The 72089-nt window shown below is 43.0% G+C and overlaps 1 protein-coding gene across 2 annotated transcripts; it reads right to left on the bottom strand.

Moving 5' to 3' along the window:
* Positions 1–12639: 12639 nt before the first annotated feature.
* LOC147431269 (uncharacterized) lies at positions 12640–41744 on the bottom strand. 2 transcript variants are annotated; one of them, XM_086493881.1, is made up of 4 exons: positions 41521–41744; positions 40248–40824; positions 13044–13323; positions 12640–12922 (listed from the first exon to the last, which is right to left on the bottom strand). In XM_086493881.1, exons 2-4 carry the CDS (start codon positions 40821–40823, stop codon positions 12834–12836), a joined length of 945 nt encoding a protein of 314 aa, XP_086350007.1. In that variant the 5' UTR covers position 40824; positions 41521–41744; the 3' UTR covers positions 12640–12833. The 2 variants fall into 2 exon arrangements, with proteins under 2 accessions (XP_086350007.1, XP_086350006.1); XM_086493880.1 differs by having other exon boundaries at positions 13044–13362; positions 41521–41740.
* Positions 41745–72089: the final 30345 nt, after the last annotated feature.

Genomic DNA, 72089 nt, shown 5'->3' with positions numbered 1-72089 from the left:
ATGCCCAAAACTCTTGCAAAGAGAAACGATTGAGTGAACTCTTTTGCTTTCATTGCCCTCACATTTTAAGGTGCCAATGGTGCCCAAATGTACACAAACAAACAATATGCACCTTACATGCTATTTGAGTGCAATCCAACCTGTAAATTTTGAAATTTATCCACATCTAGAGACAAAGTTGCTATAGCCATGAAATCACCCCCAGGTCACACACCCATCATGAATATTTCCTTTGAGAAGCAAACGACATACTGCTCACCAAATCAATTGTGCATACCAATGTCAAAGTTTCTTCTACTACTATGTGGTGTAATGTTGGCATGTTGGTTCATGGTTGGTACATGCATCTTAAGTGCCAACAAATAGCAATTGATGATTTAGTTGAATGTGATGCCCCAAATGCAAGACCAAAACTACACGAGAGAAGCATGGGAGAGTTGCTACTATGACCAATGCCTTGATTGGTAAAAATGGTGAGAGGGGATGCTAATGCATCTAAAGAATTTGTTGTTCAATGCAAACACTATAATCAAAGAAGGATACCATCTCTCTATTAGTCTATTTAGAGGGCCACTACCACTCAGCAGGGTCCCATATCAATTGTCTGAGGGAGACGTCTCTAGCCTAACCGCAAATTCTCTCCATCCTTAGAGAGAAACATAGGATGTTAAAACAAGACATCATGCGAAGGGAGCCCGTTACTTAATTCATTCCCAAGAACCTCAAATTGAATTGATGATTCTTGAACACACACACACACACACACACACAGATAGAGACAAGGGGAGGGGAGGGACAAACTCGCCATGACTAGGAGGAGAATGTTGGAGCTTGTCATGATCAACTAGAAGGAGATTTGTCCCTGGTTATTCCACAAGAATGTGGAGAGTAACTACACTTCATTAGTTGTTCGATCTTAATCATATTATTGATCCAAAAGATAGATTTGTGTTTGGTTGATGTGAATGTGGAGGGTACTTAGACCTTGTGTGTTGTCATACATTGTCATCTAGAAAGTAGTTGTAGTGGTAGTTGATGCACAAGTGTATTAAAGAGCTATAAAAGCTCACATGAGAATCATATGCATTTGCCCACATTTGCCCTCCCTGTGAAGGGAAGGAGAACAATGGTTGCTTCAATTGAGGCACATATAGCCGCGGCAACACGCAGGTCACATACTAGTATGTAGTAATACGAAAAAAGGAAAAGAAAAAGAAGTCAAATTTAGAGTCCAGATGAGGCTTTTGCCTCACCTTATTTTCCACAAGTTTGGGACATACATATAGGTCAAGAATGTGGTTTACTTATTTGGCACACCTACTTGGCTTTCCACAAGTTTGGGACATACATATAGGTCAAGAATGTGGTTTACTTATTTGGCACACCTACTTGGCTTTTGCCTCACCTTATTTTCCACAAGTTTGGGACATACATATAGGTCAAGAATGTGGTTTACTTATTTGGCACACCTACTTGGCACCTACTGGCTCTACTTTTACTTTCCATTACATAGAATCTTTCCAAGATGCTTTAGCATCTCCAATTAGCATCTCCATTCCACTCACAATTTAAAATCAATGCTAATGGGTAGGATTTGACCTCAGCACGTAGGAGAACAAAGGCTTAACCTTCTTCTTCTTCTTCTTCTTCTTCTTCTTCTTCTTCTCTCTCTCTCTCTCTCTCTCTCTCTCTTAGGCTGCATGTCTAGTTTGTAGTATTAAAATGAAGCATGTGAGAGGCTAAGATCCTGGTCACATATACCAGCAAGCCTGCTTTTTGCCCGGGCAGTAGTAGCCGGATCTTCTCTCTCTACCTATCTAATCGTGGTAGTTAAGAGCCTTGAAAGGGGCATAGCCTTTCACATGGTTGACTTGGTTGACTTTTAAGGCCCTCTCGGCTAGCAGGAACCTACTCAAGATCTATCTCATCACTCAGTCAAATCAAGCATTTATCTTTGAAGCCACCGATTTTCTTGACTTGCAAACAGAGCTGGAAGGCTATTTAGCCGTTCCAAAGTGATCAAGCTCTAAATGAAAGCAAAATGACATGGAGACAGCGGCACAAGCATGGAGGCAAAGGGCTCACATTAGGTATGCAACACCAAGGAGGATTCAAATGAGCAAAGGATTGCTAACTCCAAGACCAAAGCCAATACCCTCGATTGGCAATGATTATCCTCCAATGCAATCACATCAGTGTTTTGGAAAAATAATTTTTCAAACATACAAAATTGCTTTCATTTAATTTTCCAAGAGGAAATTTTGAAAATTAGGTTTATTTTGCAGGTTTTAACACTATTTTTCTCTATTTTGGGGCATAATTTCTCCTTTTTCCCTTGCCCTCAACCAGTATTTTTGAAATTAAAAACGGCATGATATTAAGCTAAGACACATTTTTTCCGAACACTAAATTGAAGACCCGCCTTGCACGACCGTTGCCATGAGCATTGTAGCAGCTTTCTTGCCTATGTCAGGAGTTTGAGATGTAAAAACTTGGGAAAGCTTAAAAGCTTGGATGTTCACGTTGGAGCTCTCAACATTGTAGCATCCGTTGACTCGCCAAAAAAGACGAAGAAAGTGTGGAGACGGATGTGGGTCTCTCTCTCTCTCTCTCTCTCTCTCTCTCTCTCTCTCTCTCTCTCTCTCGTGGTGTGGAGGGCCGCAGCTATGCAAAAATGAAGTTCGTTGAGATCAAAGGTGGCGGACAGGCAACGATAGAGGAGTAGGTGGCTCAGCAAGCACTTGTGGCGAGTGGAACGTGTATTGGATCCAAACTCTCGACGTCCTGGCCAGCACAGGATTGAGGTTGTATAAGGGTGTGGGATTGTGGCGGATCAGCTGTTGGTAGCCAGGGGTGTTAAATAAGGAGACTACATGAGGCTTGTTGCAACAACATTTGAGAAGTTGTACATGAAGTAAGTGGTGGGTTGTGCTCATGATCGAGTTTGGGGGGGGACATTCTCTGTCAAGCGCCAAAGCCAATCAATGGCACCCTCTCTCTCTTTCGAACAAAAATAGACACACACACTTCTCAACATGACTAAATGGGATTGGCCCTCTCTCTCTCTCTCTCTCACACACACACACACACACGCACACACAACTGCAGCAAATAACGAAGATGTCTCTCTCTCTCTCTCTCTCTCTCTCTCTCTCTCTCTCTCTCTCTCTCTCTCTCTCTCTCTCTCTCTATAAGAGATCTACGACCCACATGACAATGCCGTAAAAAATCAAACATGATCTCTCTCTCTCTCTCTCTCTCTCTCTCTCTCTCTCTCTCTCTCTCACACACACACACACACACACACACGTTTGAGACGGACCAACTTATCGACGCATGACATAGCTCGTTGCTCGTTATTTTTTCAAGCTGCGAAGTAGAGCCACCCTTTACAAAAACAAAAGTAATCACCCTTCAAAATTGAAGGTTGGCTTGCTAAAAAGTTTGCATAATATAAATATATATATAGTACTAAGTAGTGTGACTTTTTGACAGAAGAAAGAAGTCAAAACTAAATTTTTTCATTTTCTACCATCAAAGTACTTGCTACTTACCCTTCTCTTTTACATTTCAAACCTAGCCTTTACTTTTACATTTCAATTTTTTTAAGGTTCTTGAAATAAAGGAGAGAGTGACACATGGATGCCTCTCTTTCCTTGAAAATCTTAAGCTCAATTATATATAGTATAGATTTTGCAATTATCTTTCAAAATGTAATAATACATTCGAGCCTATGTAGCCAATTTATTCTCTAAGGGGCTCCATGTTCTAACCATGTTTGACTCCACAATTAGTGTGCACCATCATTAACAAAGCGATGGACCCCATTCGGGCCATTTGATTTTTTTGATATTAAAAAATACGATGAAAAATCAGTGAAATATAAGATGCAAATGGTCTAGTCTGCTACATGTGTAAGAGGGTGGAAGCCAAGGTTCAAACTTGCAAGTATATAAGTGGTGGGGCACAATTAGGAAGAAAAACTGCTTTTGCAAATCTAGTTTTTTCTCCATTCTTGCTCTCTCCATCCAAGATGTGAAAGTAAAGGTCCTCTGCACACTTAAGCTTCTATGGCTCTCTACATTTCAAAACTCAAAACTTGGGTTCCCAAACAAACGTAGATGATTGCAACTGGAGATAGGCCCTTGTTTCGCATCGAACAAAACACGGAGAGGGAACTGTTCTGAAAGTTGTGAGCGTTGCCGCTATCCGATAAAAAAGCACATGCGACATGTTAAAAATAAGTATGTAGTCAATCGTTTGGAGAGAGATGCCACGTGGACGAAGGAGCTGCGATATTTTTGAAATTGGCTCCTACAGTAATGAAGTAAAAAAAGATCTAATGACTAGATCTAGCAACCTAGGAAGGGATCTACATGGACTTTACGTTTTAGGCTACCATTAGATGTCCCACATCCCCTACATAGGTCTCCCTCATCATTGCAAGTCCCCCCCCCCCCCCCCCCCCCCCCCTTTTTGTTTTTGACACACCAGAGGCCCACAAGGGGAAGTGCTTATCCCTTCCAAATATTAGCCATTTTACACCCCCGACCTTTTGAGATCTATGGCCATCCAATAGGATTTGAGTGCACCTTTTGGGCAACTGGACTAGGAAGCTGACATGTGTCCCCTATTCCCTTTATGTAAAGGGAGCATGTGAATATGTGTGTGTGTGTGTGCGTGTGTGTTTCTCTCTCATCCCCTACTTACAGGGCTCGCCCCCTCCTATGTAGGAGTCTTGAAGACTCTTTTGTACACTCAAAAGCATCCAATTTCACTAAGCTTGACCATTTGGACTTACCTTTGAATTTTGCAACCTTAGCATTTTGGAAGTCTTAATGGGCTGAACCCTAAGGTCTTTAGAGCCCATTGTCCTCTTCCGAAGATGGCCCCTCTTTGGATCCCTATTATCCCTCCTTTGGATCCCTACTGAGACCGGTCTGCCAGCTTAACCAATATTCTAGCTTTTTCTCCCCTGGTACTTCCCCATATTAAATGATCAGTTTAACATGAGAAAATCATTTAGGAGAATTAGATATTAGTTTTTATGACATTACCTCTCTCTTGAAATCATAGTCGTCCTCGACTATGGGATAGAGAAGATAAAAGCCTATTCATTAGTCATTTTTCTAGCGGGTAGAGGATCCCTATCTTACCCTATGAAATCGTTCTAGAATGGATGACTAATCCATTTGGCGCTTGAGAGCCTAAGCTGCCGCAAGCATGTCTGCGCATTAGTCTTATCAATCTTCATATAGTAGAGTGACAATCTCTACTTGGTGTTTGGGAGATGTCCTCTCTGCAAACTTGATTCTAAGTATGCATACTACTTAATATTTGTGCACAATAAAGAAAAAGAGAGTCTTATAAGACAAAAGCTTTGTTCATTTTAAACATTTGTACATTTGCTTACTCTAGGGAAGTATTGTTAAGCATTGACAAGGTTTAGGTTATCCTTTAATTGTATGTCTTGCATCCATCTAGCATCTTCAAAAGGATAATTCTTTAACTTAATAAGATACCATCGGATATTCTTACCGCCTCTTAATACCTTGTCTGCATGTCGGAGAATGGACTCGGGCTACAGCACCTCTTCTTGGTCCTCGATCTTCGGTAGGTCTTCAATAGTTGGTTCTTGAGGTGGCTCTCCTTTGTAAGGCTTTAGAAGGCTTACATGAAAAGCATTGTGTATGAAACAATGGTTGGGCAACTTGAGTTGATAGGCCATTTCATTGATTGGTCTAAGAATCTGGAAGGGACCATAGTACCTTTTTGCTAACTTAGCATAGTACTTTTGGTGTCCCGTAGGATTGTTGCACGTCGTGTTCCTTAATCGAGCCTTGGAAAATTTAAGTAAGACCCAATCATTTTCTTTAAAGGCTTGGGCTCTTCTATGCTTATTAGCAGCAGCCTTTTGCCTTTGCTGTGAGATAGAGATAGCATCCTTAATATTTTGGAAAGATTCTTGTAGGTCTCGGCTATACTCATCTGCAACGAAGATCTTTCTGTGTACTTTAAGTAGCAAGGGACTTTTGGATCTTCCCTCAATTACCTCAAAAGGTGCTTTTCCCGTGGAAGTATGTACAGTGTTATTGCAAGCATACTCCACTAAGGGTAAGTACTTCTCCCATTGGGACCTTTGATCTACTTCCGTTACATAGGCTTTTAGTAGATCAAGAATTGTTAAGTTAGCTATTTCACTTTGGCCATCCGTTTGGGGGTGATAGGCCGAAGAGAAGTTTAGCCTTGTCCCCTAAATTCTCAAAAAAACCCTTCCAGAAATTATTAGTCATTCTAGGATCCCTATCCGACACTATGGACATTGGCAAGCCATGGTACTTAAAGATTGGTGATATGAAGAGGGTTGCCATTTGATGGGCTTTGATAGTCTTTTTGACAGGTATAAAATGAGCCTGTTTACTGAACGTGTCTACTATCGTCCATATTCCCGTATTCCCATGGATAGACTCAGGCAATCCAAAGATAAAATCCATGGATATGCTCTCCCATGGTGAATTAGGGATTGACAAAGGTTGAAGCAATCCAGGTTGCTTCCCTCTATCAAACTTTGTCTTTTGGCATATCACACATTTAGAAACATACTCTTGTATGTTTGCTTTCATGGTAGGCCAATAGAAATATGTTTCAATCCCTTTTAGGATAGACTGAATCCCTCTATGCCCCGCATAAGGAGGAGCATGAGATTCATACATTACTTTCTCACACAGTGAGTTGGTAACACATAGTCTATGGCCATAGAGAAGATAACCATCTTGTAAAGTAAATGGTTCCTCTTTCTTCCCTATTGCAAGGGCTGAAATCACATCTCTAAAATCACAATCAATAGCGTACTCATCCATCATAGAAGATAGATCATTGTGAGTTGCTATGGAAACTGCATACTTGATTATGCTTGCCAACAATGTGAGAAATATGAAAATGAAATTGCGAAATAAAATTTGCCCACCTCATTTGTTTGTCGGAGAGCTTGGTCTCTGCGTCATGAAGTACTTAAGGCTTTGGTGATCCGTCTGCAGGATGAAAGGAGTCCCCAATAAATAGTGCTTCTATGAGTCTAAGGCATGTAGAACTGCAAGGAGTTTCTTTTCATATATGCCTAGAGCTTGCTCAACAGGGTTGCATGAATTAGTTGAGAAGGGCATGGTTAGGCCTAGCTCATCTCCATTTTGCTTACCTGTGTTATTAGTGCAAAAGAAAGACGGCACATATCGTATGTGTGTCGACTATAGAGCACTAAATAGGATCACTATCAAAAATAGGTTTCCCATTCCATGGGTAGAAGACCTATTTAATAAGCTTCAAGGGTTGACCTAGTTCAGTAGGATTGACCTAAAAAGTGGCTACCATTCAATAAGGATATTTGATCAAGACACTGTAAAGACCGCATTTCACACTATGTTTGGTCTTTACGAATACATTGTGATGCCTTTTGGCTTGACCAATGCACTAGCCACATTCAGCCGCTTGATGGAGAAGCTATTCATGCCTCACCGAACCTTTACTGGAGTGTTCTTTGATGATATTATCATCTACTCTAATTCACTAGACGAACACAAGCAACACCTCCAAGTAATATTTCAAGTTTTAAGAGAGAATAAACTTCATGTTAATTGAAAGAAAAGTGAGTTTTTCTTACAAGAGATCACTATTTAGGTCACATTATCTCTCAAGATGGCATCCAAATGGATCCATCAAAGTTAGAGGTAATAAAAGGATGGCCTAATCCAAGGAATCTTCATGAACTAAGAAGCTTTATAGGTATGTGTGCATACTCTAGACGCTTCATAGAAAAGTTCTCACTAATAGCAGGACCATTACATGACCTAACAAAGAAAAACGTTAGGTATACATGGTCTGCCAAGGAGAACAATGCTTTTGAAAAGCTTACAGAAAAGCTTATCTCTCAATCTGTACTTACACTGTCGGATCTCTCAAAGCCATTTGAGGTCCAATGTGATGCTTATGGTGATTGCCTTGGAGCTGCTTTGCTCCAAGAAGGGCATGCCATAGCCTAATCTCCTCTTGTTGAGCTTGAGAAACTCTATAAGGAGGTTTATTAGGCGGTGAACTTCCTGGAAAAATCTCAATTGCATGGTTATCATTGCCTCATTTAGGAGGTAGTTCACAAGGGGTGTCGTCAATAAAGACATCTTGAAATCCTTAAAAATTTTGGATAACTGTAGTTCCTTTTGATTATTTATATTTTCTTTTGCTAAAGCATTAGGTTCAATTTGAGAATCTTTAACAAAAATCATGCACACGAAAATAGAGCTCTTTATTGACTTATTGAAAGCTTGCGTATGTACAATGGGTATGGTGTTACCCATCTCTTTGGCATCTATGTACATATCGTTTTCCCTAAACCTAAAGTAGATTCTTCTTTCAGGGAATTTAACATTGGTAGCCATGCGATCAAACTATGGTGCCCCTAGGATTACATCCTCGTGCTTGAGAGGAGAGATAAAGAAGTCATCTTTGTCCACATAGCTTTGGACATGGAGCCTCAATTTTCCAATTAAGGGAGTGATTGAAGCTTCTTCCCCCTTGAAAGCACCATCTGTGCGGGTAGGACATCTCCCATCTCATAGGCTTGGATGCCTAGCTTGGTGGCCAACTTTGTGGATATGAAATTGTGAGTAGAACCAGGGTCAAAGAGAATAAAAGCATCATGTTCTCTTACCTTTCCCCAAGCATGGCATAGAGGAGATCCTTTGTGGTGAGCTTCCCCTTTTTGGATTTCAACCAAGGTAGCTCTAGGAGGCTCATGGAAGGTGTTCTTTTGGGGGCAACCACGGTACGCATGCCCTTGCTCGCCGTATTTGAAACAACGATTATCCTTGCGATAACCCTCAAGCTCTTCAAGGGAGAGTTTGTTTTTGCCTTTGTAAAATCCCTTCTCCTTAGCTTTGTTATTAGAATTGTCCTTAGGAGACTTTTGGACATTGTCCTTCCCCTTAGGCTCATTGGAACCCTTGTTTTTTGTGGGCTTAAGATTTCTCTCAGCCCCTGTTTGGAATTTGATGCATGAAGCCGCCATAGTATGGTGTATGGCCGCAGATATGGTGCGTGGTCTTTGGGAGTTGACATACTGCGCCATATCTTTAGTTAAGCGCGCACAAAACTGTTGTTTTTTCTCTCCAAAATCCATCTTTTTGAAGACAGTGGCTTTGAGATGTAAGTCCAAAACTTGTCTACATAATTGTGAATGGATTCGTAGGGAGAGAGCTTCAAGCTTTGCCATTCGGTCAGTACTTTGTCTTTGGCATCGGTGGCCAAAAAATGCTTCATAATGAAAGCTCTTAAAGCTTTCCATGTTCGTGGAGCTTCACCGTTTGCCTGTAGGCTAGACCACCATTGCCTAGCGAACTTTTGAAAATACATAGCTACATGGCGTAGCTTAGAGGACTCCATGAAGCCCTCATCTCCAAACACCGCATCCAATTGTTGGATAAAGGCCAAGACTTTGTCCGTAGCATCAAAGGTGCCATCGTAGGTAAGGAAAGAGATGCTCTTTCCTCCCTCTTTGAACTTCTTGAGCTTGGACGACCTCTTCCACGCAGCATAGGATTTTCTATGGCCTCTTCTTTTTTATGGTTCAAAAGTTGCGCAATCGCTTTCTTCAAAAGATGAAGAATTTGAGGAAGATGGAGAAGAAGGTGACCTTTTTCTCGCCTTTTTCTTGCCTTAGTCTTCCTTATTGGCACCATCACTTTCTTTATAAGAGGAAGAGGATGAAGAAGATGGAGAAGAGGGTCAAGTATTTCTCGCCTTTTTCTTCTCTTGTTTTCTATCATCCCTCTTTGAATTATGGTGTGGATAAGTGTGCGATGGTCTTCTCCGTTTAGGAGGTGATGGAGAGCGTTTTGCCCGCCATCTTCGTGGAGCCATCTCCGCCGAGGTGGCAGGAGACTCACTTCTTTCTCACTCTTTTGGTGGGGGCTCTTAGATCACCTTTGGGAAGGGGATGCATCATCAAGAAGTAAATTTTTGAGCCCTTCATATGGATCGGAGAGAGGCCTCTTTTGGAAGTCTCACAAGGAGGCTTCCTAGATACTCTCTCGTCATGGTGGGGAGCTTGGAGAATCCCATGAGCACGAAGTTGCTGTTGCACTTCACTTTGGAGGAATGGATTGCCCATGGCTTGTTGAAGCCTAGAAACAAGGTAGTTAACAAGCATAGGGGCATCATTAGTAGCCTACTCATTAGCAAAATCAAAGCTATCAACATTAATTTCACTCTCTTTACTATTGTCAGTCATTCTAACAATTTTTAGGTGTAATATTTTTAGGTGTACTTTGGCACTTCAAGCCCTAGTTGCTGCTCCTCTTTACCCCTTTAGAAAAAGCATCAAGCTACTGTACCCGTGGCTCGAATATCAGTAATTGCAAGGAATAGAAGAGAGGGTCTTTCAACACCAAAACAGTACCAGCTCTTGTCAAGCTTCTAATAGCTCGATAGTGGTTAAAGCCGTAGGCAAGCCCCGTAGGTAATTAAATAATGCAACTAAACTCTCATTGGACCCCTTTGTCTTCTGGCCAATAGGAATCAAGCAAGCCATTGGGTTGTTGAATACTCATTGGACCCTTGAGAGACTGTGCAATAATCTTTTAGAGAGCTTAATTCTTATTGATTCTTTTATCAAGTGTTTTTAAATGAATTAAACAAGATTTACTCTAGCCTAATTCTCATTGGTACACCCCTATGGCCATCCAATAAGATTTGAGTGCACCTTATGGGCAATTGGGCTAGGGAGCTGACATGTGTCCCCTATTCCCTTTGTGTAAAGGGAGCTTGTGTGTGTGTGTGTGTGTGTGTGTGTGTGTGTGTGTGTGTGTGTGTGTGTTTCTCTCTCAGCCCCTACTTACAGGGCTTCCCCCCTCCTATGTAGGAATCTTGAAGACTTTTTTGTACACTCGCAAAGCATCCAATTTCACTAAGCTTGACCATTTGGACTTACCTTTGAATTTTGGAACCTTCGCATTTTGGAAGTCTTAATGGGCTGAACCCTAAGGTCTTTGGAGCCCTTGTTGCACATTGCTCTTTTGTAGATGGCCCCCCCTTTGGATCCCTACTGTGACGGTCAACCAACTTAACCAATATTCTAGCTTTTTCTCCCCCGTACTTCCCCATATGAAATGATCAATTTAACATAAGAAAATCATTTAGGAGAATTAGATATTAGTTATTATGACATTCACTAACTTTTGCCTCCCTTACTTGAACCCAATCTAATATGCACAATGTCGCACATTTCCTGCAAGATTAGCTACAAATGCAAGGCATATAGATTTGTTGAATTGTGAACAGACGTGCGTTACATACTTGATCCAATTTTTGGTGCACCATTTCCATGCTAAACCATTGCAATTTGTTGGTGAGGAGTTCACTAGGTTGCTTGGTTATTGCCAAGCTACACGGATGATGCTCAAAAGGATGAAGCCCATACTCACCTTTAACAAAAAGTGCAGGGTATGGACACATGCTAGTCATCTACAAGTCAATATAACAACAAATACACTAAAGTCATCAATGCCCAATAATGAGTGTAGACCTAGACACTAATATATGTTCCCACACCCAAAACACACAAGGCATCCATGCATACACACACCCACGCGCACACGCACACACACACACACACACACACGAGAGCATACATTAATACAAAGGTTTTTGTACTAAGTTTCTATCATAACTCTAGAGATGTAAGGCAGACTCATCCATAATGAAGCCTAGCACTATAAAAATATTAAATTGGAAAATTTAGCACTATAGTTGACCAGAAAAGATAGAAAGAATCAACACATAATGAACAACAAATACCATGTCATGGATAGTTCTGACGATTTCTATCCTGCTTGTGATCTAGCTTTTGCCTAGACTAGCTTTTATAGTGGAGAAAAAAACATCACTCGTGCTAACAAGCTTGGCACACATTCTGTTACTATGGCATCTTTCATACTTTCCAGGAACCAAGGGCTCTCATTTAACAGAGGAATATGCTCTTCTTTTGCAAGTGAAAAGCTCACATTCTGGCATGTGTCAAAGGGCAAGGGAATAAATGCACAACTGCAACATTCATACTTCACATGAACTGCATAACCAAGAGAAGCTCAGGTGTAAAAAAGTAGGCTCTTCCTTACATTTGTGGATGCTTAGATGTGTGCCGGGGTATGTGGTGAGAGAGAGAGAGAGAGAGTAGAAGATAAATTTTCATGTCGATGGAATATGCGCAAGAGGCCTCATTGATATATCCAACAAGTCAAGACCTGTTATTCCAGAGGGAAACATGATAACCAATCTAACACACTTGAAAGAGCAGAGAGAAATAAATTGGGGCATCATACTCCTGCTGCAAAGATGGCCATCTTCCCTTTGGAAAACAAGAGTCTGGGGTCAACACATGCATTTTGAAGTTTCAGAAACAGACTCCCATGGTTCCTGCTCTTTTTTTTCACTGACTCACTTGTGGTTTTTGCCATTTGGCAGAGAGAGAGAGAGAGAGAGCTATTATGTCAAGCAAATTAGTCTTAAATCTTGCAAAAGATGGATACATACTTCATACAACTTCATAAACTACTAAAACAGGTAAGGATACTTCTGGACCAAAACCAACTATAACGCAAAATCAGACGCTTTTGATGTTGCAATCCACACAAAGTGCTACTTTCAAATGCGTATAGAATCAATCTTATTTTACAATAACATCTCACAGACAATTCCTATTGGTATACTGAAAGAATACAATGTACATCACCTGCAAGAGAAGTCAAGTGCCCATATAAAAAAGAAATAGGGACTTTCCTCCACCTTTACTCGTAATCCAAGGAAGAAGAACGGCTATATGTATCGCCAGCATCCCGGACTGTCTCAGCACCCACCCCTGGAAGTGTCCTTGCAACTAAACAAGAAAACAAAGGGCAACGTCAAGCAACGTGCACGCATGTCTACAACTTAATGAATTTGAAACAAATGTAGAAACCATGTCTCATTATAACAGTGTTGTTTGAAGGTATACTTACGTTTTGACGATGCTTTCACAACCACCACATACATTGGTGCATTTTGAGGAGGAAGATGAAGAACCAGAGGAAACAACTTATTTGTGAAATGATTCTTCGCACATACGTAAAGATCATCGTCAATGCCTGTCTCTTCCTTCAATCTTTCTGTCAACATTTTCACATCATGACCCCTGAATACAAACTCCGACTCAAAATCATCCGGAATGTCACTGTCGTCTTCTGCCACTGTATAATGAATTATCCGCCCATCAACCTTCGGCTTTGGTGTAGGAGATTCCTGTTGCGCGTACATATTCGGTTTTGGTGTGGGAGGTTCCTGTTGCAAATCATATTCTTATCCAAAGAAAATAGAGAGCATCTCTCTCTCTCTCTCTCTCTCTCTCTCTCTCTCTCTCTCTCTCTCTCTCTCTCTCTCTCTCTCTCTCTCTCTCTGTGTGTGTGTGTGTGTGTGTGTGTGTGTGTGTGTGTGTGTGTGTGTGTGTGTGTGTGCACGCGCGCGCGCACACTCTAGGGTTTCAGTGTGCGCACGCTGAAACCCTAGAGCATCTTCTTCTTCCCTCATAACAAGGTCTCCCCCAGGTGTGAGGGGCAGCCCTGCAGGGAGGTGGTAAGTCCAAGATATGCCTGCACTCTGCCAGGTAACTGAGCCTGGTTCTTTGACGACAGTTGGGCAGCCTTGAGTGTGGATCGACGGCAGAGAGCAGGGCTCTCTTGACAGCAGATAAATAGCCCAAGCCACTTTATTAAGCTCACAGGGGGCAGGTCACCCTCCCCTTGGCTTCACTTCTCATCTCCAATACACAGAGCAGTGGATCTTCCCCCCTCACAATCTCTCAAGAAACAAGATGAAGGGGAAAGCTCCTCACCCCCCCAAACCAAAACCTTCCTTCACCTCAGTTCTCGCGGCCACAGGCAAACACAAGTAGCTCCGGAAGTTGCAAGCCGATTTCGACGAGGTTCTCGAGGAGAACATGAGCCGAAATACTGCTCCCCAAGTGACAAAACCAAACTGGACATGAGCTCTACTCAAAAGAAGGGCGCACACTCTCCAAATGACATATGAGACAGGGCATCTCCATAAGCAATGACTGGGAGACTCAGCACTTTGAATTACACATCTGATGTATGTAGAATCGTGTCCCATGGAAGCGATCCATGTCCACCAGGTGATCCACCATGAGCCAGTAGCCATAGGACTAAGAGATCCATCTAGATAATGCAGACCCTAGAGTGCCGAACAATACTCTCAGATATGCATGTGAGAGACCCGCATGTAACTATCTCCCCATCTGCGTATGCTGATCTCTCTGCTATCTGACTAGAGCAATGTGGCCAATCCTAACCGTATACTCAAAAAAAGACATTGGATCCCAGTAAAGCTGTGGATCAAAACTCCCCTCCAATATCCATAACCGCCAAGATGAAGCCTCCTCTCCTGGAAATCAGGGGTCTATGCTGTGGCTGTTCCCCTCACTACTCTGATTGGCTACCACATGGAATGTAGGCCTTGGATCTCCTCACTGAGATCTGAACTATCGAGACGCCACAATAAAAAGTAAACAAAGGTGCTTAACTAAGATGGGAGTCCCCCCTCGTCGAAGCAAGCCCACCAACCCACATGATCTCGCATAGTAGCAGCACCTCTAAGTACTTGGTTCCACTGCCCAGGTGTAATGGTCTCTATCTCAGCAATCCTCTAGCTCACAACCCTACCAACCGATGTCACGGGGACGTGGCAACTGTTAACTATGTCACGAGGACGTGGCAACTGCTAACCTTAGTTGTTGGTTTTTGAAGTTGCAAATGGTCGGACATTGTATGGCCAATGTGAACGGTAGTTTCACCCGCAGACGGGAAGTTGGTCGGCGCTGGAATTCGAATAGTGAGAGGATGTCTAGGCTCAGAGCAAGATCATTTAGGTCCCTCCATCGCACTTAGCAAGTTGGTGGATACTAGGAAGTGAACTCAATAAAGGCATAAAGTCAAGGTGGGATCACCAACAGAAAGTATCCGACAATTGGGCCACGTTGCACTTTTGGATGCGGTCCCAATGAGGATAGATGGTCAGATGACTAGTGGGAGCCCAACGGAAGCATCTCCTAAAAATTAGGGAACTGCTATTTTGGGCCGTGAAATATGTTCGCGTCATTACCTTCGGTATGACCAGGGAAACATTTTATTACTCTGCTGCAAAGTCAATTGATGCACCAGTTGAGAGATTTTTAAGCAGGAAGCCCAATGCGGGGAAATTGCATGTATGAGTGCCAAGTCGCACTTTTTGGTCAATTTACCATGTTTGTGAGAAGAGGACTCGTAACTAACTTTCTGGAGCAGTTTTGGAGGCTGTTAACTCTGATTTTCAGCCATTTCTCTCCATTTTTTAGCTTCCCATGACTTTACTTAGGACATAGGAGCTCATTTTTAGCATTAGAATGCATCAGATGCGTGTTTACAGGGCTGTTTTGCTGACTTTTCAGCGATACGCAGGTTTTGGCAGCCATGAAAATCTTCCCCTTTTGTATCTATTTGTTCACAGATGCATTACAAGTCAAGGGCAGCAGAGGGGGCGCTCAATTTATGCTGGGGGGATGCTTCATCGAGAACCTGTCTTCACAGGTTAAGAGCTATGGAGTGCTTTCTTTCCCTCTCATGTACAGTGTGGTGCTAGGAGTGATGCCCTGCACGCTACACACTGCTCTCTCTCTCCCCTACGTGCAGTTATGTGATACCCCACAAGAGGGCTCTTCATTTGACTCATGTACAGTTGTGTGGGTTCATGCTATTGTGCTGAGGCAAGAGCCTCCTTGAGCAGGAACAGGGGTAGCTAGCTGTTAATCCAAAGCAAGCACCGGTGAGGGTCATAACCCACCGTACAGGTGCGTTTTCAGCGCTGTGTATGCGCTTAAATTGACTGTTTTTCAGCCATACGGACACCAGAACCATTGGGAATCGTGCCCCACAGGCAGAGGACAGTTAGAGGACTGTTTGGGGCTGAAAACAAGGGCAAAAACCAGTAAATACAGCGTTCTGAATTAACTATTTTGGGGCAGGAATCAGAGGGTTTATGCCAGTGGAAGTGAGTTCCAACGAGGGAATTGGTTTTGCGCAAGTTTTGGGGCTGTTATGCTGCCGAAACTTGGCCAAATCAAGTGGTATCTAGTTGGATATAAACAAAGGATTCCCAAGACTCTACTTTGTAAATTTACCCTCTCAAAGTATAAAGAAATACCGAAAGGGACGCCAATTTTGGGGCCTACAGGTTGTCGGCGTATGCTCGGGGCATTCTAGCTTCCGAGCCGTGTGTGTATTCGAGTGTTAATTCCCGTCGCAGGTTCTTTTTGCAAAGTGCTATGTGTGTGTCTAAAGTAAAGAATTTCGGGTGAAAGCCAACGCCTACCGCCCCACGGGCCGATTTCATGGTTCCATTACCGGGATATCAATCACTTTTTCCTCAAGAAGTGAGCCTCGGTTGTTTTGGTAAAAGACAGAGTACAGGAACGCGGGATTATACTATGGCCAACAAAGGCAAAAGCATTATGGAAGAGGGTTCCTCTTCACAGGACAAACAGGAAATTCCACATGTACGCCCTGCCAAGGTTGCATCAGTACGTACGTACTGATCCGTACAGTACGGTACGGTTCCGTAAGTACAGATAGGTAGTGTACGTTTTTTTTTCCCTTTTCCTTTTCCTTTCACAAATGTAGATTATTATTTTTTATTTTTTTTATTTTTTTTTTAAGGGCATCTTGCCATTGGGCAATGGACTAAAGTTTATTGTATCATATAGTGTATTTCCATTTTTCTGTCTTTTTGATGGTAGAGTTAAGTACGGATAACATTTGAAGCAGATAAATCTTTTCGCAGAATAACATTTGAAGTAAAAAGACGGATAACATTTTTCTGTCTTTTTCTAAGAGTTAAGTACGGATAACATTTGAAGCAGTATCTAATGAATGTTTGAAGTAGTATCTATGTCTAGACTCTATGTAGTTCCTAGTATGTATAGGCTGAAAAAGGCTAAAGTCACTATTCTTTTTGTTGTTACAAATGTTACGTACTGGTCACGTACCTTAAAGGCCGATCCGTACAGAAGTATGTACCTTACGTACTGATTACGTACCGTACACTCCGTACCTTTCCACCTTGCGCCCTGCTAAAAAGCGGTCAAATTAGGACTGATTTTCTGCTGCGTCTTTAGGGTTTGCAAGTATGAGGCAAGATGAGATAGGGAGAGGTCTCACGTTGGTAGATTGGCCACTAGATCTCCTGCGGGAGTGACGTGGGTCTACCAGGTGACACGCTGCTTGCCGATTCTCTAAGGCAATTCCTTGGATTCTATGACACATTGGTAAATCATCTTGAAATTTGAGCTTGCTTGGTCGTGGGTGGTACGTCAGTGTTGTGGAATTAAGCTCGTTTGTAGAGGCAAGAGCCTCTTGCACAGGTAAAAAGTTAAGGGACATGTTGCAAGATGCTATGTGGTGAAGTTCAAGAACTATCCACCTATGGATGCAAAGTGGATGGAAGAGCATGAACTGTCAGAGTCACCAAATGTATTGCAGCTTTACCTTGAGGCCTTTGGGTTACAACCTACGTATGCCCCAACCCAATGTCTGCAAAGAGGGGTAATGATTGTATCTATGTGTTACGACCTTTCTTGCGGATACATGCGATGATAAAAGAGTGCTAACCACACAAAATCATCTATGGCATGTATTTACCGTATACAATCGAGGACGTTTGCGATTTCAAGAGGGGGGTATGTCACGGGGACGTGGCAACTGCTAACCTTAGTTGTTCGTTTCTTTCCAATGATTTTTGTTTAATTTTTGAGACCCTCTTTTTGAAGTTGGAAATGGTCGGACATTGTATGGCCAATGTGAACGGTAGTTTCACTCGCAGACGGGAAGTTGGTCGGCGTTGGAATTCGAATAGTGAGAGGATGTCTAGGCTCAGAGCAAGATCATTTAGGTCCCTCCGTCGCACTTAGCAAGTTGGATACTAGGAAGTGAACTCAATGAAGGCATAAAGTCAAGGTGGGATCACCAACAGAAAGTATCCGACAGTTGGGCCACATTGCACTTTTGGATGCGGTCCCAATGAGGATAGATGGTCAGATGACCAATGGGAGCCCAACGGAAGCATCTCCTAAAAATTAGGGAACTGCTATTTTGGGCCATGAAATGTGTTCGCGTCATTATCTTCGGTATGACCAGGGGAACATTTTACTCTGCTGCAAATTCAATTGATGCACCAGTTGAGAGATTTTTAAGCAAAAAGCCTATTGCGGGGAAAGTACATGTATGAGTGCCAAGTGGCACTTTTTGGTCAATTTACCAAGTTTGGGAGAAGAGAACTCGTAACTGACTTTCTGGAGCACTTTTGGAGGCTGTTAACTCTGATTTTCAGCCATTTCTCTCCATTTTTTAGCTTCCCATGACTTTATCTAGGACATAGGAGCTCATTTTCAACATTGGAATGCATCAGATGCGTGTTTACAGGGCTGTTTTGCTGTGTTTTCAACGATACGCAGGTTTTGGCAGCCATGGAAATCTTCCCCTTTTTGCATCTATTTGTTCACAGATGCATTATAGGTCAAGGGCAGCAGAGGGGGCGCTCGATTTATGCTGGGGGGATGCTTTATTGAGAACCTGTCTTCACAGGTTAAGAACTATGGAGTGCTTTCTTTCCCTCTCATGTACAGTGTGGTGCTAGGAGTGATGCCCTGCACGCTACACACTGCTCTCTCTCTCTCTCTCTCTCTCCCCTACGTGCAGTTATGAGTGATGCCCTGCACGCTACACACTGCTCTCTCTCTCCCCTACGTGCAGTTATGTGATGCCCCACAAGAGGGCTCTTCATTTGACTAAAGTACAGTTGTGTGGGTTCATGCTTTTGTGCTGAGGCAAGAGCCTCCTGGAGCAGGAAAAGGGGTAGCTAGGTGCTACTCCAAAGTAGGCACCAGTGAGGGTCATAACCTCACCGTACAGGTGCGTTTTCAGCGTTGTGTATGCACTGTAAATTGACTGTTTTTCAGTCATACGGATGCCAGAACCATTGGGAATCGTGCCTCACAGGCAGAGGACAGTTAGGGGACTGTTTGGGACTAAAAACAGGGCAAAAACCAGTAAATACAGCGTGCTAAATTTACTATTTTTGGGCAGGAATCAGAGGGTTTATGCCAGTGGAAGTGAGTTCCAACAAGGGAATTGGTTTCGCGCAAGTTTTGGGACTGTTATGCTGCCGAAATTTGGCCAAATCAGGTGGTATCTAGTTGGATATAAACAAAGGATTCCCAGGACTACTTTGTAAATTTACCCTCTCAAAGTATAAAGAAATACCGAAAGGGACGCCAATTTTGGGACCTGCAGGTTGTCGGCATCTGCTCGAGGCATTCTAGCTTCCGAGCCATGTGTATTCAAGTGTTAATTCCCGTCGCAGGTTATTTTTGCAAAGTGCTCTGTGTGTGTCTAAAGTAAAGAATTTCGGGTGAAAGCCAACACCTACCGCCCCACGGGCCGGTTTCAACCGATGTGTTGGTGTCACAAAAGACGGAAGCGTAAACTGACTTTTAAATGCAATTCAAAAACTCAAGAGTATTGGGAAGAGAGAGAGAAAGCATGACACATCGTTGGGGACCAGAAGATTGGATGGTCCCCCCCCTCATAAAGAGATTATCTTTTTTACTAAGGGAGAATCTTGACTAAATACTTTCGATGTAGTTTCCCAGACTTTAGTTGTCGCTCCGAGTGGTCTATTATCTATTTTGGTTGAAGGATTTCCTTGGTCTCTTTGACTTCCGAAGGATCTTCCTGTACTTGAGCCACGAGAGGAGAACCAACATATTGTCAGAGGAGACTTACATGAAAAGCATTATGGATGCCCCAATGAGAAGGCAAATCCAATCTAAAAGTCACTTCATTGACCATGTCTGTAATTTTAAAAGGGCCGTAAAATATATGGAAAAGTTTAACAACTTTCCCCTTTTTCGACCCGCTTTTTCAATCGAGCTTTCTCACGTTGAGGTTTCTTCTGTGCTTGTCTGCTTTTCTCTTCTGCTGCGCTTGAGTGCAAAGAATTGCTCGTTTTACTTGTTGATAAGCGATATCAATATCGCGCACAAATTTGTCTACGGCAAAGATGTTTTCTTTGGTAGCCATAATAGGAAGTAAAAGTGGCTTCCCATCGATAATTTCACGTGGAGCTTTACCAGTTGAGGAATGTGCGGTATTATTATACGCAAACTCAACTAATGGTAAGTGTTGTTCCCATTCGGATTGTCTTTCCGAAACATAGCACTTAAGAAGCGTAAGCTGACTTTTAAATGCAATTCAAATACTCAATAGGGTTGGGGAGAGAGAGAGAGAGAGAGAGAGAGAGAGAGAGAGAGAGCTTGACACATCATTGGGGACCGGAAGATTTGTTGCCCCCCCCCATAAAAAGATTATCTTTATTACTAAGTGAGAATCTTTACAAGCACAGAAACAGGGCTAACACCTGTCCTCTATTCTTTCTTGTTGTTTAGTTGCTTCTGACTGAGAGAGAGAAAGAACTACTCTCTAACTGCTAAAATGATTTTTCCCCCTTCTTGTGAGATTTTGGAAGCTCTCGCAAGCGAGAGTCTTATCTTCCACAAACCTTCTCGGAAGCTCTCAATTAACACAGTCTATCTTCCGCGAATTTGTCGCCTTCGTACCCAGTCATTCCTACAATAAACACAAAGGAGAAACACGCAAAACGCACACACATATGCTGGATGGAATTTTCTGCACATAACCTGAAATTGTTACATGTGCACGTTCCAATGCCGAAATGGAGGTCTTTTTCGCGATGGAAATGCACCAAACTATATGTATATGTAGGGTAGGTAGAGAAGAATGAGAATCTATGAATACTTTGCTGAAATTCATTGTAATAGAGGTGATTAGGGGCTGAAAACAGAGAATTTACAACAGCTAGGCGTGAGAGAATGAGCGTCTCCTTCCACTTTTCGCGATGAATCTTTTTCCACAGCAACCTATGATCAAGAGAAACCTTGTTCTAGGTGATAGACGCTCAAGATACACCACAAGGGTTGATCCTCAAGCTTCAATGGAGAGCTATAGTGCGTAGAGCACACTCACAATAGGGGGGGGGTAGGTGCACTGCCAACCTCCCAAAGGGGGAGGGGTTGCTCTTAAATAGATTGCATGAAGAGGGGACGCTAGGATAGAGAGAGAGAGAGAGAGAGAGAGAGAGAGAGAGAGACATTGCATTGGCAAGTGTACCAGATGGCACACTTACTTTATAACTTAAAAACCATTCAACTCTTGACTGTAAAAGTTCACTAGGCCATTATTAAAATGTTCAAATAACTCACAACTAGTCACATGAATGCTACTTATGAAAGCATCAAATGCACATAATGTCGTGCCAACACTGGTACAGCACTGCACTTGCATCACCTGTTCGTACTTGAACGGCCCTTTGGCCCGGGTACAAATAATTAAACTTAGTTTAATTAGCTTATCCTAAGGCCTTATTAAAGATAATCCCGGCCTTAGGATCACTCTTTTGAGGACCCCATCTCATTCTTGTGCTTGCATTGGCGTGCATAATTTGTTGAGCCTAAAATCTGAAACTACTGTCTATCCCTTTTGAAAGCCTAATCGCTAGGGCTTCAAGGTATTTTCTGCTAGGGTCTCCTGAGATGCTTTGGCGCACGTTTAGGCGCACCTAAGGCCCTAGAACTACTTGTTCTACTCTGGTGTGCACACAAGTATTTAGATAATCATTTTCTAGTAAATATATTACTTATTTACAAAAATTGACATAGTTACAGTTGGCAATAGTCTAGCCTCACATCAAGAAAGCATAGATTGTGCTAGTTTAGAATTCCAAATGGCCCAATCAAAGAATTTTCTCTCCCACAACTGTCGGCGCTCAGAATCCAAAACATGGGAGTCCCATACAAAAAGATGGCAATCTATCCACCTCTTTGCAACTGATCAAGCTGCTCCTCATGGCAATTCAGATCTGTATGATGGAACACACAAAAGGAGATACATGTGACAGTGAGAGTAAATAGGAACCTCATGCTCGTATGCCAAGGATGCATATCTCTATCTCCAAAACGTAGTACTATTCATGCCAAGGTAGCCTATAACAAAATCCTTTAAGCTTCATTACCTTAAAAAGGTCTCGGAAAATGAGCTTGGTGAGAAGTGCTCTACTCTACATCTTTGGATCAATAATGCCCAAATCACTCTTTGTCCTATGCAAAATGATAGTAGACCATCTGACCTATGCCTTGGTACCATGAGTGCCACAAGTTGGTCCGGCCAATCGGCACTGTAATCTGAGCAGTAAAAGGGTGTCTAGGCTCAGTTGAAAGTCATTTAGGCCCCTCGCTACACTTATGAGTTGGTGGGTATTGTTGGGTTAAAGGCCTAAATAACCCCTTTTTGCACATTTTTATACTTTGTTCAAGTTCATATTGAACCTGTACACATTTTTTAAAGGTCACTTATAATAAAAGTGGGAAAACCCAAAACTCAATTATTGAGTTTTTCCCAAAAACGTGAGCTCTCTCTCTCTCCCTCTTCGTTCTACTAGCGCTTTCCTTCTGCAGCACAATGCCTCCGCTTCAAGCCTCAAGGCCTGTACATCTTCGTGTGCTCTATCACTTGCACACACCGCCGTGCGCTCATCAACTGGTATCAGAGCCCAATTAGGGTTTGCTCCCAAACCTGCAAACGTTGATTTTCAGCCAAGGAGGTCAACTTTCACGCGAGATTTTGCAATTTCATCACCAAAGGACTCGTCCCCCAACACTAGAGAGCTCCCAGCAAGTCAAATTGACCTAAAACAGGCTGAAATTAGGTCAAAATCAACAAATTACAGGTTATGACAACAAAATACAAGTTTTGCAAATGATGTATTAAGGTGTGGGAACACTTTTACTAAGTCCCCACTACCCGAAAACACTGAAATTGCCATAAAACAAGTGTTTTCAGCAAATTTCAAATTTACGCAAGTTTTTGCAAGTGTTTTTTTTATGCGACTACATTGGGAAAAGTGCAAATTGAAGCAATCTACGCACGTTTGACAAAGTTTGGCTATGTATGACCATTTGTGGCTCAATTTCATGCAATTTGATGCTACAAATTGGGGCTTTTGCTCTTACATGCTTCTAAAGGCTATGTATTAGCCTTATGTATGTTCTGTGAGGCTAAAAACAACTAAAATTGTTGTTTTTGAGCCAAATTCGCTCGTTAAAATTTCCTACGCATAAATTTCAGAAATTGATTTTTGTGCCCAAATCAACCTATTTTGCCCCAAATTGCTCCTGTGACCACTTAGAGCTGTAGTGCACACCTCTATGAGGCTATACTCCGATTTTTGTGTATTTTGCCCAAAAATTCAGCGTATTAGCCCTCTTATTCATGCAACTATGGCCTCATCTTCTTCGGATGTGAAGAATCTCTTCGAGATTAGGAGGTTCGATGGAACAAGTTTTGACCTTTGGAAGACAGGATCCAGGGAATCCTATTTCTTAAGGATTGTGAAGGGGCACTTGAACAGGTAAAGCCACAGAATATGACGAATGAAGCATGGGTTAGTCTGAACAGGAAGGTTGTTACATACATTAAAATGGCCATGACCGATAAGACAGTCATTGATGTGAAAAGTCTCACAAGTGCTTTTAATATATGGGAGAAGTTAAAGGGAATGTATGAGAATACAACAACTGTCAACCAAGTGCATTTGATGCGAAAACTTGTTGGCATGCAACTAGATGAGTCCAAAAGCGTTGCAGAGCACTTGTCGTTGTTCGCAGGTACTTTGTCGCAGTTACAGGATTCAGGCTTGCTTCCTTTTGATGATAAGCTGAAAGCTGTCTTCTTGCTTATGACCTTACCTGAGTCATGGGAAACATTGGTGGTTTCATTGTCCAATAACCCCAATTTGACCTTTGATGGTGTTAGGGGTTCTATCTTGAATGAGGAAAGCGAGTGGAGAGGGAGGCAGCTCTGCCAACATGGTTAGAGGCAGGACAGAAAAGAATAATGCCTATGCACAAAGGTGTAAGAGTAAGAGTAAGGAAAGGGGAAATGGCAGCAAAGGCAAGGGTGATGTGACTTGCTATCAGTGTGGCAGGAAAGGTCACAAGAAACCCGATTGTAGGTACTACAAAGCCGAGTTAGAACGGAAAAAGAATGGCCGAGACAAAAAGAAAGAGAAGAAGGAAGTCAAGACAGATGCACAGGATAGCTCAAAGGACAAACAGAAGGCCAATGTGGCTTCTAGTGTTGTGATTGAGGAGCTGTCAGATGTAGAGGACATCTTGTGTGCCACTTTGTCACATGATGATGCTTATGACATTGACGCCTCTCTTAATGTTCATTCACAGGACATGCAGATTACCAAGAGTGATCTTATTGATGCTTTGTTGACTGTCAATGATGCATTATCCTAGACTTGGATTGTTGATTCCGGTGCTTCATTTCATGTGACTCCTATCAAGGAGTGTTTCTCTACTTTTGATGCAGGCAAGCGTGCCCATGTATACCTTGGAAACAATCATGCATGTTCCATTGAGGGTATTGGCACTGTGCATCTCTCCAAAGATGGCACAAATGAGCTTGTCTTGCATGATGTTAGATATAGATATGTGCCGGGAATCAAGAAAAGTCTGCTTTCTGTTGGTCAGATGGATATGCATGGTTACAGCATCTTGTTTGAGAGAGGGTCATGGAAAATGACTAAAGGCTCAAGGCTGATTGTAAAGGGCACAAAGAAAGGGACACTTTACTGCATGCATGGAAAGGCCGTGTTGGGCAAGTTTATTGCACTGGCTGAAATTAACTCTCACATGGAGTTGTGGCACAAGAGGCTTGGCCATATGAGCCAAAAGGGCCTTTCTAAACTTTGTACTTTGAACAAGCTTGATGCTAAAGGCACAAAGCTTTACTTTTGTAATGAATGTCAATATGGCAAGCAAGTAAAGAGTTCTTATTACTCTGGTGTCTCTCGTAAATCTTGTGTGCTTGATCTTGTACATTTTGATGTATGTAGCATGCCTACTAAGTCTATGGGAGGTGCATGCTATTTTGTCTCCTTTGTTGATGATCATTCTAGAAAAATTTGAGTTTATTTGCTTAAATCAAGGATGAAGCCTTTGCTGCGTTTAAGAGATTTCATGCATTTGTGACCACCCAAACAGGTAGAAAGCTAAAATGCTTGCGTACAGACAATGGGGGGGAGTTCACAAGTGTTGAATTTAACAAATTTTGTGAAAATTTGGGCATTAAGAGGGAGCTTACTGTGCCATACAACCCCTCTTCTAATGGTGTGGCTGAAAGATTCAATAGGACACTTTGTGAGAGGGTGAGATGCATGTTGTCCACAGCTAATCTCTCTCATGGATTTTGGGGAGAAGCTTTGAAAACTGCAGTGCATATATACAATCGATCCCCTCACATGCCTTTGAAAGGTGACATCCCTGAAGAGGTTTGGTCTGGCAAGCCTACTTCATATGATCACTTACGCATTTTTGGTTGCGAGGCTTTTGTGCATGTCAGACCCGAGTTGAGGAGTAAACTAGATGCCAAATCCATTAAAGGCCTTTTCATGGGATATGGTGAAGAAGGCGAAATGGGTTACAGGATTTGGTTACCTCAGCTCAAAAGGGTTGTACGCAGCCGGGATGTTGTTTTTAATGAGGCAAGGCTGCTTCAAAACAATTGTGCCTCCGAGCATGACCATAAAAGGGTCAAATTTCAGTATGACCGAGCACCTGTTAGGCCTATTTTTGACCCTCAGGATGCACCACATATGGCTGAAAATGTAGATGATCCACTGGTGTTTGAGCCAGATGATGTTGGACAGCAAATTGAGGCTCCTGAAGGGCATTTGCAGCCACGAAACAATGTTGAAAATGGTGCTGAAAATGATGTACAGCAGCCCATTGTTGATGATTTTATTATGCCACCTAATGTAGACCCATTACCGGATAATGTGGATCATTGGGTGAGGCGGTCTACTCGTCCAAGACGGACTGTGAGTAGAATGATCCCTCTTTGCATTACATTATGTTGACAGATGAGGGGGAGCTTCTTACGCATAAAGAGGCAAAGACATGTGAGTCAAGCAGTAAGTGGGAGCTTGCAATGCAAGAGGAAATGAAATCCTTGTATGCAAATGATACTTGGGATCTTGTGCCATTGCCTAAAGGGAGAAAGGCTCTTCCTAACAAATGGGTATACAAGATTAAGATTGTGGATGAAAAACCCAAGTACAAGGCAAGATTGGTTGCAAAAGGATATGCACAGAAAGAAGGAATTGATTTTCAAGAAATCTTTTCTCCCATTGTAAAGCTTACAACTTTACGTGTCCTTTTTACTCTCGTTGCGGTGCTTGATTTGGAATTGAATCAAATGGATGTAAAGACAGCGTTTTTGCACGGTGACATTGAAGAGGACATATACATGAAACAACCTGAAGGTTTTGTAGTTCCTACACGTGAGGAACTTGTATGCAAACTGAAAAGGGCTCTGTATGGTTTGAGACAATCATCACGGCAGTGGTATAAGAAGTTTGACACTTTTATGCTGTCTCAAGGCTTTAAACGCAGCCATGCGAATCATTGTTTGTATACGAAAAGGGATGAAGATGGTAGTCCCATCATACTTGTTCTCTATGTTGATGACATGCTGCTTGCCGGGAAACATAATACTAGTCTTGATGCTCTGAAACGTAAGCTAAATTCAACATTTGCTATGAAGGATTTGGGTGATGCAGAGCATATTTTGGGTATGCGTATTAAAAGAGAGAGAAAGCTGAAATTGATGTTTTTATCTCAAGAAAGGTACATTGCAAAAGTACTTGACAGGTTTAATATGGCTGATGCTAAGACTCTTGGAGTACCTTTACCTCCATACACTAAGCTTAGCAAAGTAGATTGCCCGAAGGATAAGGTAGCATCGAAAGCAATGAAAGGAATCCCTTATGCATCAGCTTGTGATTCTCTTATGTATGCTATGGTTGCCACTTGTCCCGACATTGCTTATGCAGTGGGAGTTGTTAGTCGATACATGTCGAATCCTCGCAAAGCGCATTGGGAAGCTGTCAAATGCATTCTGAGATATTTGAAAGGTACACAATCAAAGTGTATCTGTTATGGCAAAGGTGACTTAAAGTTGCAGGGATATTCTGATGCAGACATGGCAGGTGACATGGATATGTATTTGCCATTGCTGATGGTGCAGTCTCTTGGTGTTTTAGGTTACAGAAAATTGTGGCATTGAGTACTACTGAGGCTGAATATATTTCAGCCACAGAGGCTTCAAAAGAGGCTGTCACAAAGTGATGACGTGGCGGACAGCAAAAACCCTAATTTCTGCCAGAAACCCTTAAAAAAACTTGCAACCCCTAATTTCTGGAAATCACGGAGGCTTTTTTTAAAATATATATATATATATATTAATGATGAGCGACGCGAATCTTGCTTTTTACTCTACGCAAGAGAAAGGAAGAGAACGCTTTTTTTTAATAAAAAAAAGAGAAGAGCTTGAGAGAGAAGAGCTTTTGAGCTCTTATGCTTTTAACTGGAAAGCTTTTGGGGCTCTGCTTTTGGGCATCCCTTGTAACCTTTAAATAAGTGGTGAGGGTCTCACTTCTCAGGCATCTGGACGCAAAGTCTAAGAGTGAAACCCTAGCCATTCTCTTGTACTTTGAATTGATTAATACAAAAAGAAATACCGAAAGGGGCGCCAGTCTTTGGGGCCAATCTCTCTAGGCACAGAACTCCGCCGGGCCAGTGCAAATCTATTGTGATCTGTGAATTGTTTTGAAGTGGTTATTTGGTGCTGTCGCGATTGATTCTTGACTTGGAGTGTCCAAGTCTGTTACAGTGGTATCAGAGCCAGGCAGATTTCTCTTCTACGGGAAATCCGATCCCCAATTTTTTTTTCCGCGGCACCTACGGCACTGACTTCCCGGGATATTTGGGTCGTTGGTCGACATTCGACAAGGCAAAGAAACAGAAGAAGCGTGTCAAGTTTGAAGGCTTACCCAGTTCTTCTTCTTCTTCTTCCGACAGTTCTTCTAGCTCTTCAGACTCGAGCGAAGAAGACAGAAAAAGCAAAAAGCGAAGCAAGAAACAAAGCTTCGAAAAGGGCAAGAAAAAGGCAAAGAAGGCTACATCTCGCCCAAAGACTGACAGTTCTACTGAGGACTCGTCTACAGACAGCTCAAATTCGAATGACGGAAACTTTTATGCGAACAAGAAGAATTTTTTTTTACAAAGCTAACCAATATGACTTTCTCGAAGATAAAAGCAAGAAAGTCAGAGAGTTCAAGGAAGGTGGCCACTCCATCAAGTTTGATACTTTTTCAAGATACTCAGATGCCTCGAAGGCTTTGTCTTTTATACAGCAGTTTGACATCGCTTTCGCGGGAGGTCGCTATTCAGAGCACTCCAAGATTCGGAGAGCTGCCTCTTACTTAAAGAGGAATGCTCGTACTTGGTGGTCCACGCTTCTTTTAAACAAGACTACGCCAGTTAAATGGCTGAAATTTAAGAAGCTTTTTTATTTCTTCTTGGTTGACGCAAGAATATGAATGGGATATACGAGCTGCTTGGAACCATCTTCGGATGACCAAGAAAGATACAATCAATGCTTACTGTGAAAGATTCTGGAGCTCTTTTCTACCCGCCTCTTCATTCAAGAAGATCTCGTTCAGAGAACAGATTGAGCGGTTTACCTTGGGTCTACCTACAGAGATCCGAGATCACTGCTTGGAATAGAAGTCGGCTTCTATTTAGGAGTTGATGTGTCATGCGAAGCGGGGCTTTGCCATTCACTCTGGCAATTTGACCTACCCCACAGATAAGGCCATGACACAACGAGCCGAACAGACTTCTGGGAATGAAAGTAGAAAGAAAAAGAGAAACCCAGAGAAAAAGGATGCACGACCCAAGCTTACTCCTGAGGAGAGAGCTCGCTTCATCAGAGAGGGGAAGTGCTTTGGATGCGGGGAACATGGACATATCTCCGCGAAGTGCCCTAAAAAGGCACAGAAAGAACAGAATGATAAAGACGACGACAGGCCCGAGAGTTCGAGAGCAGCTGAGGAATGTGGCAGAAAAGGCAGATAGAAAAGCAGAACTGGTACCACATGGCATGGGACTTGCACCGAATCTAATGAATGAAAGTACAAACTTTGCCGCTTTTGGGGCAAAGCGAAAGATCGGGAAGCTCTTTTGAAGGAGCCAAGGCCAACTTCTTTTCCCTTGGAATTGGAGGCTCGATTTGGAATTACGCCCGACAGACTGACGCCACACACGGAGGTAGTTCGACTGGCACCCGGATGGGATGTTGCCATTACACCGAGCATTGGCAAACTTCGTTTGCAACGACGGGTGTTCAGGGCACGCGAGTGACGTTCTACTCAGGATCCCTTGGTACCACAAGAACTACGCCGTGGTTGACTACCGGGCCGAGAAAGCGACTTTGATAAATGAAGGGCTTAGAGATTGTACTTGATGAACTTCAGTGTCTTACTCATTCTTTTGGGAGAGAACTGAACGATGGATAAAGGTTGAATATGTTTTGACATGATCAAAAGAACACCAAGATTTTTCTCCACACTCATGCCGATTGCTTTTCAGAGGGCCTGAAGATCAAACCATTAATCTGATACCTGGAAGCACACCACCGAACCGGCCACCGAACCGTGTGAGCCGAGTACAGAATGAAAAGATTATGAACCCAATGAAAGACCTCTTGGAAAAGGGTCTTGTCCAGCATAGTACTTCACCGTATTGCTCTCCACTGTTGTTGGATTTGAAGAAAGACGGATCTTGGAGAATGTGTATCGATTATAGCGCTCTCAACGAAATCACCATCAAGAACACATTTCCGATTCCTAGGATCGATGATATACTCGACAGGTTACAGGGATCCTCGTGCTTTAGCAGGATTGACTTGAAGAGTGGATATCATCAGATTCAAATCGCGCCGGGAGACGTCTACAAGACGGCCTTTCGGACGACTTATGGGTTATTTGAGTTTTTAGTGATGCCTTTTGGCTTAACCAATGCTTTGCGACATTTAACCGGATGATGGACCGGATTTTTTGAGAGTACAGGCTATTTGTTGGCACTTTCTTTGATGCTATCATTGTTTTCTCCAAGAATGAAGCAAAACACAGACATCATATGCTTCAAAGATACTTTTTTTTTTTTTTTGGGACACTTTGTCTCAGCAACACGAGTGCAAATGGATTCGGCCAAGATAGACACTATCCGTAATTGGCCCGATTTGAAGAATGTCCATGAAGTTGAAAGCTTCTTGGGACTGTGTTCGTACTACAGACGGTTCATTCGAAAGTTTACAGAGGTTGCTTACCCTTTGCATATCTTGATACAGAAAGGAGTCCCTTTCTCGTGGGGATCCACAAAGGTGACTGCCTTTCAGACATTGAAAGAGAAATTGACTACAAGACCAGATTTGACTTTGCCGGACTTGCAGAAGTCATTTGAAGTATTTTGTGATGCTTATGGTCGTAGTCTGGGTGCGGTCTTGATGCAAGAAGGCCATGTCATTGCTTACGAGAGCCAATTGTTCTCTAGGCCGGAGATGACAGCACAGATTTATAAAAAAGAGCTTTTGGTGGTTATCCATGCTCTTACTCAGTGGCGGCATTACCTACTCGGAGCGGATTTTACTGTCTTTACAGACCATCAGAGTTTGCGCTAGTTCTTGCCACAGAAGCAGCTTTCGGAAAAGCAGATGCGGTGGGCGAACATCTTGTCAGAGTTTCACTTCCAGATTGTCCATGTGCAAAGACAGAAGAATGTGGTGACAGATGCTTTGTCTCGGAAGCCGTTGGTTCTAGCTATTTCCGCGATACATCATAGGAGCTTCAAGGATATGGTCGATCAGCATGCCACAGATACAGATTTTGCAGATATTTTCACACGGATACGGGATGGGGAGACAGCAGCTGGATACTCCCTTCGGGAAGGCTACTTGATAAGAAAGACTATGCTGTGCGTTACACAGCCGTTGCGGGAAAAGGTTATGACTGAATGCCACTGTCCACCTTTTACGAGTCACCACGGCATTGCTACCACCATGAAGGGGGTAGAGAGATACTTCTTTGGGCCGAGACTCAAAAAGGATGTGGAAGAGTTTGTGTGCAGTTGCTTAGTATGCCAGAAGGTCAATTTTGACAGGCATAAGGCACACGGATTATTAAAGCCTTTACCCATACCCACCCGCCCCTGGAAAAGTATTGAAATGGATTTCATTTTTGATCTCCCGAGAACACAGAATGATCACGATGATTTTCCGATTACATGGCACGTCTGAGACGATTGTCTCCGATAGAGACCCCAGATTTATGAGTTTGTTTTGAAAGGCAATTTGGGAGAACATTGGCATGCAGTTGCAGTTCTCGTCATCGTTCCACTTGCAAACTGATGGGCAATCTGAGATTGCCAATTCAATGGTTTTGATTTATTGAAGTCTTGTATCTCGGATCAGAAGACTCAATGAGAAAAGAACTTACCTTTGGTGGAATTTGCCTACAATAACAAGATACACTCTTCGACGGGGAAGACGCCATTTGAGATTGTTGAAAGTGATGCGAAGGTTCCATCCTTCCTAAGCACGAAAGATTAGATATTTGAAGCGGATGAATATTCGCGAGATTTGGATACGGCTTTTGCCAAGGTTCGCGAGGCTTTGCAGAAGTCTCAGGAAAGACAGAAAAAGGCAGCGGATCGCCATCGTCGCGACTTGAAACTGAAGGAGGATGATTGGGTGCTCTTACTTTTGAGAAGGCACACCTACAAAAGAAAAAGGGAAAGGAGAGGCTTTTTCCAAAGCTTAGTATGCGATACTACGGACCTTTCCAGCTCACTAACAACATAAATGATGTCTCCTTCTGATTGAAACTGCCAGATACTTGGAGGATTCACAATGCATTGCATGTGAGTCTCTTGAAACCTGTTAAGGGTGATGTGCCTGATGATGGGGAGCCTGATGAGCAACCCAAAGTGGAAGAAAACGAGGAGATCCTTGTTCCTGAACAGATTTTGGCACATCACGATACGAAGAAAGGTAAAGTCCGAAGGCGGTTCTTGGTTAAGTTCAAGAACTTTCCTGCATTTGATGCGAAGTGGATGGAGGAGAAGGACCTAGCAAATACTCCTCGGATTGTGAAACTTTACCTCGATGTTTTGGTTTAGCATAGTCTACTCCAAACAGAACCGAGAATTCAGCTTGGCCGGAGATCTGGTGCAATGGGATGCACAAGAGGGGAGTCACTCCGCTCCCTTGTCAACAGATGCCTCGATTTTGATACTAAAGTCAGTGATGTCTCTTTGAGCTTCAAGGATACTGATAGCTGACAGTATTTTGCTAGATGACTTTATGAAATGGAATTCCTGATAATGATACTGATTTGTTCTTGACTTCTTTTGAGAGCAGGAACTGATAGACGAAATGACTGCAGCATTTTGGTCTGATTGATCTCGAATAGACATGGTTGCAATAGGGGTTAGTCAATCGGACATCGATGAGGTCCCGATTGGACCTAGATGTGATTGCTAGCTACATTGCCGATAAATCATGGTCTAAGATCCGAATGAATGTTGAATGTCATGTGATCTCCTGTGATGTCTGGTGATGTCCTGTGATGTCGTGTGATGTGACTGTCGATTTGGTACATGTGCTACATGTGTGTCCCTAGTACGTAGGTACTAACAGTCAGTGTCTGCTAAGACGGTTTATGGCTTTTGTCGGTTTTGCAGGTGTAATCGCGGTCGATTACATTTACATTGCTTTCAAGAGGGGGGTATGTCACAAAGTGATGACGTGGCGGACAACAAAAACCCTAATTTCTGCTAGAAACCCTTAAAAAAACCTGCAAACCCTAATTTCTGCCACAAACCCTAATTTTTGAAAATCGCGGAGGCTTTTTTTTTATTAAAAAAAATAATGATGAGTGACGCGAATCTTGCTTTTTACTCTACGCAAGAGAAAGGAAGAGAATGCTTTTTTTTAATTAAAAAAAAGAGAAGAGCTTTTGAGCTCTTATGCTTTTAAATGGAAAGCTTTTGAGGCTTTGCTTTTGGGCATCCCTTGTAACCTTTAAATAAGTGGTGAGGGTCTCACTTCTCAGGCATCTGGACGCAGAGTCTGAGAGTGAAACCCTAGCCATTCTCTTGTACTTTGAATTGATTAATACAAAAAGAAATACCGAAAGGGGCGTCAGTCTTTGGGGCCAATATCTCTAAGCACGGAACTCCGTCGGGCCAGTGCAAATCTATTGTGATCTGTGAATTGTTTTGAAGTGGTTATTTTGTGCTGTCGCGATTGATTCTTGACTTGGAGTGTCCAAGTCTGTTACAGAGGCCATTTGGTTGGGCAGACTTGCAAAAGAACTTGGCATGCATGCTCATACACCCATGTTGGGTTGTGATAGACAGAGTGCTGTCTATTTAGCCAAAAATGCCATGTTTCATGCGCGTACCAAACATATAGATATGCGGTACCACTTCATACGACAGGTATTAGAGGATGGTCTAGTCAGCTTGACTAAGATCCATACACAGGATAACCCTACAGATGTTCTCACCAAGAGTCTTGCTAAGGCTCAACATAAGCATTGCATACAGCTGGTGGGGTTGGTTAACTTAAAGGCGTCATTTATGCCTTTAAGTGGGAGGTTGTTGGGTTAAAGGCCTAAATAACCCCTTTTTGTACATTTTTATACTTTATCCAAGTTCATATTAAACCTGGACACATTTTTTAAAGGTCACTTATAATAAAAGTGGAAAAAACCCAAAACTCAATTATTGAGTTTTCCCCAAAAACGTGAGCTCTCTCTCTCTCTCCCTCTTCGTTCTGCTAGCGCTTCCCTTCTGCAGCACAATGCCTCCGCTTCAAGCCTCAAGGCCTGCACATCTTCGCGTGCTCCATTACTTGCACACACCGCCACGCGCTCATCAGATACTAGGAAATTAACTCAAAAGAGGCAAACTCGAAACATGGTGGCTCCATGCGAATTTGCCAGTCTCATCCCAGCTGGGGTCGCCCAATTTGAGAGTGGAGGCTGATTTTTTGTTCATTGGGGTGATACAGTGTGTATGAGTAGTGGGTGCAGGTGATCTCACAGCTTTAATGGAAAGCTTGCCTTCTCCCTTGCTCTATGTAGCGCAACGATTTGCTCTCGCGCATCTCTCTCTCCCCTATGCACATATGGTAATGCCCCACTAGTTGGGCTTCTCAGATGACTATGTACAGTTCTTGGGATTTTATGCGCGTTTGCCAAGACAAGAGCCTTCTATACAGGAACCGGATTAGCTAATTGCTAATCCCCTTCAAGTTCGCACAATTCCATCACGAAGGAATGCGAAAACGGAGAGTTTTCTCGCGTGAAAACTCGTTCGATTTGAAAGGGAACTCTCTCATTGCGTGCGGGAGCACCTGAGACACGTGTAGGCGTGCTCGCTCCGCTCTAAACGGTCCAAAACAGAGAAATACAGCCTGCTGTGTTTTTCTACAAGTTTAGGGTTTCGCACCTAACCTGCAGGGAATTGCCAAAGGAGCCTCGAAAAGGACTTGGGATGTGTGTACAAGGCGATAGGCACCTAAGAGTGGCAAAACAAAAAATTACAGCATGCTGAAATTGACCTGCAGCTCACTGGAAAGCTTCCATACCGCAAGGGAAAGCATCCTTGACGTGTACTTTTGACCTACAAGGATATTTGCCCCTTTATGCTGGCGAAATTGGGTCAAAAACATGCAATTACAGCCATGGACAAGTTTGGACAGCTTGGTGGATTGGGTGGAAGCGTTCGGATCGTTTATTTGTCAAGGGAGCCTTGGGAAAGCATTGGGTGCTTGTACAAAACAACTTAAAGAGATTTCCCACGAGGAATCTCGTATATTTCAAGGGGCAAGTGACCTACACGTGCAAGAGCTTGAGGGTTACCCAAAAAAGTGATCAGCACGCGGATCGGAGCGCAAAACAGAGAATTCAGTGAGCTGCAATTTCTCGCCAGGTTTTGCAAAGAGCTCTAAAGTGTGTGGAAAGTCAATGTTTGCGATTTTGTCCGTAGAGACTTCTACTGTGGTTATGTTGCCGAAATCGGGTTGAAGTAGAGGAATTTCAGCCCGATAAACGTGGGACACCTTATACAAGTTTACAGGTTTTTCTCCAGTATAATAAGAATAAAGAAATATCGAAAGGGGCGCCAGTCATTGGGACCAACAGGGTGTCGTTGTCTACTTGATAGCGCTCTGGCTGCCAGGCCATGGTTTGTCTTGAAGTGTTGAATTCTAGTCCCAGGCTTATTCGTGAAGTTCCTTTGCGTCCTAAAGTCTAAAGTAAGGAATTTTAAATGAAAGCCAAAGTCCACCGCCCTACAGGCGGGTTTCACGAGGCAGTGTGGGTCGATGAAGAATTCTACGGGTCGGTTTCACGAGGCAATGTGGATCGATGAAGAATTTTTCAGAGATTCTCCAGAGTTATTGGCAGCCTACAAGGAAGCCATGCAGCTCGGTACCAGTACCTCACTTGAATTCTACGGGTCGGTTTCACGAGGCAGTGTAAATCGATGAAGAATTTTTCAGAGATTCTCCAGAGTTATTGGCAGCCTACAAGGAAGCCATGCAGCTCGGTATCAGTACCTCACTTTAAAAAGGAGGGGATGTCACGTGCACATCTAACCCTATGTGCATGTGGACAAGCTATCTCAGGTCTAGGGTTCAGGTTAGCCTAGGAAGTGTTCCGATACCTTTGTGAGCCTGTGAGCATGTCCAGACACTTGAGAATAGTTGCATATCCTTTGATTGCACAACCCAGTACCACCCAACATATGCATTGTCCAAGCAGTATACCCAAATTCCATAACACTTTGGGGACAGTCAGTTCCAGGCATTTTATTTATTTATTAAATTATTATACCATTTTTTCAAGGTCGTGGGGCTGTTGGGGAGACCCAGCCTTGTCCAAGTATATAAGCAGAGGGGGGGCGCTCACTACAGGCTGAAGGGGGAGCAGAAGATGCTCAAGCAACTTGAAGTGCACCTTCTCAGCAAGACCAGCGGAAAGCCTTAGCGCTTTCGGCCATCCAGATCAGCCTAGCGTTTTGAAGTTCCAAATCAACCAACGTTTTTGAGATAGAGATTCCCCTAGCGTTTTCAATCATCGGCCACACAGCCTAGCGTTTTCAATATTCAGCGCTTAGCCATTGCAGATTCAACCCTTAGCTTCCCAGATCTCACCTACCCACAACAGATCTTCACCGTACCGTTGGATCAGCCAGTGTTTTCAATTTCAGCCCGCAGATTTCAGATTTCAGCACCTGCGTTTTCAGCACATCGTCGTCAAGTCGTCACCATCGCCATCCTCACCGACACAGCGTCAGTATTCAGCATTAGATCAAAGTTTCCAAATTTCAGCATTTTCAGCCCTAACATTTTCGATTTTCAGTCGTCCTCGTCCTCGTCCTCGTCATCATTGCCGTCAACATTGTCGGTAAGTCCATTGCATCTAGACCATTGTACTAGAATTATGCAATCTACAGCATAGTTCTCTCGCCATAGAGAGGGGGCCCCTTGGAGGAGGGTTTGAGAACCGTCTGGTGTCGTATTCTTCTCTCTCTCTCTCTCTCTCTCTCTCTCTCTCTCTCTCTCTCTCTCTCTCTCTCTCTACACTTTCATTCACAATAGCATTCACTTTGTTTGCACTCTCTCTCTAAAGATCGGAAGGCTCTCCCTTACGTAAGTAAAAGGAACCCTTGAGCACAGTTCAGAGCACTCGTCTTGAGCAATATCAACATTCACTTCCGCTGCACATTACAGGTGTTCTATCACATACCAACTGGCTTGCAAAAGTTGCGTCAGATAAAATGCCAAAAAAAATATGTGTTGGCATGTGTAACGACACATTTGAGGAAAAGAGGAAGAAGCAGCAATGCAATTTGGCTAGGCGTTTGAATTGACAAAAAGTCCAAGTAGACTAGACTAAGCAGTTTGCCGCAAACATGCTCCATAGGACTCAACTATTTCCACCGTAGAAGTTATCGTATGCTACAATAATTAGTAATAGACCGCATGGACAACCACTTGACGGTGTCTTGTCAGTAGGTCGGGTCCTCCAAGATGAGGAAAAGCTAGACTAAATAGTTTGAGCTGGGATCATGCACCATGAAGAGGGAAAGTAAGACCAAGCAATCTACGTTGTGAAGAGCCTCTGAAAAGAGGGGTGGCAAGACCAATCTCTCGAAGCCATGTTGCTTGTATCTCCGATCTCCAATCCTCTGATATTAGCCAAAGCGCAATCCATGCCAACAATGCAACCAAACCGCAACTCTATGTGGCTCTCTCTCTCTCTCTCTCTCTCTCTCTCTCTCTCTCTCTCTCTCTCTCTCTCTCTCTCTCCCCCCAAGAACTCTTAGGGTTCCCTCTCTCTGGCGAAGGCAACCCTGTGGGGGGGCGTTAACTTATAGCCTTGTCCTACGCCCGAGCTACAATTGCCCTGTGCACAAGCATTTTGCAGATCCGACTTCAACGCCTGCTGCTTCCTGTGCAGTGGGTTACTTGTTGCTCCCAATGCCATCAATTACTTGCATGCAAATCCCGACCTCGGTACAAATCCCAACTTTTGCCTGCGTGCAGATCCCGGCTTCACTAGCCACCCGCTATCGACGTCATCGAGTTAAATCCCCGCAGGACAACGTCAATGGTGCAAACCTACAAATCCACCCAAACTTTTGAAAGTCTAAGAGCTCCAAAAAGAAATCTTTCGCACCTTTGAAGGCAAACGTCTTTCTTTTACAAATTTAAATTAAATTCTACTTGCATTAGACGGTGTATTTAAGAAAACCCTCTTGATATGCTTAAATATGTTAGCTAGAGGGTCTTGTAAAAATATAACCTTGCATTTTAAAATCTACCATGATCAAGAAACTACACTCATAAAGTTGACCCTCATAAGACTGCAATTGATGCTTTGAAGAAATCGACTTTATAAGTTCAAGAAAAAAATGAAGCGACCTTGTAGAAAATTTTATGTGACTTTTCTACAATTGTGCTATAGATAATTGAAAGTTTCATGTGCAAAAAAAATCATTTAGAGTATATAGAATAATGGAAATTTCTACGTGTTTGATATGGCCATTTCAAGCATATCATTGTATGTAAAGAAAAATATGTTTTTGATGTATTTGTGAGTTTTAAAAAGTGGTAATTTGCTTACCCTTTCCATTGAGGACTCAAGGTGGAAAGTAGAAGGGCTTTAGTATGCAACAATTATTGGATCATTTTAAATACTAAAAACTGTGTAGGAGAAAACTTTAATATTTTCATTCTTGAGACATAAACATTCAAAACCTCAAATAATATCAAACTTTCCAGGTAGATCAATTAAGCGTATCAAAGTACATGGTACATACACAATTGGGGAACCTAAAACCTTGGTTTCAATGTTATTATGAAGAACTCAAGATTTTCAATAGTTTTTGCACAATAAAAAATTCAAGATAGAGTCCAACCAACGAGATTTAACTTAGTCACAGAGCCGAAAAATAAAGTAGTTTCTTGGTTTTAACATGTAAAGTCATTTGTAGATGTAAAACTACACTAGAATAGCCCCAATTCCATGAGGGGACCTTTGGAAGACCAAAATTATACTCTTATTCAGCATGTGCTCAAGTATGATATTATGTCTATAACTTGCGTGTGACTTGGAAACTAAGCTTTAAAGAGAATTCCATTGTTTTGTAACACTAAGTACTAACACTCAGCTTTTATAAACATAAAAAAGGCCACCTATACGAAAAGATCAAGAATTTTATGATTTGTTTAACAAAACAGCTTGAAATTTCACTAAAATTTATGACTTAGAACTTACTATAATTCTCTCCATAGGATTGTATTTTGACATGGAGAAAAATCCAACGTTTTCTTTCCCTCATAACCAATCTATGGTAGAAGCAAAGTGTAAAAAACTTCTTTCTAGTTTGACAAATAAATTGCCAAAACTTGGTAGGAAAACAGAACACTTAAGTGTCCAATTACAGGACTAGTGTTAACAAGCCTCTGCACACTTTGTCAAACCCATTAAGCATTGGAAAGGTACTAAAGGAAGCCTCAATGTCTTCCTTTGGCACTCCTTTCTCACGCAAAAGCTTCCTCGTCATGACTGCAGCACCAAGAAAAGATCCCATCGCTTGCAAAGAAGCACGCATTACTACCCTCAAGGCTCAAATCCAAGAACTCATTGGAGAGAATGAGAAACTCAAGCAACGCTTGCTTAGAAAGTAGAGTGCCAAGCTCTACTTGCAGAAGCTAACAAACTTAAAGCCTCCTTCACAAAGACCGTAAAAGCATTTCAGTAGGAAGTCCATGAAGCGACACATAGGAAGATCCGACACCAAGATACACACAGCTCTACAAGAATGCCGACTACAAGAATCCCTAGGTCTGAAGGTCAGGATTGGAGGACTTCACTCACCATGGTGCACTAGTAAAGACGCTCTCAAAAAAGCAATCGACAAACTCAATGACATTCTTCAACCTGTCAACATCAAGCCAGAAACCATTTCTTAGATCAACAACACGCATAGACGTGTACCACCCAAACATTGTGTCCTCACCTTCAAGGACAAAGAAGAACGGATGAAGCTACTATGCCAAACCCGCCTCCTCAAGGGAAAAAACTCTTTGGATCGCCAAAGAATTGACCACAAACCAACTCAAGATTAAAGCAAGCAAGCTCAAGAAGGTACACGAAGCCCGCAAACAAGGTAAATGGGCAATCTACTGAGGTGGTAAAGCCATCATATAAGAGTTTCAAAATCCCAAATCGGCTCTCTCTCACAGCTAACCCCTAGGTTGTGTTTCATTTTTTCCTTTTTCCTTTTTTCTTTACCCTTTCAATGGACTCTCAGTCCTTAACTGATATGTATCGACCATCTTCTACCTAAATGGAACCCTTGTAATGTTTGTTTTTGGTCCCATGGGTCGTGTCTAACCTTCGTGGATAGTCTCTCTCTCTCTCTCTCTCTCTCTCTCTCTCTCTCTCTCTCTCTCTCTCTCTCTCTCAACTAGGCTGAAAGCAAAGTTACAAATGAGTTCTTCACTCTTTGCACTTCCAAACATTCAACTATTTCAGCAACAAGTGAGACGAAAACTTACCTCTTTAAATGAAGCATTGCTTGCAAACGACGATTGTTGTGATATTGGAGCATTACTTGTAAACGATGTGTTGGTTGTGAAAGATGTATTGCTTGCAAAAGAAGTATTCTGAGAAAAGCCACCATCATTTGACAATCCATTACCCATAGGAACTACCTCCCACAAAAACCAGTCTTGCTTATGAGCTGAATCATGGGTAATGGAATTCCTCCATGGAGGTATACTGCCATTTGCCCGTAAAAAGTTGCCAGCGCGTGTTCTGAGCTTTACAGAATAGCCATCTCTGATGGGCTCCCAAATAACAGATGACTCTGAATCAACAAGTTTCATTTGCAGTACTTTCTTGCCAGTCCACCCCAAAAGAAAAGGTACATTTGTTGCCGTTAAGTAACAGTTGTAACAACTCTTCAATTTAATCACAGATGGGTCATCATCTTCAATTTCCACAGTCCAAACTACATTTCGTTTTGATCCCTCTCTGCTTTGAGATACAGCACATTCATCATCATCCGCAAACAGATATTTTCCATGGCGGCTTCTTAGTCGTACTGCATTGGACTTCTTAAAGAAATCCATCCTGCAAAATACAACACCATTCTACTCTTAAACAAATATCATAAAACATGCTCTATCAAAGCATACAAATACCCGTGCAAAGGGGCCCCTCACTTCAGTCTTCAATGGACCAACAAACCGAGACTATAGAGCATGCTCTACTTTCTAAATCAATTAGAGGACGTGTTACATTTCCCCTTATGACTCATAGCAACAAGCATATCAGATGGAAAGAAACAATTTCTTGAGGATTCAGTAAGCATAATAACTAGCACTGCGCTCATTGCTATGCGGGCAGTCCAGGTTTTGAAAGAATCTAGGAACACGTGCAGACCTTGTCATTTGACCTGACATGATGCTGTCAAGAAACAAGGTATATAGTCTATGGGCTTAAATTTCAATATCTAGTCAGGAAGTACCAAAGACATACAGGCCCAACGCTTTTTCAACAGACACCTTAGCTTTGACAAGAGGTTGGCTATCCATGTCTGCACCTACACTTTCAAGTAGGAAACGGAAACAGCTGGTTCCTTCAATTGCAACCATTCAAGTCTCTTTTGAAGCCATCCTTGAGGAAATCTATAACGACAGATTTGAACCACAATACATATCATAAACACTTGCGCGCGCAAGAAATTGTTGCCCTTTTGCCCCAGTAGCTCATGAGCAAAGAATGAGACAAGCGAACCCACGAAGAGCAATCTGATTCGTCACTTACCAGAATGGAATACAGCTCAAATACAGTACGCAATGGATTCAGCGAGGCGAAACTGTGCACGTAGCAGGGCTAGGTCGAATGGAAGCTCAACCAAAACTGGAGACAACCCAGGACACCCGAAGCCATCGTGCGCGCACGTAGTACCTGAGTATAGTGTAACGCCACACAGTAACTTGTACGCGAATCTGGTGCCATTTCTGGACGGCTCTCTTCAAATTATACGCGCACCCGAATCCGCGTCAAAGGAAAAAGGTGGGTGAAACTGTAGTGCATCAAATGAAGGATTCCAACTTCCAAGCCAAGCTTGGCATGATAATGAGGCTTTTTTTCGCTACTTAAACAACAAGAGGGAGGGTGAGAAATAGATAGATAGATTGAATTATCGTCCACGAAGGTCATATATGACTTATAGGAGCATAACAAAAAAGTACAAAAGATTCTGTTTGATACATATCAATTAAGGATTGAGGGTCCATGGAGTGGGGGAAAAAAGATAAGGTGGGATGAATGTGGAAGCGAAAATCACCCTCATAGAGAAGGTCAAAACTCAAGTGCAGATGTCATTTTTTGCAAAGTTGAAGTTCGTGTGGCGTCTACGCAATCGAACGACAGCGACAAGATGCTATTGCTCTCAATGTCCGCATTGGCGGGCTCCCGAGCAATTGGCAAGGAAAGGAGGACCCCAAGTTCTACGAGTCTTTCGCTCGCATCCGAACAACAACCCCCATGATACAATGGGATCCAGCAACAATCACCACTCTCGCTCACGAGCATCGCACCAACCATGCAATTCTTGCCTTCAAGACCAAAGCAGATCGAGTCAAGCTCCTTGAGCAATCGAAGCTTCTGAAGGACACAAAAATTTGGTTTGCCGAAGATCTCACACCCACCCAACTCAAACAAAAAAAGGTCGAACTCCAAAAGATGAGAGAAGCGTGCACAGCAGGGAAATGGGCAGTTTACCGAGGAGGCAAAGCCATCATCCACAGAGAGAGAGAGAGAGAGAGAGAGAGAGAGAGAGAGAATCTTGATGAGGCTAGAAAATTGTATTTTGATAATCGTTACGCCGCTTGCAATTGAGGGGAAGGGGGGTCCTACCAGTAGGGCTCGGGAAAAAAAGGTAGGTTCACATTCTCATGGTACAGACATTGTGGCCACTCTTCAAGGTTGTGCGTAGCTAATCTTTCCTTTAGTTGTGTATCCTACTACTCCTAGAGATTGCTTCAAAATGGAAGCATAGGTGATCGTATCTGGAGATAAGCCCTCGCTTCATATCACATCTGATGAAAACAACCTATATCTTTCTGCCTCGATGCCTTTAAAATGCAAGCATAGATGATTGCAGGGGGAATAACCCTTGCTTCACTTCACATAGCACACGGGTTCTTGGTCTATGTAGGCTCCTTCTAATCATATCTTTTAATCAATTTCCTATCAAATGGCCCATGCCTTGTGTGCACATTCTTTGATCTATGTGCGCCAAGAGACGATATCACAGGCAAAAAGCATGTCAAACACTTTCTATTGTCATAAAATTTCTGCACAAAAAGGTGATCTACTCTAAGAGTTGTGGCTCACAAAAAAGCTAAGCATCTCAATTACTTATAAGACTCTATAACTCCAAAGTCCAAAAGCAGATTTGGGAATGGGATTGCTTATATACTGTCTTTGTCTCTATTTTGTTTCATACCAACCACCTGGTAAGTTGTCACATCATCAATTGATGACATTGCAACAAGTTGATGTTCAAGCTCTTGACAGGGCGGTAGGAGATAAGGTATTTGCACTCAGTCACATGTTTTGGCAAGTTCAAGGTAAGAGGCCCAGGGAACTATCATGCCTTGGATTCACATCCCAACCTCCCATATATAGCCCCTTAGCCTCTAAATCCCCAGTCCACACTGGTAGCCGGCCTCTTGGCTCTGGTCTGTGACCCCCCTGGGTATGTCGTTGGCTTGACATTACTCCCTCCTTGGAGAAGTGTTTTCGTTCTCGAAAACAAAAGTGGGAAACTTCTTCTTAAGAGCACTTATGTTTTCCCAAGTGGCACCTTCTTCAGGTCGATCTTTCCAGTTGATTAAAGCTTGTCGACGTACATGATGACGCTTACGTAAGTCATGATAGTCAAGAATCTGCTCAGGTTCATGCGGTGGGGTAGGAGGTTCAACAAAATCGACCAGAATATGTTGGTCAATGACATTGTCGTCCCCATGTAATCGTTTACATAAACGCCTTTCATGAAATACCGGATAGACACGAGAGTGTGTCGGTAACGAGAGTTTGTAGGCACGATCACCAACTCACTTGAGTATCTTGAAAGGCCCACAATATCTTGGAGATAATTTAGGTGTTGGCCCAATCTTCAAACTTTTTGAATGCTCTGACACACGCAAAAACACTTCTTCCCCTTCCTCAAAGGTAACTTGCCAACGTTTCTCATCAGCGTACTTCTTAATCCGATCCTGCGCTTGTCAGACATTCTGACGAGCAAGTTTCAACATATCCATGTGGTCTTGGAGAAAATCCTTAACCTACTGGAGTTTTTCGATTGCCAACCCCACTGTAACAGGTGACCTAGGTTGAAAACCATACATGAGCATGAAAGGACTAAATCCAGTTGTGACATGCTTAGCACTTTTGTAAGCAAACTCAAGAAGAGGTAGATACTCTTCCCAGTCTGTTTGTTTCTTGCTAACGTATGCGCGTAGCATATCCTGTAGCACTTGGTTAACTCGTTCAGTTTGACCATCCGTTTCTGGATGATCTGTTGTACTAAGGTTGAGTTGCGTACCCAATCGTTTAAACACAGCCCTCCAAAAATGGCTGTTAAACTTGGGATTACGATCACTCACGATGTTACTGGGCAAACCATACAACTTGTACAAATTGTCCACAAATAACTTAGCTAATTCTGGAGTTTTTATTGTCGAGTTGGTTGGAATAAACTTGCATAGTTTAGTCAATCGGTCTACGACCACCCATACTGAGTCATGACCTCGTAGAGTGGTTGGTAAACCCACAATAAAATCCATAGAGATACTTTCCCATTTTCCGTTGGGAATCTCCAAAGGATGTAAGAGTCCTCCTACCTTCAAGCACTCTGCTTTGTTAACTTGACATTTTTGGCAATGCAAGACATAGTCTCGAACGAAGCCATGTAGACATGGCTAGTAAAATTGTCGTCGTACGAGAGCATAAGTCTTTTTTATACCCGGGTGCCCTGCACTTGGACTGTCATGACATTCATAAATAATTTGGCGTCAAATGTTCGTGTCCATTGGTACACAAACTCTCTTCTTGTGGAGTATGTACCCATTATCGATGGAAAAATTCTTCCATCATTGCAATTCATCACTCGACGGCGGAGAACTATGTGTGGAGGTTAACGACACACTACCAACATTGAAGTGAGAAGGATCCCTCATTTGCACATGGCTCCACACTTTGGAGTATGCGTCATCATGCTCATATTTTCCCTTCAGAGAATCCAAAAATTCAGAAGTTCCATGAACAAAAGGGAATTGATGTCAGGCATACGACTAAGAGCATCAACCACCACATTGTATCGTCCTTTACGATACCGGAGCTTTGCATCATACTCCTAAAGAACCTCAACCCACCTGGCCTTTTGACCCTTCAAGTCTGTTTGTTGTGTAAACCATTTTATGCTTTCATGGTCAAACACAATCTCAAATTGAGCTCCATACAAATAATGCCGCTATGTCTTTAAGGTAGACACTATTGCGTAGAGTTCGCGTTCATAAGCAGAATAATTCTGCTACGCTGAATCAAGCTTTTTGCTTTCAAATGCAATTGGCCTCCCCTCTTGTAGAAGGACTGCTCCAATAGCACGGTTATTGGTATCCATTTCCAAAACGAATGGCTTCAAAGGATCCACAATAGCTAGAATAGGAGCTGTAGCTAATGCATCCTTGAGTGTATCAAACTATGCTATTGAGCGGCCCCCCACTGGAAGGTCTTTCCTTTGCTTTTCAGTTGGTCTGTCATGGGAACAGCAATATTAGCATAGTTTTTAACGAACCTTCGATAAAAACCTACAAATCCCAAGAAAATATGTAACTCTTCCAGATTTTTAGGAGAAGGACACCTCCGAATGGCATCCACTTTGGATTGATCCATGTGCAGCCCAGTAGGTGAGATAACATGCCCAAGATAGTGAATTTCCTCCTTGAGAAAATCACACTTGGATTCTTTGGCATATAACTTATTTGTTCGTAACAATTCAAACACATGCCTCAGATGTTGCAAGTGTTCTTCCTCAAAATCACTATATACAAGAGTGTCATCGAGAAAAACGATAACAAATTTACCCAAGTACGGTCTCAAGACACCATCCATGAGTGTCATGAATGTTGCGGGCGCATTGGTAAACCCAAAAGGCATAACCAAAAACTTGTAATGTCCAAACCTTGTTCGGAATGCAGTTTTGGGTATATCAACAAGTCGAATATGTACTTGGTGATAACCCCCGACCGTAAGTCTATCTTCATAAAAAATACAAGCATGAATGAGCTTGTCGAACAACTCATCCACGGGTGGTAATGGGTATTTGTTCTTACCAATGACCGTATTTAATCCACGATAGTCTACGCACATGCGCAAACTACCATCCTTTTTCTTCACTAATAGGATAGGAGAAGCCCATGGTGAAGAACTCGGTTGGATAAACCCCTTGCTAAGATAGTCAGTAAGCTGACGTTCCACCTCAGCAGCTTCAAAATAACTCATTCTGTAGGGTGGTTTACTAACTGGTTTACTGCCTGCAACGACGTCGATGCCATGTTGCATAGATCGTGTCGGCAATCCTGATGGCAAATCATTAGGAAAAGCAAAATTCCATTAATAATTTTTTTAACTCTTTCCCCTGCAACCTTTGCTTGTTGAGAAGTAGCCATTGCTGGAAGAGATGGGAGAGAAGCATGCGGCGTTGAGGAATGTTCAACAGATTCAACATTGGAAAGAAAATGACACAATGAATAACACAAGAAAACTTCTTCTATTTCATTATAAAAAACGAGCTACATAAGCTCTTATGTACAGATCAGGATGTTGTGCTTGTAGCTACACTTCAGTGATGGTCCTAGGCTATGCAACCATTCTCTACCAAGTACCACATCTACTTGCTCCATATTCATAACCTGGAAATCCAAGGATGTGGAATAGCCTTGTATTTTCAACAGTACAGCTCTGACTTCCATACTTCTCATCATAACCATACTTCTCATCATAACCATTCATCATTGTTGCCTTGTAGCGGTGGAAACTCGGAGTTTGGGGCAATTTGAGTTTTTTCACTAATCCATAATTAATGAAATTGTGAGTAGCGCTGTCATCTACCAAGATACGCACCTTGTGCCCTTGAAGAGATCCGTGCATACGCACTAACTCATGTGGATCGAAGGTCTGTTGCCACATGGAAGCTGTGATACAACATTCATGCACCACCTCAGTGTGAGTTACCTCCACCATGGAGACACGTGAGGAAGACTCAAGAGGCAGCAGTTGCACTGTGTGCACTGCTTTCTCCTTGTCGTGGGCAGTAGATTTCTCCTTGGGAAAATCCTTTTTTCCATGGCCGCTTTTCAAGCATTGAAAGCATAACTTCTCTTTTTTAGCCTTCTCAAATTTCTCAGGAGAGAGAGGCCCGCGAGTCCTCTTGGGTGTTTTAGCAGCTTCAAAATTGGCTACTAAAAATTTCCTTTTATTGTGTCCATGCTGAGTGCGTGTATTACCATGTGGATTAGCAGGCGCGTGATTATTATGAGATTTCTTTTCATCCGGATTATCATGAATGTGTGCTTTCACTATGGCCTCCTCAAGTGTTTTAGGGTCCTGAGTCTTGACGTGCTTCTTAAGCTCTGGCTTCAGACCACGGATAAACCCACGTACTTGTTGAAAGGTGTCCAACCCTTCCAACTTGAGGATAACATCCCGATAGTGAGATATATATTCAAGCAATGATGGGTGTTGGTGCATGGAACACGTGTCTCAAGCCGTCCAATTTCTATCTGACTCATTCGTGGGCAAAAACTCTTTTTGAAACATAGCCTCAAAGGGTGTCCAACTATGTGGTATGATATTTTTCTCCTTGAGAGACATCCACCATTTTTACAGGCCTTGCCTTCCAGAGTCAAACTTGTCTACAGTGCTCTAACTCCATCCGGAGTACGCCGTAAGGCATGAATTCCATCCCACTTGTCAAGGAAGATATTCACTGCATCCTTATTGCGGTCTCGGTCCTCTCCCTTAAAAGTTGGTGGCTTGGTGTTTTTTAGCAACTCGTCCACCTGCTTTGCAGTGAGAGAGTGTAGAGAATCCGGAGATGGACCTTGTCCATGACCAGAAGGGCCTTGCCCCTTATTGGCCACGTGCTCATGCATATGCGTGTCAACAGGATCCTTGGCCTACTGTTGCATAAACTGTATCACTAAAGTGGATAATTTATTGACAATTTCATTTAAGGATGCAAAATTCGTTTCCATCACTGATATTCGTGCTTGAAGTGCTTGAAATTATTGGATATTGAGCAATTCATAAGCATCATCTCCTCACGTAGCTTCGCGTGTACCCTCCGTGAGAGTATCCAGCCGCGAGGCATCATGGTGAGGATCAGGCGTATTGTGCTCGAACTCAAAGGTCATGTTGATATCTGAATTCATGGCAACATTGTGCAGTGTGTGTGTGAGAAAGAAGAATACCTTGATTCCAAAAACAATCTCGTAGCCGTAGTATGCACTGCAAGAAACAATGACAATTAGCCGTGCTAATTACGTCGTCCATCAAAGGTTTGCCAATCCGTAATTCCACTCGTTCAAATACACCGCTTGAACGTAATTGTCTCTTTGAAAATGTCATAGACGACTTGATCTTCCCGAAGAAACAAGTGGTAATAGATATTTGTTTGAAAATATCAAAGCCGTTGTAAGTTAACCTTGACTCACCTCAGAAATTTTTGCAATTCTGGAGAATCTGCAAAAAATTTACGGCCTGTAGAAGAATTTCCCAGCACCTTGTCAATGAGGTTATGTCGCACCTTGGCCGACAACCGAGTAAAGAATTGTGTACGCATGTACGGGGTGTGTGCCGGGGTGGGCATGCACCCTTGTCCAATATCTTGGAGTAAATTGATTAAGGCCCAAAGCCTTAGGGCGTTTACAGGTGGGAAAGAAAACAAAGGCACTATCGGCTATGGCAACCAGCAGCGCCGCGAGAGGCTCGGGAGGAGATGACGGCCCGTATGTTGCTCATCGAGGTCGACTGCAATGACGTAAAATGCCCACGAGCGTAGCGCGAATCCTCCAAGCCCTCCCACATAGCCTATAGCGGAGGCCAATAGCCCAACTCCCCTCGCCTCAAGAGGCTCTACCCACGGGTTTGTCCCCCTTCCCTTGGCTTCTCCCCCGCCTGGCAAGAGGTGAACCCCACGGTCCTTGCATGCACATGCAAAAAAGACCACTCCCCTCCTGTCTAAGTTTAGCTGTGATACTAATAAGAGGCCCTAGGAACTTCCATGCCTTGGATTCACCGCACAACCTCCCATGTATAGCCCCTTAGCCTCTGAATCCCAAGTCCACACTGGCAGCAGGCCTCTTGGCCCAGGTCGTGACCCCCCTGGGTATGCCCTTGGCCTGACACAAGGTGACTGGGTGCCCTAAGTGCCTACAGGCCCAAGGTGATTGGGCTACGTAGATAGATAGATAGAGTGCAAGAGGTTGAGCGATATATCATTGCGGCTAGGGAACAGGAAATCAAGAGCTTACGCAAGGCGGAGCAATGAAGAGAGTTAAAAGCGAAAGCCCTATGTCAATATATTTGCTAGGAGAGCAATCCAGTGCTCCTGAATTAGCGACCACTAAGGGTCAACCCATAGAGAGCCACATTGCATCTAGGTCAAAAGACACCCCTAACATCTCAATCCTAGATGGAGCGTTCTTAAATGAGAACTGGGAGTATGAACTACAAATGAAAACTCTAACCGGCCTATACACAGGTCACACTTATCACGTGGGGTGGTTAGATGTCCTACAATCCACATCGGGTGCTACTAGTGTGGAGGATCAACAACAAAGAGTTTGTGAGGTCATCCATAGAGTTATTGAGCTAGAGAGATAGAACAAGGGGATCCACATGCCTTCAACGGGTCTCATGAGATTCTTGGATACAGGGAAGGCTAAAACAACCAACCTTATCGCAAATGGAGACTCCCTCGGTAAGTCCGATGGATCCTCCATATGTTGTTTCGCCAGGGGTCTCATTGCAATCTGAGCCTACAAGTGATAGCTTTACTTTTCCAAGTCTAGCTCATCTTTCCCTTGATGACACCATGGCTACCATGCCTATCCCAATGATGGGCATGCCAAGAAACACGCCATGGACCTCATTTGTTAGTCAAGCACCGCTACATGGTAGCTCAATGCCGACAACGGCCCCTACAAGTGTGTACCAATCGTATACACCTATGGGTCCTCGTACTCATGTAGCCCCTACCCCTCCCATTGTTTCAACAACCTATGCTCCACAACCACAACACCCAAGTTCTTATTTCCATGGGACCATACCAGCTAGCATTAGCATGTCACATCCGACGTCTGCTATGCCTAGGGCCACACATATGAACTTTGGACCGCCACATGGCAAAACACCGTACCAAACTTGGAACCCAAGGGCTTCCTACGCACCAAGCCCAATGCCAATACCTACTCCACATCTAGTATTTGGAGCGCCTTCACCCACGGTGCCTGCTCACTTAGGTGACTTGACAACATTTGCTCAAGCTATCGATCGATCTATTGTTGAGAATATGCGTAACACGCATGATAGAGAACTTAGAAGTAAGGCAGTACAAATAGCCAAGCTCAAACAAAAATTTAGTGGAAATGAGGATGTTAGAAAGAATATCGAAGTGTTTGAACAAATATGCGATTCTCTAGGAGAACACAATAACCTGCATAAGAGTAATGCTTTAAGCCTAACCTTAAGTGGGAAGACAGGGGATTGGTATAGAACCCTAAGAGCGGAAGAAAAAACGATTTACCCTACTCTTATGAGACTGTTCTCGAAAAAATACATACGAGAGGGAGTGCTTTGGGGTGTAGCCTCTCAGCTCCAGAAAGCCCAACGAGAGGAAGGAGAGTCGGTGAGAGACTTTATTAGTCGCTTAAAGCATTTGAATTCTCGTTGTAATCCAAATGGGCGCTTCAATAATAATCAATTGCTTGATAGATTCATTAGGGGATTACGACATGAGGATATCTACAATGGCATAGTCATTAGAGATATCACCACTTGGGAAGCAGTCACCACCAATGCGATCCAATTGGAGGATAATTTAAGGATTCAAGGAGAAAGAGTGTCTGTTGAGCCTAAATGTATTCGCTCGCAAGCATCAAGGCATCAGCCAATGACCGTAAAGCCTATTGCTAAGGAGCCAAAGATATCTGAGATGACTTTAGTAGATCTCACCAAGGCCATTCAAGAGAGTCTTAGAGACAATTGTGCTCCGCAAAACAATCACATGTATCCAAGAAGGGAGAAACAATGGTGCTCAGTATGCTATGGACCGCATAGTACCAATGGATGACCTACTTTTAGAGTAAAATTCAATGGGAATTGCAATGCCTATGGGAGGTATGGTCATCAAGCTAAGGATTGCATAGTATTTAAGTGCTCGATGGCCGATAGACCAACCTTAGCATGGACACACACCTCAAGTGCCTGAATTGATGCCGGCCCCACCTTTTGAACAAACATCAAAACACATGGTCCCTAGGGCCCAAAATGTTGTTCAAACAACACCCTCACCACCTCCAGTGCTAGGACCGCAACAACCACATCCGAGAATCACTTCTGTGAATCAAGTGGGTTGTGGGTCATCTATTGCTTGTTTGGAATGCTGTGAGGAAGATATAGACCCTAATATTGCATATGGGATTGATGCGCTTAAAGAAAGTCCACAATACTATATGGAGAACTATTGGGGACAAGCCAAACATGTCGATCAAGTAGTTGCTCTTGCTGCAATAGGCCAAAATATCAATTACACTACTAGGAGACCACCTCTTCAATGCTAGGAGTGTGGAGGTCCACATCGTGTGACCGAGTGTCCTATTAGGCTACAAAAGAACGCCACACTAATGCAAACCAATCAAGCGAGCACGCCTACAATGCTGATACTCATGAGTAATCGATGTGGCATAGATCATTTGATTGCCCAATGTCCAAATAATCCAAATGCACCGAAGATCACGCCATTAAACTTGATTGAGGTTACCGAGGAGCCATCACAAAGTACACCTGTGGTACCAATAAATGTCCTCACATGATCGATGCTCCAAAAACAAAATTATATTCTTGAGGAAAGAGACACTGCATCAATTGTCCAATCTCAGAAAAAGAAGAAAACACGAAGGAAGAGATCGCAAAAAGCAGTGAAGTCAGACCCCAGTTCAAAGGCCAACATAGGGATTGGTGACGACCCCCTTATATATGAACAACGCTGAAGAGGATTCTTATTCGGGTGAAACCATTGAGATCAAAACGACCACTAAGATAGAAACCAACAAGGAAGATCTTCATGAGCCACAATGGCCAGGATCCAAGAAGAAGATCCAAACCCTATAGAGGAGATCGAGCGAGTCAAGCAATTAAGGAGTTTGGTAGAAGATACCCAAAGGGATCTAGAACCAGCACCTAGGCAGATTCAGATTACAGACACAGTGTTTCCTACGCAACAACAACCTCACCAAGTCCATAGACCCTTAGCCATACCTAGTCTCATCCAAGAACAAAGTGACTTAAAGTCATGGGAAAGTGGCACTACAAGAGGCTATTCATATTAGCGACGCTCACACAGCGACGCTCAAAAAAATATATCCCGGCGTCGCTATGAGCGTCGCAAATTTACAAATAAATTTGCGACGCTCATAGCGACGCCGACTAGGCTAAAAAAATAACAGAGAGCGCCCAAAAACTCAGATCTCAGATCTGAGTTTTTCGGCGCCCTCAAGCAAGGAGCAGGTAACGCTCTCCCTCCCTCTCTCTCTCTCTCTCTCTCTTTCTTCTCCACACACACACACACACACACACACACACGAGGAGAGGAAGGAGAGCCAGGTATGCTCCTTCCCTCTCCTCACTCTCATGTTCCCTTCCCCTCTTTCTCTCTCCCTCTCTCTCTCTCTCTCACACACACATAGTGTTTTTGAGAGAGAGAGAGAGAGAGAGAGAGAGTACAAACATAAACAAAAACGCACACACACATACATAAACAAAGAATGCACACACACATTGAGAGAGGAAAAGAGAGAGAGAGCATGCATAAACAAAAAACGCACACATTGAGAGAGGAAAAGAGAGAGAGAACATGCATAAACAAAAAATGCACACATTGAGAGAGGAAAAGAGAGAGAAAACATGCATAAACAAAAAAACGCACACACATTGAGAGAGAAAGAGAGAGAAACTAATTTAACGTCGTAGGAAACTAATTAAAATTAAAAGACCTAAAGATCTAGCCGACGAGGAGTTGAACTCAAGACCTATTATTCAAGAGGGAAATGGCATAACCAATCTATCATACTTGGCATGGGTGATAGAAAGGTTATACCATTTATCTCTTTTTATTGGCACACACATCCACACACGCGCACACACACAAGAAGAAGAGAGTTATAACGTCGTAGGAAACTATCCTAAAAGACGTTAAAGATTAGGTTAGATGTAGACTTACGTTAAATTAGATTTAGGTTTATTTAAGTTAAATTAGATTAGATTTATGTTTATTTTTAATTAGATTTACGTTTATTTACGCTAGATTTAGATTTACGTTATATTAGATTAGATTTAGGCCTCCATAGACTGCGATGCCTGCATGAAGCGGGTGAAGAAAGCCCTCAATGGAATATAGGGTATTGCTGCCTTCACTCATGGTGGGCTCCGTCGATCCAAAAGTACTGGTGAAATGTCTTCAGAAGATAGGGAAGAAGGTGGATCTTCAGGGTGGCAAGAGTCACTACATCCCCGACACAATGACCATCTAGACAACCTCTAGTCATTCAACAGCAACTTCAAAGTTAGTAACAAGAGCAAGAGCGGTCTAAAGGGCCAATTGCTGTCGTCAGATGTGGATGGAGATGAGGCAGCGTCACCGCCGGAAGTTAACTCTCACATCTTTAGTGATGAGAATGCCAACTCTTGCCGAGTTATGTGAAAAATTATGTGTTAAATCAGTTTTAAGGTTCTTATAATCCCTGTTAGTTTAGTTCTTTGTTTTTAATATAACATAATTTACGTTAGATTTAGATTTATGTTATATTAGATTAGACTTAGGTTTATTTAGGTTTATTTAGGTTTACCCACACACACACACACACACACACACACACACACACACACACACACACACAAGAAGAAGAGAGTTTTAACGTCGTAGGAAACTATCCCAAAAGACGTTAAAGATTAGGTTAGATGTAAACTTACGTTAAATTAGATTTAGGTTTATTTTTAGTTAGATTTACGTTTATTTAGATTTACGCTTATTTACGTTAGATCGAATCCACGCAAGAATTACTTACGGTTTAGGGTTTAGAGTTAGACGAACAGTGAAAAGATCTACTGTGAAAAGATGTTAAGATGCTGTGAAGTGCTACAGCTAGAGAAGAGGCAAAGGGGTTTTGTCCACTACATGCAGTATCATGTAGACGTGGGTCTGTAGATTTCTTGTACCCACAAATATAGGTATTGACCAATAAAGACGAGATTATAACCCGGTGGTTCTGATCTCCGTGCACCTCTAGACCGAGGTGTGCGGGGATTGGACATGACTAGAGAATGAGAGAGAGAGAGAGAGAGAGAGAGAGAGAGAGAGAGAGAGAGAGAGAGAGAGAGAGAGAGAGAGAGAGAGAGAGAGAGAGAGATAAGACGAAGAATGCCAATAGAATATTAAATTTGTTGTCCAGGTTATAAGATTTTTATCCTCATTATGAGTAGTGACGAGGATGTGGGACCGTCCAACCGAAACACCTATCTCTCAACGAGGGTCTTATGTCCTTGTAATCAATGCAAGCATGCTGTGCGACGGACAAGACGTGTTTCTTTGCAGCACGTTTGCGAATTTGGCGAGTTCGATCCATCTATTATAGATCGAGTTGTTGCCAATTATAACTCGTCGGACTCTGACGCTGGCCAACAAGCAGCAATCTTGCAACCCAATAGACGTGTTCGCAGGCGCTTTGGTCAAGCAGCATATGTGAGGCCACAAGATGTAGCCTCTGACAGCTCGAGGGATGATCATGCAGAGCACATTCCCAACGAGACAATGTTTGAGCCCGAGATTGATGAAATGATCGAGACGATCATGGATTCAGAAAGGCTTATCTATGATGATATGAAAAGTGAAGCCGATACGCCATTGTATAATGGAGCACGTATGTCTAGATTGAAAGCACTCCTGGTTCTTCTCAACATGCAGGCAAAGTTTGGATGGAGTGACACTAGCGTCACAGCGCTTTTCAGGTGATCTATTACAATTAGTTTACTTTAATAAAACTCTAAATGTATAATGATCTGATAGATTTTTACACGACTGTATCGTATTTTTATGTTGTGTAGATTGCTTAAAGAGCACATACTACCAGCTGACAATGTGATGCCAGATTCTCGAGATGAAGCAAGAAAGATTTTGCGAAACTTGGGGATGGATTACAATTCTATCCACGCTTGTCCTAATGACTGCATTCTTTTTAGAGGGGAATACATAGACATGGAGAAGTGTCCGAAATGTGATTCCGAAAGATATCGAGTAGATCTCCACGGGACAAAAATTCCACAAAAGGTTTTGCGACATTTTCCTCTGCTTCCTCGCATCAAGCATTTCTTTGAATGTAAGTCCATGGCCCCCCTAGCATCATGGCATGAGGAGAATAAATCTTCGGATGGTGTGCTACGAATTCCTGCAGATTGCGCAGCCTGGAAACATATAGATGGAACATGGTCAGATTTTGCCAGGGAAGCTCGAAATTTGCGCTTAGGCCTGGCTATGGATGGCGTAAATCCATTTGGTCAAAGATCAACATCTTACAGTGTATGGCCCGTTGTCATCGTCAACTGCAACATTCCCCCGTGGTTGACTACGAAGAAGGGGCACCTATGGCTAAGCTTGATTGTGCCAGGGCGATATAAAGTGGGGAATATGGATGTGTATCTTCGTCCACTATTGGAAGAGCTACAACAATTGTGGATTGGCATAGAGGGGTGGATATGAGCCGACACACAGGACGACGGAATGCTTTGATCAGAGGCATTCTAATGTGGACCATGCATGACTATCCTGGGCTAACAAAATGCTCAGGTGATCTATTGACACTCCTCACTCAGACACTGTAAATCTTGTTTTTTCCCATAGTTGATCTATTATCATGTGTATACATCAAACAAGCGGATACAGAGCATGTGTCACATGTGGACCTAGACTGAATGCACGTAGGGCGCCCTCACTGAAGAAGCAAATCTACAAAGGTCATCAAGCGTATCTTCCAGAGAATCATGTGTTACGCGACGGCTTTTTGGGAAGAGAGCCACCAAGGATGTCTGCACAAGCATGGTTAGAGCAGAAGGAGATGTGCGATGACGGATTGCCTCCAGGGATGAAGAGACTATCTCTATGGTACGAGTTACCATACTGGCCCCGACTCATGATCAATCACTTGCTCGATCCAATGCACATATTCAAGAATGTGGGTAATCTACTATGGGACCATCTGACCGGTAAGAAAGATACTTTGGGAGCCAGAGTTGACCTTAGAAATGTGGATCGTATGGAGCAATATTGGCCGCAAACAGCGTCTGATGGATCGATAAAACTCTCTAAAGCACCATGGATTTTCACAGGAGCCCAAGAACGCAAAGTAAAAGAGACCATTCGATCTTTGCAGACCCCCACTGGCGTAATGCACTCGTTCCGAACGTGTTTTACTAAAGAAGGAAAGCTTACCGGTTTGAAGTCACACGATTGGCATAAAATGTGTCAGGTACGTTCATAGTGGACTCTAATATCATTGCATAAAACGTGGACTTTAATATCATTGCTGCACATACTTTACAGTTTATTTTACCGGTTGCCATTGAGGGATGTTTGTCTTTCGACATCCGTAACACAATCTACAAACTTGCAAAGCTGGTGCAATGGATCTCACAAAAGGAGATGTTGAGAAGAAGATGACGGAAGATCTAGAGGCTAAAATCAACCGATTTTGCATGCTTCACAATCCAGTGATGCAAAAGTGGATTTCACAATATGAGGATGCAAAGCAAGAGCGACAAAGGGCACGAATCGAGTGGAGACGGGGAAGACGACCACCGATGCACTATCCGACGGTTCTGGAGAGCCTACCAACCTTCATGAGCTTAAGATGGTTGCACAACCAATTGAAAAGCGCACAACAATGCGGTGACGAAGTGACTGAGGAAGAGTGGGAGTACTCTCGGGGTTGCGCGACCAAGGTAAGTTTGCAATGTACGACTAGCTAGTGACTTTATTTCTAAACGTTTGAACGGCCACTCATAATCTTTGTTCGTTGTAGTATAAGTCATACACAGCAGCATGGTGTAAAGGTCGACATTTTAGGGTGGAACGAATCGACAAAAAGCGTTTTACTCAAGATTGTGGAATCATGGCAAAATTTGAACAGTTTAGTCGACGACGTTCCTCTGATGCAGATCTTGTGGTGGCGGAACTCACTTACTTCGGCACGCTGCAAGAGATTTTGAGGATCGATTACAGAGGATTTTTTGTCGACTTGTTCGACGTGCAATGGTTCAAGATAATCATGGAGGGTCGCAACGCTACTGAGCGTAGAGGAGAGTCTGGTTTTCTTGAGGTGGATTCTACTAAGAAATGGACTGACCTAAGAGACACTTTCGTACTACCCGAGCATTGTGAACAAGTAAGTATGTAAATAGTTAACATCCCCCTTTTACAAGTTATGTGCTTGAAAGCTCTCATGTAAGTTATGTGGCTCTGGCAGGTAATATTTGATCCTACAAAGTCTACATCAAACTGGTGGTACGTCATAGAGGTAGCCCCTCGTAGTGCAAGGATGTATGAAGGCTACCATGTGCCAATCACAACGGCATCAATGGAGGAGATCAGAGAAGATGCTCAATCAGAATCCGCTGCGGTGGTGCCAGATGAGCATCAAGATGCTACTACTCTATATGGGGTGCATGCAGAGGAGCTACAAAATGAAACAGAGGATATGTGTTTAAACGGAGAGCTCTATATAGATATAGGAAGTTATGCTGAGTTATGCGAGGATGAGAGAGAGATCTCTTAAAGCCACAAATATTGTATTTGAACAGTTTTGCTCCGTGTTGTAAAAGCTCTGGCTCTCTAAGTACCTTCCATGGTGTATAACGCTCTTTTCTACTCGCGCTCATATCTTTTGATTGAAAATTCTGAGTTTTCGACTTGCCTCTTCTATCACTCAATTCATTGCGTCATTGTATTTATATGCGTCATTACGTCATTGTATTTAATGGTCTTTGCGTCATTGTCTACTCTATTCATTCAATATTAAGTTTAAATATTCGTGTGTTTAATGCACGTATGGATGATGAGGAGTTTCTTTCTTCTTTGTCACCGCAGCAGAGACAGTGGTACTTGGAGCGTCATCGCTCTGGCGCATCATCGCGTGTTCCTACTCCATCCGCATCTCCCTCTATTTCGGAGCATTCGGCGCGCTCCGAAGCTTCGGCGTCGACGAGACGAGCTTCACACTCGTCTAGACACTGGCGCTCTAGTGGTGGCGGTGGCGGTTGTTGTGGGGATTCCGCCACTGATGCCTCCACACCGCCTCGTGTTCGACGAGGCTCTTTACCCTCCCCTTCTTTGCCCGCCCCCACACCAGCCACAACATCGCCATCTACGCCAGGTTTTGCACGGCTGACTGCTCCTAGCAGCTACACACCTCTACCTACTCCGCCAGAAGCCACCCCACTCGACACTCCTCGCTTCGGGGCCCAGACGCCGGTGGAGACACCTGACGTCCGTACCCCCATCGACACGCCGCTAGAGACCCCTGCCGGGACACCCAGGTTCACGCGTCACCGGCCAGAGGGCTTGCCTTACTCCGTCGACTTCAGCGGCGGCATCATCATGGATGATGACGGCAAGAAGGTGATCTCGCGCATGCGTGGTCTTTGCTCTCAGCTGTTTAGACACTACATACTAAACAAATGGAGTGAAGTACCAAGTGATTTAAAAAACAGAGTCATCAGCATACTTCATAATGAGTTTCTCGTTCCAACACGGGATCAGCGCTTCAATGAAGACCTGATGAAGATTCGAATGCGCGAATACTGCAAACACAAGCGTTCCGAAGTGCAAAAAGCAATCAAGCATGGGTGGAACAGGCCAGATTGGCTGGCCAAAGAAGATTGGAAGAATGCGAAGAAAGCAGCGCGCGAGAATCCCGACAAGTGGAAGCAACAAAAGGATGCAGCCAGAGCGCGAGTAGAGGCAGGGAGCTTGCACCACTTGGGGAGCGGTGGATGGGCATCATTTGAGGCCGATTTTGTAAGTGTTTTCGCATTGCTCTTTATGTTCGATAGTTTAGGGTTTATGAGTTTTTTAATTCTAACATAATGAATTCTTTGTATGTTTTGACAGTGGTCGATGACAGGACGTGATCCCACACCGTACGAGCGCGAGTACGCAGGCAGGAAGGGCTTAAACGCCCTGATGGACATTCTCAGTTCTCGCGGCGGCATGGTTAGTATTAGGGTTTACTCTTTTCTATTTTTTGTATTGTTTTATAAATGTCCTTATATGTTTATACTTACTGAAAGCTGTCTTATTGTCTTTTTTTGCAGAATCCGACAGATACGCCGCTTGGACGCGATGAGACGTCTGACTAGACGACGTCAGTTTAGCCGTAGCTAGATAGCATTAGTTTAGGGTTTCTCATAGCTTATGTATCATGAGACGGATTTTATACGTCTTTTTGAACCATGTATATTATTACATTTGTCACCGCAGTTCATTTTGCCAATCAATTCTTTATGCCTATGATGTTGTACAATTGTCATTATTACATTTGCCAATCAATTCATTTTGCCTATGATGTGTACAATTGTCAATTTTACGCTTGTCAATTTTGCAAACAATGCGTCTTGTGGGTGACTATTTTGGGTCTATTATCTACCCTTGCACTTTTTTTAAAAAGTGAATCAAGTACAATATGGTTGATGGGTGGCAGGGCATTCAATGCCCTGTCACCAAAAAAAAATTCTCTCGGGCGTCGCTATAATCGTTGCTATTTATGGCTCTGTAGCGTCGCTATGAGCGTCGCTATAGACTTCTGTGTAAACGTCGCTATAACCGTCGCTATGAGCATCTCTATATAGCGACGCTGATAGCGATGCCTATAGCGACGCTCTCGTAGCGACGCTATTAGCGACAGTTGTAGCGACGTCGGGGGTTATAAAAACCCAGTGTATTTCCGTCGCTAACAGCGTCAGAAGAGCACACAATCTCTTGTAGTGTGGGCGTACTCACTTCTTGATGGAAAGAATGTTTACAAAGGGACTACCTGATCCTATCAAAGAAATGGAGATCCCATCTTTCCCACATCAGGGGACTGAAGCCCAAAAGGTGCCGTTAAACATTGCCAAATTGATGGATTTCATGTCTTCAGAAGTTAGAACCACCATCATGTCCAAACTATATAAAGACCCCGAGCTAGTCTCAGCTCTTCGAGCCTTCCTCAATGGAGAACTGAAGTTTGGGCTACCACAATTTTCATAGATGGATGGTGAAGGGGATCGAGGAGCACCATAGACGGAGAGAGAGAGAGAGAGAGAAGGAGACACACACACAATGTGGGTGGGGAGACTGTGAAGTGGCAGCTCCCCATATACAGTATACTCACTATAAGTATAGGGTAACAATGGGCGGGCGCCCATGACCTGGGCGACCGGTCAAGGCACATAGGCCTTAACCCCAACAACCTCCCACTTAAAGGCCAATGTGCCTTTAAGCAAGATCTACTAGTGTACAACTAATAGAAGGTGAGAGATTCTCTCAACCTATGCCCACTGACTCTCGATGAGCTAGTGCATCCGGCTCTACTGATAGACAAACATCCCGCTGCGAAAGCCACACAGAGCTAGCTCCAAGCTCTGCAAAGAGTCTACAAGAGCTCATGCACTCCTGCAAGTATCGGTCCAATACCTGCAAACCTCCCCTATGCTCTATGCCGAGATCAGTCATCGAACAACTAATCAACCCTGCTGCAAATGCTCCCACTGCAGCTGCTATGTCGGGCCTCGAGATCAGCATCTCGTACATGAGGACACCGAACGTTGATGCAACCCTGGCAATCTCTGTCACCTCCAACTCAGAACTCAACTCATGGCAATCCTGTCCCCTATCATAGAGACCATGGCACTCTGACTCCGAGCTCTGGAGTGACTCCTCGTGCCCACCACATATCACATGTGTACCAAGAGTATCCATCTGTCCTGAATCTGCATCAAGCTCTGGCATAAGCATATCAAGAAATGACTCCACAATAGTCGACATCTCAGCATCCATGTGAGTCATCTCTGTCATCACCTCTGATGACTCATCCTGCTGTGACTCACTAGAGCTGTCCCGCTCTACCTGTGCATCCGTAGACGCAACCTGCACAACAAAGTCACTGCTCTGCACTCCATGCAAAGCATCCTGCAACCCACAAGCAAAAGAGACTCGCCTGCTCTCTCGCTCTCTACCTGGCTGCATGATCACAGAGACAACACCGTCTCTCCCGTGATCCACATGCAATGGGTAACCTGTACCACTCATGGCACCTCTCGCAATCACTAGCGAACCCAAATGCAACACAAAAGATCACTCAAGCAGCGATACCCGACATCCACTATCCCGTAACTGTCTGATTGAGATCAAATCCCGTCTCAGATCTGACACATAACACACATGACGCAGGGTAAATCTCATACCACTGGGCAAGGACAAACATACGTCTCCTGTACCCTCAATGTCATGCACAACACCATCAGTCATGTGCACACAACCAAGTCTCCCACTAGAAAACGTGCTAAACCACTCACGATGCGACGTGACATGGAAAGTAGCATCTGAATCTAGTAACCAATGTGAAGACAATGTGCAATCCGATATGCAATCCGTAGACATAAGATCGTCTGAAGACAAGCTAGATGTAAATGTGACATCGTCGTCACAATCATACTCAGTAACTACCGTACTGATCTCACTAGCATCTGTCATGTCCAAATCTGCATCACGCATCTGTCGCCTCCGTTGTCTCAAACGCCTGAAACATCGACGCCTAATGTGCCCTCTATGTCCACAATGCCAACATGTCAAGTCTCTATGCCGTCGAGACTTGCGTGTGGGATCAATCTCTCCCATGGACATAGAAGTGGGACTAGACTTCCCTGTAGACATGGATGTCGCGTACATAGCATGTAAACTCTGCCATAAAGCATGAGTTGTAGTCTCCCTCGAGACCTGCCAGTAAATAGACTCAACCAGATGCAAACAAATCGTAGACATGACTAACTCATCAAGATCCTGCCAATCATCATCACGCATAGAATTGGGCTTCGCCGATAAACCACGCAAGGGTTTATCCTGCCCCTAATCCGCCAATGCAACAAGCATATGCTCCTTCCAAGCAACAAAATCTGCACCATCAAACTGTGTCAGACCATAACGCTGGAAGTCAAATGAAAAAACAGCCATAATGCTCGCAAAAGAGCAACCAACAATGAGTAGCAAATGTCAACCAAATCAGCCCTAAACTGGCTCGAATCGCATCAACAAAAGTCTGCAAATATGGTTGTAAATCAGCCCCAAAATTCAGCTCTTAAACAGCTGCATAAACAAGTCACAAACGTGTCCCAGATCAGCCTACAACTGAGCCATACATGGACACCTGCAAAGAGGAAACAATGGCTGAAAATTCAGCACTCAAATAAGCCCTCAAACCTGCCTGTAAACTTGTAAACCTGTAGCTGAAACCTGCTGAAAAACCTCAAGCCATTAGTGCTCGAATCCGACTACCTAGCTCGTAGCCACACAAGCATACATCACAACATTCACTCCTGTGAGTGTGCCAAGATAACTATACGCCTGTCAAACCGTGAGCGAATCACCAAGCCCACATTGTGCGGTATCGATGCATACACACGCACAAATCTCCCACCTGCAGAGAACACCGCACGCAAATGCTGAGCGCAACCCGCAATCGCTACCTAGATCGCATAAATGATGTGCATAAAACTCCTGGGAAAATTTCGCCAGAGTTTCGTCAGTAAAACGGCCACAAAACCAGTAACCAAACTAACTGAACGCTCAAAACCATGAGCAACCAAAGCGCATCAAACCGCACTCCAAATGCATGCACCAATCTCCACACTTTGCATACATCATTGCAAACACCTGCAAATCTAGTACACAAATATCTGCTCTACCTGTGACTGCCAAAAAACATGCCCGAGACATACATTGTCGAGCTCAAAATGCAATCACATTAGTCTCCCTGAGCATCAAACCACATAAGGCATACATCGTATCCTCCCACCTATGTGGAAACTTGCAGCAAATATCACTCTCACATCTGAGAGCAAACCATGTGTGGAATCCTCGACACACAATAAACAACTGTTGCTGCAGAAAATTCAGCGTTCAGAATTTTAAAATTCTGATATGACGAGCGCGTCCGGAGCGTGCCAAAACCCCATGGTAGACTCCTGGATCACATGTATCCGAGTCCGGGTGTGAAAGCTATGCCAAAAAACCTCCGTTTCGACCCAAAAACACAGCATAAACTGTCAAAAGAGGGCTGAAAAATGCAGCTCCTCAACCGTAGCTCGAATGAAGTTTTTGATGGCTCGAATGACTTCGAAAGGGGGGTGCAATGTCAGGACGCCTAGTGGAAACGCTCTCGAAAAGCTGAATTTGCCGATGCCGAAGTCGAAACCCTGTTTGCACTCTTGAAAGTGCGCGCGCGTGGACACGATTTCAGGAATGAAACTGGCTCTCCGCTGTCGTCGTGACTGTGCACACACGCGCTCCCTCCGCGCCTACGCTCTGATACCAATTGAAGGGGATCGGGGAGCACCACAGACGGAGAGAGAGAGAGAGAGAGAGAGAGAGAGAGAGAGAGAGAGAGAGAGAGAGAGAGAGAGAGAGAGAGAGAGAGAGAGAAGGAGACACACACACAATGTGGGTGGGGAGACTGTGAAGTGGCAGCTCCCCCTATACAATATACTCACTATAAGTATAGGGTAACAGTGGGCGGGCGCCCATGACCTGGGCGACCGATCAAGGCACATAGGCCTTAACCCCAACAGATGGAGCTGGGGAGATGCCAATAGAGGAGGAACACTTAGATCCACAACCCAACCTAGATGAGAACCTTGTGGTAGAAATACCCGTTAACAAGTTGGGACAATACTTTGAGAATGATGAATCCAATGCGACCATACCAATCACTACTAAGGGATTAACTGTGAAGGGAATCCTTGATGGTGGCACTGGGGTTAGCATTGTGACTAAAAATTGTTGGGAAACTATGGGAAGACCTCACCTTGCGACCACAACCATAGTAGTGAAGATGGCCAATGGGTCTATTGTTAAACCTATTGGAATGCTAGAAGATCTCAAGATCAAGATAAAATAAGAATTACCTTCATTGTTATGGATTTCTCCAAGACACTATGGCATCGGAGATGATCTTAGGACGTCCTTTCATGAGGGAAGCAAAAACAGTGCATGACTGGTCTAAAAACCATGTCTACTTGCAGTTCCAAGATTCTGTCATTCGAGTGGATCTTGTAACTAGTCAAGCACACCCCCTAGGAAACAGGTTTATAATTGATCATAGATGTGACACCACAATTCACTCAGCCCCATTGCAGTATTGTTACATGTGTAAAGCGGACACTGATGTTGGGGAAGATTCTCCTTATATGGATGTACTACCTGGGATGACTGAGTCAGACAATGTGGATTGGGTTCACCTAGCAGCAACCATAGACACTTGGGGAAACAGGGGGACAACCTGGGTAACACCTGAGGGGGATAAAATGCCACCACTCGTACCCTTAAATATGCTAGAAGCAATGCATATAGCTTCTGACAAGACTCATCCTCATATAACAAAGAAAACATACAAGTGGGTCCCTAAATCTTCTTTAGCAACCATGGTTGATGCTAAAAAACAGAAGCTTTGTAAGAAACGTCCCACTCGCTCCAAGAAATGTAAGGAAACGTGGCGTTGGATTCCTAAACGACTATTGGAAGCCCAAGGCTACTATCAAGGAAATGATCAAATCTAGGTGCCAAAATGTAGATTTTGTTCTTACCTGTCACTTGACCCATGTGAGTCAAACCCTGTGACAACAAAGCCGATTAAAGATCGTGGGAAAGGAAAAATCACAAAACACTATACTACGGATCCGGAGCTAGTATGGGGTCCCAAGCAAGAAAGGCTTGTTTTACTCAACTTAACCATAGAAAAAATGAATAAAGCTTCTAGCTTCTCATGTAATGCATCCATAGAGGTAAAGGCTTCTACACAACCTCCACCTACCATAGGTAGCCTCCATGAAGTTACAAAAGATTTGACACCTCCCATTGTTCAATTATTACCTGATGCACTACTTCAAGTTCGTTCATGGGAGAGTACCTTACCACCCTTGCAACTCGATGAAGCACCCAAGGTAATAGAGATATTTGGAAAAAATCCTCACCTATTACCAACTGGAACAATTGGTTTCAAAGGGTGATGATCACATTTCAAACAGTATGACCTACCCAAGGAAGGGGGGAAGTCTTCATTCACGTCAGCCTATTGAATTATTTCCCTCTTACCCTTCTTTCCCTGACCTCTGAATCTCCCAATCTTAGGGAATGTATATATAAAGTCTTATACTCACAAAAAACAAAAATAGTAAAGAGCAAGAGCAATTAGCAAACGAGTATGCACAATAAAAGTCAAAACATTGACCCAGACCTACACATTCACATCTTGTACACTAAAACAGAAACCTATGTCATCAAACACCTTTGATCCTTATCACTCGAGTGATGGAGGGTAGGTAGGATTAGTACAATAGGAGTGTTTCTGTTTTAGAGTTTAGTGATTAACAAAGTTCTTTCTTCCCACTGATGTGCCTCCTAGAGGTATTCTTTGTGTTTCCTCGTGTGTACAGGAACGTGTTGATGTTGTCAAGATCTGAACCTTCATGGGATCTTTCTCTCGTTCACTCTTCAAATCAAGCTCGATTATCAACACAAACAAGTGATTCTTGTCCATTAGCACTGTCCCTTATCTTTTTTGCATCCATGTTTGTCTGATTTAATTGTAATTGGTAGCATAATATTCAGTGCATTTGCTTAGTATCAAACATTAAATTTAATGTAATTTTTTGTCATAATCACTTGTCTAGGTTTAAAAAAAAACAAGTAGTCCGACTAAGCTAGTTGACCAAGCTAGGCGTTAGAGATCTTCTCTTAATACCATGGGGAATGCCTTCCTAATAATCAATGAGGTTCTTAATCCGATTTAGGCAGCATTGTGTGCAATGTACTAGGGCTTTCAGTGGGCTTAATCCCTGTTGACCTATAACTTAAGTATTATAAAGGGAGTTTACTAATGTGATGAGCCTGGGGAGGGTAACAATGTTATATGACCCCCCAAACTTACAAAATTAAAATGCTGAAAACGAACAAACAAAACAAAAAAATCAAAGTGCCACAATGTAAAATCTTAAGCTGGAAGCAAAATCTAAGCTTGATTTGGTACTTCACTCACATGTATTGCCTATGGTACTCGAGCCCTAGAGGTTCCCAGTGTGGACGCTTTTCCTTGAAAAGCAAAAAACCCAAGGCATACAAAATAAGCACACACATCATAATTGAATCATGGGTCAAAGAAATAAGTTAGGCGATGATTTCATGAGCGTTTCCTTTTATCGTATTTTAACTACAAGGTCTTCTAGGTATAGCCTCTAGTCAGCCCTCGGACATGAAATACTTGGCTCTCGCGATTAAACAGCTTAATTGACCAGAGAAAGTTGAGAAGCTTGCCCATGGTATTAATTGTTGATCTCTAGTGTCTTTCAACCGTTAAATTAGCAACCCCAGACTTGTTTAGTTTTTGACCTTTATAACTATGCGTTGGATTATATTACAATTTGATGTTTATTACTGACAAATGGTTTAAAATTTTGTAATTTGTCTGCCTACAACTGCATATGCTTTTTAATTGTATATGAGAATGCAATTACTGTGCCAATGTTGTTTGATTTTGTAGTGAATGAAGAAGGCTAAGGACATTCATCTCAAATGCTCTTCCACCTCGACGAACGAACTTTAACTCAATAGCTTCCGAGGACGAAATCTACATCAGGAAGGGGGGCATGTCAACCCTCACGCACATTCCTATCACCTACAATAGACGCAGTATAATTTATTCGGTAGAGTCAAGTACCGGGCTTGTCGGTCCAATAGGAAAAGGGTAAGAGTGATCGCCGATGAGAGGCGCACTCTAACTGGAATATTCAAGGGTTAGTTGGCTTTGCATGGGCGTCCAAGTGTGAACGGGGCCAGTTCATATAAAAGTCACCTAAACCTAAAAATATTTTATTCTTTCATTAGTGCAATTGAAGAGTGCTCTTGCTCCATCTTCATCTTCTTCTTCTTCATCTCCTTGTGTGTGTGTGTATGCGAGAGAGAGAGAGAGAGAGAGAGAGAGAGAGAGAGAGAGAGAGAGAGAGAGAGAGAGAGTGATCGAGCGTTGCGACGGTGGCGAGGCGGTTGAACGTTGCGTAGCGGCATCTCCCTCTTCTTCGCGGTGAGGAATCCTCCACGACAGCAAACGTAGAGCGGTGAGTGACACACCATCGCCATCTTTGAGCTTAATAGTTTAGGCTAGTTGCATGCTTAGAGCCATTTTTGGCTCGTACACAGTGTATTGGCAAGTCCCTTGCATTGACACGTGCGACAGATGCGCATAGAAAACAAGATAATATCACCCAACACTCCAAGTCATCAATAGATCGACAGATCTGCATAGTTAATTGGTGTTGCCTTAATCGATGAATCTACACCAGTATGAGCAATTTCACACTGCCTAAATCGAAAAATCTATGTGCACATGACCAACATACTAGGCAAGGCATAAAAGACAAAACGTTTACCATTTCTTTGACGCCAAATTGGAGTATGTTTGAGTAGTGGAGTACTTAGAAATTGTTGTCTATTATTCAAAAGCTTACTCATGTGAGTAGTTGTATATCTTAATGAAAAATCATCTCAATAGAAATTATAATTAGTGCAATTAGAAGCCATGACATTAGAGATGGTTGGTTTTCCATATCATAAAACATTATAGTAAAAGAGAAGGTGAAAATAGGAGTGACTTCTTAGATGTATATACCTAGAGAATATTTGGCATTTGAAAATGTACCTATGTGCACGTATGGAGAGAGTTGTAATTGGAAGAACTGTAACTCAAATTACCTTTTGATTTCACAAAATATAATTCTTTTACGAGTTGGAGAGAGTTCTAACTATCAACCTCACACCAAAAAGAGTTAATGAGTCCAAAATGTGTCAATTGTGTGCTAATAGTTGGCTATGAAATAAAAGCTAGTATTGTCATGTGTTCAATATAAAGATAAAAAGAATAGCAATTTCATTTAGTCTCTTGAGGAGTAGAAGTGTATAAGAGATTTGATACTAAATACTAAATTGGATTCCACACAAAGGAACTTGTTGTGCTTTGTGACTAGATGTAACACAATTAGAAAACAAAGGGTTAAACACACCTGCAAACATATCTTTTGAAGATAGACATGACTTGTGAATCAATAGAATGAGAATAGTAATGAATTATGCTTGACACAAATGAAAATAATAATAATAATAATTCCTACCGACAGAATTGATTATCTTGCAAGAGAAACAAATGATAAGTGAGTGAAAAGGACAATTTTTGGTTGGATTTTGTAACAAATTGTGTAAATATAACAAAACAATTTGCCACCTTCTCGCTTAAGAATTGGTTGAAAGGGATAAGTGTATGTTAGAGATAGTCGTTAGAACTTGAGAAGTGATACTTAGTGAGAGAGAAAGGGGGTCATCAAAGAGTTGCACATCAACCTTGCATGGTGGCCGGTAGGTGAGAGAATTCACGAGGGGATTTTCTTACTAATTGTAGCCTCTCTTTTGAAAAGTGAGTGAATTTGGTAGATTTTTTTAGTGTGATGGTATGGAGACGACTTATTGTGAGTGCATGAATGCGATGCGTGTGTGGAGAGAGAGAGAGAGAGAGAGAGAGAGAGAGAGAGAGAGAGAGAGAGAGAGAGAGAGAACACAGGATGTGGGTGGAGCAACTCACAACAATGTGTGAGAGAGCGCCCCTTATTCCTAGATCTAGTAAGGAATAAGGTGTGGAGCAACTCACCACAATGTGTGAGAGGGAGCCCCTTATTCTTCTATCTAATAAAGAATAAGGTGTGTACAAGTGATGGGCAGTTGGACGCCTCTGGCGCATCCGACCAGGGTTAGAGGCACACCGCCTTCACCTCAACAATCTTCTCACTTAACGAAAAATGTACCTAGCAGTATGTACAAGAGTTATAGGAAAGAAAGCCATCTCAACCTATGCACACTCGTTCTCTCGAAGTTAATGCATGCCGTCGTTTAGAATCTAGTGGTGTGCAAAAGCATATATCCCTGCTAGAATCAACATGCATACCCTATAGTTATCCTGTAATGACGTACACTACTCCATGATACATCATGTAGTGTCAACTGACAACCTCAACTACAAACTCTCCCACAACAACTGCTATGTTGGGTCTCGACACTAAGAGGTCATACATGAGAGTTCTAAAGGTTGATGACAATTGCGTAATCTCTACCAACATATCCATGCCAATTGCATTTAGCCGTGTACAATAATCTTTTACAATCTATTTGTAGTAGGTATTTAAATGCTTGCTGAATCACCACTAGAACTAGTCATGAATGAACACATCAATCTTTACTCTAGGGTAGTCATCACTCCCTCATCGTCCATAGGGACTGTATCCACATATCCTTGTGTCACCATAGCACTCTCTAGCATGAGCATGTCAGAGAACTCCATATCGCTCATCTCTGTGGTAGGAGGCATCTCTGTTCTAAGAGGATCGATCTAATATGTCTCGCTAGAGCATTGCCGCATGATCTCTGCATCTATAGACATGTTGTGCATAGCACTTTGGAGCTCATCCGCGAAAGATATGTGTCTAGTCTCTTGCTGGCATGATTGTAATGTAATGAAGACTATGTCTTCTTGCACCTCAAATACATACATAGGGTAGACCAAGCCAATCTTGGATTCCCATGCAATGACTAACAACTTGTAGTGCATCTGGAAGAACTTCTCCCTAAGTAGTACTTGACATCCATGGTCTCTTAGCTGTCTCACCGAGATCAAACTCTTTGCAATCTTAGGAACATAACACACATCTTGTAGCATATAAAATGCACCACTATGTTAATGACAAGCATATATCTCATGCACTCTCTATGTCATATGTTGATCTGTCAGCTAGATGCACACGATCAAGGCTCCCACTAGCAAAAGTGTCACGACGTGATGTGACATAAAACATTGCATACTCATCTAGCCATCGAGAGCAAGTGGAATCTCTATCAAACATAAAAGCAAGAGAAACACCAGATGTAAACATGACATCATCGTCACTAGCATATGAAGCCACCTCTCTAGTTTGTGTCAAAATTGTCTTTGCATCACACATACATCTACATCATTGTCTCTGATGCTAGTGACATCACCGTCATTAGCATATATGAATTTACCTCTCTAGTTTGTGTCAAAATTGTCCATGCATCACACATATATCTACGCCATTGTCTCATGTATCTAAAGCAATGTCGTCTAATGTGCCATGTGTGACCACAATGCAATATCTCAAGTGTCCACATGAACAAGACCGCTATCTCACATGAGTCATTGTACTGGACTCAAAACTATTGTCACACATATGAACTTCCATAAGTGAATGTCAAAGTGGGATAATCAAGAGCTATGGCTCTATAACATGTATAAGGGCAATGTGCATAAACCAATTTCAAAGAGAAGTGCACCAAACTTGGAGCAACCCTTGCAGAGAGAAAACACTCTCACAAGAGCTCACTAGCACTCGTAGTGCTCAAGTGCATCAATGCATAGAATCTCCCACAGTAGTGTAACCACATTGTACTCTACAATCGTCGCACTGATGCAAGTCTCAACTGACAAAGTTACATGGAACCTGTAACTAGTAACTACCTATAAACTATATGCAGTAGACTCATGATCAAAATATTCGTCGATAAAAAACAGTGCAGACTATAAGTCTACATGTAGCCACTGCGAGCATACACAAATCTCAGTCTTGTGAGAGTGGATACAAGAGCACCAATCCGTGTCCAAAGACAACCATATTCCCGTCAATGTGGGAGCAAAGTTGACCACAACAAAAGAGAATCACCATCTCAATTCGATGACATCAAATACATCAAAAGAGTATATAGCAATCAAGCCAAACTATGGCGAGAAATCTAGGGAAAATCAGACAGAGTCTCCCCTTCAAAGTGATCAAAATCTTAGCGTAATCTCTCAAACCATAAACCATATCCAAGATGCCAAAGTGGGAGAAGCTCTTGACCACTATAAACTGACCAAAAGCTGTCAACAAAAGATATGGCAAAGTAGGAGTAAACCTAGACCACTATAGTGTTCGAAAGAGGACTCAAAAGACCATAAACCAAAACCACTACTCAATGCCAAAGAGTAATGCCAAAATGGTTCCACAATGTGCATACAATGGCAATCCTCACTCAACGTACATAAATGGAGTGACCACGCATAAACAAGCGCCAAAAAAGTTGCAATTCAAAAAATTGATCAAGGAAAAAACAATGCTCTTAAGAGGGCTGACCGGCACTCAAAAGTTCTCACCAAAATGCATCTACAATGGGCATCAACCATGTTCCATAACCATATGCAAATCCATCTGCAAAAATCATAAACCAAAGTACAAAATTGCTAGCAAAGTGTCCGATGAAACCTGTAAGAGAAGGAGTTAGGTCTTTGAGTGAGCTCAACGGAGCGAACCTTTTTTTTTTTTTGAGGACCGCTGTTCCTACCTCCTCTTCCTCCTCTCACCGCCCACGTGCTTCCTCCTCTTCCCTTGCTCCTCCTCCTTAGCCTCCTCCTCCAACATCCTCCCTCTCCTCCACCTCCTTTCTCCATCTACTCCTATAACTGCCTTCCCTTCTTCCATCTTGTCCTCCACCAACCCCCCTCCCTTCCTCACGGTCCTCCACTCCCTTTTTCCTCTCTCTTTTCCTATCACTCTATACCCCTATCCCCCCCCCCTCTCTCTCTCTCTCTCTCCCTGTGTGTGTGTGTGTGTGTCCACCCCCTGTCATCCCTCTCTCCCATTGTCTTCCCCCTCTC

This window comes from Adiantum capillus-veneris, chromosome 21, assembly GCF_014529385.1.
Source record: "Adiantum capillus-veneris isolate H3 chromosome 21, ASM1452938v2, whole genome shotgun sequence".
NCBI lineage: Eukaryota > Viridiplantae > Streptophyta > Polypodiopsida > Polypodiales > Pteridaceae > Adiantum > Adiantum capillus-veneris.
Note: the sequence above shows the minus strand (reverse complement) of the source record. Positions and strands in the feature narration are given on the sequence as shown.

Coding starts and splice junctions, on each gene's coding strand:
- LOC147431269 (XM_086493880.1), bottom strand. CDS start 40,823: ATGGATTTCTTTAAGAAGTCCAATGCAGTACGACTAAGAAGCCGCCAT. Junction 13,363..40,247: donor GCAATGCTTCATTTAAAGAG/GTAAGTTTTCGT, acceptor GATTTGCAACAG/GAACCTCCCACACCAAAACC. Junction 12,923..13,043: donor TGTGAAAGCATCGTCAAAAC/GTAAGTATACCT, acceptor TTTCTTGTTTAG/TTGCAAGGACACTTCCAGGG.